General features: G+C 44.2%; 1 protein-coding gene and 1 long non-coding RNA gene across 5 annotated transcripts in view; one reads left to right on the top strand and one right to left on the bottom strand.

The window, feature by feature from the left end:
- The window catches only part of SP3 (Sp3 transcription factor), a 76,395-nt gene extending 71,734 nt beyond the window's left edge, over positions 1–4,661 (bottom strand). Inside the window, exons 1-2 of one of the 4 annotated variants that reach the window (XM_073633871.1) lie at positions 4,416–4,661; positions 4,104–4,216 (exon numbers count right to left, since the gene is read on the bottom strand). In XM_073633871.1, the coding sequence (XP_073489972.1) occupies positions 4,104–4,216; positions 4,416–4,422 (120 nt within the window). In that variant the 5' untranslated portion in view covers positions 4,423–4,661. Of the gene's footprint in view, positions 1–3,834; positions 3,920–4,103; positions 4,217–4,415 lie in introns of those variants that run through there. The other 3 variants (XM_073633869.1, XM_073633870.1, XM_073633872.1) reach the window with 3 other exon arrangements.
- Positions 4,662–41,964: 37,303 nt separating this feature from the next.
- On the top strand, positions 41,965–66,242 carry LOC141146981 (uncharacterized). Its single transcript, XR_012245003.1, has 2 exons — positions 41,965–42,134; positions 65,806–66,242. It is a non-coding gene; the product is annotated as an uncharacterized lncRNA (long non-coding RNA).
- Positions 66,243–72,089: the final 5,847 nt, after the last annotated feature.

The raw sequence follows: 72,089 nt of genomic DNA, 5'->3' as shown, positions 1-72,089 counted from the left end.
ATCGGACTGCTCCTGTGAAAGGGGCCTAAGGTAGGGACAGGCATTCTGAGGCTCTGCAGCTGTGAGCCCATAAGTACCCAATGGCCATGCTCAGCCTGGAAGCCATAGGTATATGGGCCTACACTGAGCACCAGACACCTACTATAGTCAATGGCCACAGGAACAGGACACCCTAAGGCTGCCTACACGACCGATGGGTGCAGAGATGGGAACCGCATGGGGGGGGGGGGGTGTGCAGAGATGGGCACAGTAGCTGGGGGGGGAGATAGAAAAGATGGGCACAGTGTCTGGGGGGTGGTAGAAATGGGCACAGTGTTGTGGGGGGGGGGTGGTGGTAGAGATGAGCACAGTGTCTGTGGGAGGGATGGTAGAGATGGGCACAGTGTCTGTGGGAGGGATGGTAGAGATGGGCACAGTGTCTGTGGGAGGGATGGTAGAGATGGGCACAGTGTCTGGGGGGGGGGGGGGGGGATGGTAGAGATGGGCACAGTGTCTGGGGGGGGGGATGGTAGAGATGGGCACAGTGTCTGTGGGGGATGGTAGAGATGGGCACAGTGTCTGTGGGGGGGGGATGGTAGAGATGGGCACAGTGTCTGTGGGGGGGATGGTAGAGATGGGCACAGTGTCTGTGGGGGGGGATGGTAGAGATGGGCACAGTGTCTGGGGGGGGGGGGATGGTAGAGATGGGCACAGTGTCTGTGGGGGGGGGGGGGGGATGGTAGAAATGGGCACAGTGTTGTGGGGGGGGTGGGGGGGGGGTGGTAGAGATGAGCACAGTGTCTGTGGGAGGGATGGTAGAGATGGGCACAGTGTCTATGGGAGGGATGGTAGAGATGGCAGTGTCTGTGGGGGGGGGGGGTGGTAGAGATGGGCACAGTGTCCGTGGGGGGGGGGGGGTGGTAGAGATGGGCACAGTGTCTGTGGGGGGGGGGTAGAGATGGGCACAGTGTCTGTGGGGGGGGATGGTAGAGATGGGCACAGTGTCTGTGGGGGGGATGGTAGAGATGGGCACAGTGTCTGTGGGGGGGATGGTAGAGATGGGCACAGTGTCTGTGGGGGGGATGGTAAAGATGGGCACAGTGTCTGTGGGGGGGGGATGGTAGAGATGGGCACAGTGTCTGTGGGGGGGGGGATGGTAGAGATGGGCATAGTGTCTGGGGGGGGATGGTAGAGATGGGCACAGTGTCTGTTGAGGGGGGGGGATGGTAGAGATGGGCACGGTGTCTGTGGGGGGGGGGATGGTAGAGATGGGCACGGTGTCTGTGGGGGGGGGGGGGTGGTAGAGATGGGCACAGTGTCTGTGGGGGGGGGGGGGGTGGTAGAGATGGGCACAGTGTCTGTGGGGGGGGGATGGTAGAGATGGGCACAGTGTCTGTGGGGGGGGTGGTAGAGATGGGCACAGTGTCTGTGGGGGGGGGATGGTAGAGATGGGCACAGTGTCTGTGGGGGGGGGGGATGGTAGAGATGGGCACAATGTGTGGGGGGGGGATGGTAGAGATGGGCACAGTGTCTGTGGGGGGGGGGGATGGTAGAGATGGGCAGTGTCTGTGGGGGGGGGGGGATGGTAGAGATGGGCACAGTGTCTGTGGGGGGGGGGGATGGTAGAGATGGGCACAGTGTCTGTGGGGGGGGGGGGATGGTAGAGATGGGCACAGTGTCTGTGGGGGGGGGGGGATGGTAGAGATGGGCACAGTGTCTGTGGGGGGGGGGGATGGTAGAGATGGGCACAGTGTCTGGGGGGGGGGGGGGTGGTAGAGATGGGCACAGTGTCTGGGGGGGGGGGGGGATGGTAGAGATGGGCACAGTGTCTGGGGGGGGGGGTGGTAGAGATGGGCACAGTGTCTGGGGGGGGGGGTGGTAGAGATGGGCACAGTGTCTGGGGGGGGGGGGGGGTGGTAGAGATGGGCACAGTGTCTGGGGGGGGGATGGTAGAGATGGGCACAGTGTCTGGGGGGGGGATGGTAGAGATGGGCACAGTGTCTGGGGGGGGGGGGGGTAGAGATGGGCACAGTGTCTGTGGGGGGGGGGGTAGAGATGGGTACAGTGTCTGTGGGGGGGTAGAGATGGGTACAGTGTCTGTGGGGGGGGTAGAGATGGGCACAGTGTCTGTGGGGGGGGGGGGGGTAGAGATGGGCACAGTGTCTGTGGGGGGGGGTAGAGATGGGCACAGTGTCTGTGGGGGGGGGGTAGAGATGGGCACAGTGTCTGTGGGGGGGGTAGAGATGGGCACAGTGTCTGTGGGGGGGTAGAGATGGGCACAGTGTCTGTGGGGGGGTAGAGATGGGCACAGTGTCTGTGGGGGGGTAGAGATGGGCACAGTGTCTGTGGGGGGGTAGAGATGGGCACAGTGTCTGTGGGGGGGGTAGAGATGGGCACAGTGTCTGTGGGGGGGGGTAGAGATGGGCACAGTGTCTGTGGGGGGGGTAGAGATGGGCACAGTGTCTGTGGGGGGGGGGGGGTAGAGATGGGCACAGTGTCTGTGGGGGGGGGGGGTAGAGATGGGCACAGTGTCTGTGGGGGGGGGGGGTAGAGATGGGCACAGTGTCTGTGGGGGGGGGGGGTAGAGATGGGCACAGTGTCTGTGGGGGGGGGGGTAGAGATGGGCACAGTGTCTGTGGGGGGGGGGGGTAGAGATGGGCACAGTGTCTGTGGGGGGGGGGGTAGAGATGGGCACAGTGTCTGTGGGGGGGGGGGGTAGAGATGGGCACAGTGTCTGTGGGGGGGGGTAGAGATGGGCACAGTGTCTGTGGGGGGGGGTAGAGATGGGCACAGTGTCTGTGGGGGGGGGTAGAGATGGGCACAGTGTCTGTGGGGGGGGGGTAGAGATGGGCACAGTGTCTGTGGGGGGGGTGGTAGAGATGGGCACAGTGTCTGTGGGGGGGGGTGGTAGAGATGGGCACAGTGTCTGTGGGGGGGGGTGGTAGAGATGGGCACAGTGTCTGTGGGGGGGGGGGGGTAGAGATGGGCACAGTGTCTGTGGGGGGGGGGGGTAGAGATGGGCACAGTGTCTGTGGGGGGGGGGTAGAGATGGGCACAGTGTCTGTGGGGGGGGGTAGAGATGGGCACAGTGTCTGTGGGGGGGGGTAGAGATGGGCACAGTGTCTGTGGGGGGGGGGGTAGAGATGGGCACAGTGTCTGTGGGGGGGGGGGGTAGAGATGGGCACAGTGTCTGTGGGGGGGGGGTAGAGATGGGCACAGTGTCTGTGGGGGGGGGTAGAGATGGGCACAGTGTCTGTGGGGGGGAGGTAGAGATGGGCACAGTGTCTGTGGGGGGGGAGGTAGAGATGGGCACAGTGTCTGTGGGGGGGATGGTAGAGATGGGCACAGTGTCTGTGGGGGGGGGATGGTAGAGCTGGGCACAGTGTCTGTGGGGGGGATGGTAGAGCTGGGCACAGTGTCTGTGGGGGGGATGGTAGAGCTGGGCACAGTGTCTGTGGGGGGGATGGTAGAGCTGGGCACAGTGTCTGTGGGGGGGATGGTAGAGCTGGGCACAGTGTCTGTGGGGGGGATGGTAGAGCTGGGCACAGTGTCTGTGGGGGTGGGGTGGTAGAGATGATCGGGTGTTCTTCCATCCCGGAAGGTAGACATCCTGGGGCTCTGCAGTTACCAGGAACCCGCACTCCCCGGCCTGTCCCGCCTGCCGTAGACATAACGCGGCACGCTGGGCCTTGCAGTCCCACAGGGCAGGCGGTGTGACCCCCTCCAGAGCCGGCCACCAGGGAGGAGGAGCAGTGGGATGGGTGAGCCGGGGAGGAGGTGGGGGGTTATGGAGGACATCTGCCCTCCCTCCCCCTAGGGGGGTTGTCTACGATCCAGCCCCGGCTCATCACTTACCGCTCCGCCATCGGCACCGCCGCCACCCTCCGCCGATCCCCGCAGCAGCCATCCGAACGAGCGCTGACGGCGGAGCGTCCTACCCACAATGGGCGGGTTCACATGGAGAGAAGTGGGTGGCCGTTAGTCCGGGGCTGACACAGGAAGGACGCTTCTTGTGGCCTTTATATATTTTAGTGTCCGGGACCCCCCGTCTGTCGCCGCTCCGGCCTGCTCCGCGCCCCGGAAGGAAGAAGGCCTAGGCCCGGAGCCTGCGGCCTAGCACTTACCTGGCCGCCGCCTTGCTCGCTGTCGTCGCTGCTGTTGCCGTGCTGCAGATACTCGCTCTGCCCGTCCACCTCCATGGCGGCCATTTCCTCTCTCTTGACGGGCTGTTCGGGAGCTGAGGGGACAAAAGAGACAAACACGACACCGTCAGCGCCATTGCTGGGGCTTCCCCCCTCCTCCTCTCCGCTCGGACTCGTCTTCTCCTCCCTCCTCCTCACAGCCTTCCCTCCTCCCCGCTCTCCCTCACACACACACCCCGCTCGCACCGCTTGTGTTTTCCGCCGCCGGCTCGCGGGCGGGCGCCTTTTACGTACCCGTCATTGTGTTTGTGGCAGGATTAAAGGAACACAATCTCCAAGGAGAGAGAGGGAAAAAGCCAACAGGCCCGGGCAGGGCTGCGCAGGCCGCGGTGGCTTTATTAGACGCGTGACATGATTAGAGTATAATAATCACAGGCGCGCTGCGGACGGAGAGAACCAGGCGCGTTTTTTTTTTCCTATTTTGATTGACGGTGCGGGGAAACACAAAAGGTGGGGCTTGCGGCCAGTACGGGGGACGTGACGCGTCAACACGTACGGAAGGTCCGCCTCCGTTCTGCGATGCTATTGGCGGTGGTTTGGTCGTCGGGCCTCTCTGATTGGCTAAGGCACACGTCCTTCATTCTCTGGGATTTTTTTTTTCTTTCTTATTACGCGGGCTTCCTGTAAAGCTTGCGTGACGTGCGCGCTCCCTGTGTTTACTATCGCAGACAATGAGCGGGAGGAAGAGCCGCGCCGGGCCCGCGCTGCAAGCCGACCGGAGGAAAGGCTGGGGGCCCGGCGTGCTCCCGCTCTGGCGGCCCGGTGCCGCTCATTGACGGGAGACGTGCTCTTAGTCGGCTCACAGGGAGAAGTGGCGGCAGCCATTTTGTTCCGCAGCGTTCAGCCAGCCGCTTCAGCGGGATTTAGAGCACGCGTTCCCGTTGAAGTGATAGGCTGGATATAGGTCCTGTCTACAAAATGGCTGCCGCGGCTCTGTGTGGGGGACACACGATTCCTTTCACCGTGTGAACCGAATAAAGTCTTGAATGTGTGACATTAAAGGACAACTCCACCCGAGCTGGTTATTGCTTCACCCCCCTGTGTGGAATGCCGCAGACACGTGGCTGAAGAGGACCCCAGGGCAGAGCAGAGGCCATTTTGTGTTTAGAAACACACAGCTTGTCATTGCTTCCAGATCTACTTCTGGGACAAATTTAGTGACTATAGAGGCAGAAAATGGATGGGAACTCTGCAGAACATTAGTCAGAAAATTAAAAACAAACACTGTAGCTGTCGGCTTTTAATATAAGGGCGCTTACCTGTCCTGGGATCCCGCCATGTCAGAATCCCAAGCCTATTCGTCCATTGGCTTTGGGTGCAGGCGCCGCCATTGCGAGTAAAGGAAACCGGCAGAGAAGCCTTCAGGCTTCACAACCCGTTATTTACTGTGCATGCAGGCCTTAGGAGTTTGCAGCTACAAAAACTAGCTGCTGAGTTTTAACCACTTCAATACCAGGCACTTTCATCCCAGGACAATTTTCAGTTTTTAGCTCTGTCGCACTTTGAATGAAAATTGCGCAGTCATGCTACACTGTACCCAAACAAACTTTTTTTCATTTTGTTCCCACAACTAGAGCTTCCTTTTGGTGGTATTTGATCACCCCTGGGGTTTTTATTTTTTGCTAAACAAACTAAAAAAACAAAATTTTTGAAAAAAAAAAAAAAGCTTTTTGACAGCTTATGGGCACATTTTAAAAGGTGTGGCACATCTGAGGGGGATGTGCTGATTATCAGCACAGACCCCCCTCTGACAGGGAGAGCCGCCGATCGGCTCTCCCTGTCAGCGCAAACTGAGCAATGCCGTTTACCGGCACTTCCTGGTTCACACGATGATCAGCTGTGATTGGTCACAGCTGATCACGTGGTAAGAAGCCTCTGACAGAGGCTTCTTATCTCGATCGGAGATGCAGGGTGTTAGATTGACACGCCACGCTGCACGCCCCCATGTTATCCTGCTAGACGTCATATGACGCCCATTCAGGATAACCGAACCACTTTCCAGCCGTTCTGCATATGGCGGGCGGGAAGTGGTTAAAGAACAGACGTTCGCCCACCCAGGGATCCAGGACAGTCCTCACCCGAGCCCAGTTTCTTCACCAGTCTTCAGAATCTTAACCACTTCAGCCCTGGACCATTTGTCTGGCCAAAGATAAGAAAAAGTGGGGTGATGGCGCTACCATACAGGCACTAAGTGGTTGTAGGAAAATAGTATGTGATAACCCAAATTCTTTCACCATACCATAAAATTTATAAAGGTACTAATTGTGTTTCACAGATGTGTAATGAGAAAGTGAACGTGTAAAAAATTCCGAAACAAACGGAAAAAAATTATTAAATTACCTATATCCCTAATTACTTGAAAAAAGTGTATTAGATGTGTCTAAATAAAACTGATAAGCAACCTAAATACGAGGTTCATGGGATGCATGTCCACCCTCATCCAACCTAAAAACCGTTGCAAACATAATCATTAAGCCATTAAATAAAGGTGATTAAATATACAAATATCCCCACATCTAATATATACAGAAGCTGAATTATATAAACGCACCCTAAAAAATGTGCAAAAGCAATCCACAGTAAATACTTAGTATTGGTGAGTGTTCAGTAAATAGTCCCAAAAAACTGACCATTAATAACCATAGAAATGTGCAAAAATGTCACTCAATCAGAAAATTAAAAAAGAAAAAATATATATATGATCCCAGATGTCCAAAACCAGGTGACTTCGGTGCAAGACAGATAAGGTGACTGTAGTGTTCCCCCAATGGGTCCCCACTCAACAGAGGTAGATACCCCTGCCGGGGTAGTGGGCAACTCCAGTAGGATCTTCACCTGGGTAGGCCGTGCTAGGTTTTCTATACCTCCATAGACCTTTCCACCTGTTCTGTGAGATTTCAGGTTATCCTCCGATCAGGGCTTCCCAGGTCCTTCCACAGCAGCAGGTGGCACGATCCTCACAGGAAAAAACAAGGGGCTCCCATAGTGTAGTAGTAAAAGGGATTTTATTTTAAAAAATGTGTTAAAAACAATCGCTAATACCGATGGTACACGTGAACGAGGAACCGCATATGTAAGTAAGCAGTATGCCGGACCGTGGCGTGCGTACCAATCTGCGTCGGTTTAACTGACAATTGCACGGTCGTGCGACGTGGCTCCCAAACAAAATTGATGTCCTTTTTTCCCCACAAATAGAGTTTTCTTTTGGTGGTATTTGATCACCTCTGCGGTATTTATTTTTTGCGCTATAAACAAAAAAAGCGACAATTTTGAAAAAGAAAACGCATTCTTTTTTACTTTTTGCTATAATAAATATCCCCAAAAAATATATAAAAAAACATTTTTTTTCCTCCTTTTAGGCCGATATGTATTCTTCTACATATTCTTGGTAAAAAAAAAATCGCAATAAGCGTTTATTGATTGGTTTGCGCAAAAGTTATAGTATCTACAATTTACGTGATAGTTTTATGGCATTTTTATTAATTTTTTTTTCCCAGTAATGGTGGCGATCTGCGATTTTTATCGTGACTGCGACATTATGGCAGACAGATCGGACACTTTTGACGCTATTTTGGGACCATTCACATTTATACAGCGATCAGTGCGATTAAAAATGCATTGATTACTGTGTAAATGTGACTGGCAGTGAAGGGGTTAACCACTAGGGGGCGCTGCAGGGGTTAAGTGTGTCCTAGGGAGTGATGCTAACTGTGGGGGGGAGGGGCTACGTGTGACATGACACTGATCATCGCTCCCTATCACAGGGAGCGGTGATCAGTGTCCTGTCACTAGGAAGAATGGGGAAATGCTTGTTTACATCAGCATTTCCCCGTTCTTCCTGTCCGTGAGATGATCGCGGGTATCCCCACGAACATCATGATCACACTCACAGAGCTCGCGGCAGGGTCGCGCGTGCGACCACACGGGGCAAATTTAAAGGGACGTACCTGTACGTCCATTTGCCTGTCCGTGCCATTCTGTTGACGTAAATGTTCATGCGGCGGTCGGCAAGTGGATAAAGTGATTGTAAAGCCTCATGGTTTTTAACCATAAAGCGGAGTTCCACCCAAAAATGGAACTTCTGCTTTAAGGGAAGGTGACCCCCTGGTATGCTACATTTGGCATGTCATTTTTTGGGGGGGGGGGGGAGCAGAAACCCTCTTTTTAGAGGGTTCCAGCTCCCACTTCCTCCCGGGGCACCGGAAGCGAGTTAACCTCTCCCTCTCGGCAATTATCTGGTCACAGGTCCCAGATGATTGCCCGGCCAGTCGCGGGGCTCGCGCATGCGCAGTGTGTGCCTACAGTGACAATGGCGGCGCCGCAGAGAGGAGGGGGAGTCCCCTGCATCGCTGGACCGTGGAACAGGTAAGTGTCTGATTATTAAGAGTCAGAAGCTGCAGTATTTGTAGCTGGTAATCTATTTTTTTTTTTAAGCGGAACTCCACTTTAAAGGCTCATTTACACTTACTTCGGCTTCAACACACATTAACGGCTAGTTTACACTTGCTTCAAAACAAGGCTTCAGATACGCTTTGTTAAAGTGATTGTAAACCCAGAAAAAAAAAAAACCTGCAAGACAAAGGTATAATGAGCTAGTATGCATAGCATACTAGCTCATTATAAAATACTCTACCTAGATTGAAGTCCCCGCACACTGCCCCAGCCGGCGACATCGCTCCCGGAGTTACTTCCGGGTATCGCGGGCTCCGGCGCTGTGATTGGCTGGAGCCTCGGTAACGGCACACTAACTGAAGCAACGGCACAAACGAGTGCGCATGTGCCGATGACGTCGGCACATGCAAAGACAGGGGAATCTCCTAAACCGTGCAGGTTTAGGAGATATCCAGGGTAGCTACAGGTAAGCCTTATAAGCTTACCTGTAGTAAAAAGTGGATTGTAAGGGTTTACAACCACTTTAAAGCTGTCACTAAATAAAATGGTTAGCTTACAGGCCTGTTCGGCATCGCTTCAAAAATCATACCCCATGTAGCTTTTGTGGTGCTTCAAAGCCTCCATAGAAGTCTATGGCAAAGCTCACTTGAAGCTCCACCGAAGCCTCATCGAAGCAGCAAGCAAAAGCAGGTGTAAACAGGACTGTAAGCTAACCATTTTATTTAGTGAGAGGAGCTTTGACTGACATTCAGAGATCTTTAACCACCTCCCGACCAGCCGCCGCAGTTATACTGCAGCAGGTTGGCACAGCTGCGCGAGCCATTGTAACTGTACATCAGCTCTTTAAGATGCTGTAGCAGGGGTGCGCAAGCAGCCTGTCCCTGGTGCCAATGTGCGTGCCCGGCGGGCACACAAATCCCAGTTCTATCAGGGGAAAGGAGACAGATCGTGTGTTCCTACTAAGTAGGAACAACGATCTCTCTCCTCCTCTAGTCAGCCACATTCCCCCTACAGTTAGAAACACACATAGGGAACACAGTTAACTCCTTGATCGCCCCCTAGTGTTAACCCTTTCCCTGCCAGTGACATTATACAGTAATCAGTGGCTATTTTTAGCTGTGATCGCTGTATAAATGTCAGTGGTCCCAAAAAAGTGTCCGATCCGTCCGTCGCAATGTTGCAGTCCCGATAAAAATTGTAGATCATCGCAATTACTAGTAAAAAAATTAATAATAAAAATGCCATAAATCTATCCCCTATTTTGTAGACGCTATAACTTTTGCGCAAACCAATCAATATATGCTTATTGCGATTTTTTTTTTTTACCTAAAATATGTAGCATACATATCGGCCTAAACTGATGAAGAAATTTTTTTTAAATTTTTTTTGGATATTTATAATAGCAAAAAGTACAAAATATTGTTTTTTTTTTTTCAAAGTTGTCGGTCTTTTTTTTGTTTATACTGCAAAAAATAAAAACCGCAGAGGTGATCAAATACCAGCAAAAGAAAGCTCTAGTTGTGGGGAAAAAAGGACATACACTTTGTTTGGGTATGACGTCGCACAACCGTGCAATTAAAGCGACACAGTGCCATTTTGCAAAAAATGGCCTGGTCGGGAAGGGGGCAAATCCTTTCAGGGCTGAAGTGGTTAACAACGTGTGTCTGAAGCCATGTTTTGAAGCAAGTTTAGCCCTTATGCATTCTATGCATTAACCACTTGCCCACCGGGCGAATTCCAGCATTCCTCTACTACATGTAAAAATCAATATTTTTTTGCTAGAAAATTACTCAGAACCACCAAACATATATATATTTTTTTTTTAGCAGAGACCCTGGGGAATAAAATGGCGGCCATTGCAACTTTTTTTGTCGCATGGTATTTGCGCAGCAATTTTTCAAACACGATTTTTTTTTAGAAAAAAAACACTTTCATGAATAAAAACAAAACAGTAAAGTTAGGCCAAATTTTTTTGTATAACGCGACAGATGATATGGCGAGTAAATAGATACCTCACATGTCACGCTTTAAAATTGTGCACAATTGGCACCAAAACTTCAGGACTTAAAAATCTCCATAGGCAACGCTTTACATTTTTTTACAGGTTACATGTTTAGAGTTAAAGAGGGGGTCTAGTGCTAGAATTATTGCTCTTGCTCTAACGTTTGCGGTGATACCTGACATGTGTGGTTTGAACGTTGTTTGCATATGCAGGCGCGACCTACGTATGCGTTCGCTTTTGAGTGCAAGCTTGCGGGGACGGGGGCGCTTTAATTTTTATTTTTTTATATATTTTAATTTTTTTTTAGTTTTACATTTTCCCTTTAAAAAAATATTTTTTGATAACTTTTGTTTCTATAACAAGGAATGTAAACATGCTTTGTAATAGGAATGGTGTGTGACAGGTCCTCTAGGTAGGAAAGGCTGAGATAAAAAAAAAAAAAATCACGATCCCAGCCTTTCCTGCCGAGTCCCCAGCTTTGTTTACTTCCACCGGCTCGGACATGACATAATAATGTCGCGCCCGGGCCCCTGAGAGTAATAAAGATTGCCGGGGACCATCTGTCCCTCGGAAATCTCTATGGCTAACTTCCCCTGGCGGTGGATTCCTTCTCCGGTTCACCGATCGTACGGGCGACCCAGGAGAAGCACCAGAGGGCAGCGGGAGGGGGGATGACATCTCTTCCTGCTGCCTGTAAGGATCAAGCGGCTAAGCCACTTTAATTGTTCTTGTTCTTTAATTGTTCTTACGGTGAAGGGAATCACTGGCAGAAAAGATTGATATCTGGATGATGCCTGTAGCTGCAGGCATCATTCATATATCACCACTGAAAGCCCAGGACGTCATATGACGGCCAGCAAGTGGTTAAGGTGAAAAACCTTCTGTGTTGCAGCTGCCCCCCTTTTTCTTACCTGAACCTGATCATTCCAGTGACGAGCACGAGCCTAGCAGCTTCAGCCTCGGGTCCTCATTTGATAGATTGATAGCAGCAGGAGCCATTGGCTCCCGCTGCTGTCGAACAAATCCAATGATGCCGGGGGCGAGGCCGAGTCCTGCTGTCTGTCTCAATGGACTCAGCAGCAGTATTCGGGAGCGCCCCTATGGAAAGAGGCTCTTCGTGACGGCACTTGAGAAGAGGAGGAGCCAGGAGCGCTGCAGGGGGGCCCCGGAAAAGGAGGATCGGGGCCGCTCTGTGCAAAACCCTTGCACAGAGCAGGTAAGTATAACATGTTTGTTATTAAAAAAAAAAAAAAAAAACCTTTACAATCAATTTAATTGTGGTCAGCTCACTGAGCATGCGTGAGCTGCTTCAAGCTCTGTGAATGGTCCCACAGCCTTTTGGGACCTGTGATGTGTCCCAGAATGCTGCAGGCAGGGAAGGGGGGGAAGAGAACTTCTGCTCAGACCATAGGCAATACGAGTGGGAGAGGGTACCTGTCAAAACCAGTTATCTACCCCCCCCCCCCAAAAAAAATATGTCGGAAGTGCAGAACTGCCCCTTTTGGCCCCATTTTAATTGCTTCCTGCCTGAGTCATTGTAAAATGGGCAGCACAGCGGTGTAGTGGTTAGCACTTTACCTAGCAGCACCAGGGTCATTACTGGAATAGAAATATACCGCTCTAAGGAACGTTCCTCTCCTGATGCTAGACTGCCTCTGGGTGTGGATCGGGTGCCAGTTCTGATTGCAACAGATTATAGGAAGTAAGAAAAGCTTGACAGCCGCACTCTGGTGCAAACTCCTTTATTCCATGTAATAAAAACGACGAACATAAGCAGCACTCATGGTGAACAACAAAAACCAGCTATTGCGTTTCACACCCACACTGGTGCTTACCCCTGAGTAAGCACCAGTGTGGGTGTGAAATGCGTGAGGTAGATTTTGTTGTTCACCAAACTAAGCAGTCATAGTATGTACAAAAATAAATAAAATCCTGATCAACTCCCAAGAGTGGTACAGTGTGTAAAAAAAATAAATAAAAGGGAAAAAAAATATTTTTTTTTAATATACTCTTACCAGTCAGTGTCCCTGGTCACCGCTACACCAGTTACATGATGACGTTGTACTGCACCAGTGACACGTGAAAAAAAAAATGTGAAAAAACAATCACTTCTTTCCCCATAGCCAAAACAGGAAGTGAGAGGATATCCCTGCAAATTAAAGTGGAGCACCACCCAAAAGAAAGGAGAAGCTCCGCTTGTCTGCCTCCTCCCCCTCTCCACTACCACAATTGGCACATTTTGAGGGGGGTGAGGGAGCGGGTTCCTGGTTTTGACGAAGTGAGCCAGAATTTCGGCCTCTCCTCCTCCCTCGCAGCTGGCCCATTGAGACAGCGCAGCGCGATTCGCACATGCGCAGTAGGAAACTGGCTGTGAAGCTGCAAAGGCTTCACAGCCGGTTTCCCTTAGCCAAGATGGCAGAGGCAGCACTCGAGAACTGATTCAAGAATTGGCTCAGGCGAGGACACTGCTGAATGCCTGAACAGGTAAGTACCCTAATAGTAAAAGTTAGCAGCTACAGTATTTGCAGCTGCTGACTTTTTCGTTTTGGGGAGGGGGCGGAACTATTCTTTAAGGGAATCTCTTGGAGCTTCCTAGGTCACCAGAACCAGTGTCTCCATTGGAAGACTTCCCTTCTATTACTGTTCTGGGGACTTTCTTTTACTTTCACTTTCAATGATAATGATAAACATGACAAATAGAGAAGGTGAATCTTCCCAATGAGGATAGATGTAGCAACAAAAACATAACAAGTATTCTAATCCCTCTCCACTCTTTCCAAAACTAAAAAAAAGTATTATATTGTAAAATGAATAGTATTATATCTTACCTCCCTGATTATCTCGCATTAATCCCTCATCGGCAGCCTGTGAACTTAAAGTGATTGTAAAGACTCGTTTTTTTGTTTTTTGAAAATAACAAACATTTCATACTTGCCTCCACTGTGCAGCTTGTTTTGCACAGAGTGGCCCCACTCCTCGACTTCTGGGTTGCCCCGGCAGCTCTCACGGCCTATCCCCACATTAGATAACCCCCTACCTTGCTCCAGAGTCCAGCATTCGGCGTCCATAGACACGAATGCCGACTCGGCCCCGCCCCCTGGTGCCCGCTTCATTGGATTTGATTGACAGCAGCGGGAGTCAATGGCTGCGCTGCTATCAATTAATTAAATCAAGAGCCGGGGTCCCGTGCAGAGAGAAACAGCGTGTCTCCGTCCTGGGAATTACGGATCTCAGGTAACTAAAACGGGGGGGAGGGGGGGTGACTGCCAGAAGTTTTTTCACCTTAATGCATGGGATGCATTAAGGTGAAAAAACATGAGGGTTTATAACCCCTTTCAGCACTGTAAATCTTCTATGAGCCTTCCTATCTAGCTAAGCCAAGACATACAATAAAGGCTGGAAATGTACATATTTTAATCACAGAAAGTGACATCTGGTTTTTGAGACAAAAGAGAGAGGGAGAGATTACAATAAGGAAGTGACTGCTCTGGGCTTCAACAAAATGGTGGCCTCCAGCAAGAAGAAACAGGATCAAAACTAGAGGCAATTTACAGCACATGCTAATTTTGGTAACCTTAATTTCAACGTGGAATGTATGTTATTTTATTAAAGAACATTATTTGTTATCAAACTGTTATCAGTAAAGTTCTGATTTAACAACTTAAACCCCCTTCCTAACCAGACTAATTTTCAGCTTTCGGTGCTCTCACATTTTGAATGACAATTACTCAGTCATGCAACACTGTACCTATATGAAATTTTTGTCCTTTTTTTTCACACAAATAGAGCTTTCTTTTGGTGGTATTTAATCACTGCTGGGTTTTTTATTTTTTACGCTATAAAAGAAAAAGACCGTAAATTCTGTAAAAAAAAAATGCATTTTTCTTAGTTTCTGTTATAAAATTTTGCAAATTAGTAATTTTTCTTCATATGTTTTGGCCAAAATTTATACTGCTACATATCTTTGGTAAAAATAACCTAAATCGGTGTATATTATTTGGTCTTTGTGAAAGTTATAGAGTCCACAAGCTATGGTGCCAATCTCTGAAAATTGATCACACCTGATGTACTGATGGCCTATCTCATTTCTTGAGACCCTAACAAGCCAGGGAAGTACAAATACCCCACAAATTACCCATTTTTGGAAAGTAGACATTCCAAGGTATTTAGTTAGAGACATGGTGAGTTTTTTGAAGTTGTAATTTTTCCCACAATTCTTTGCAAAATCAAGATTTTTTTTTCTTTTTTTCACAAAATTGTTATATTAGCAGGTTATTTCTCACCCACACAGCATATGCATACCACAAATTACACCCCAAAACACATTCTACTACTCCTCCTGAGTATAGCGATACCACATGTGTGAGACTTTTACACAGCGTGGCCACATACAGAGGCCCAACATGCAGGGAGCTCCATCAGGCGTTCTTGGAGCATAAATTACACATATAATTTCTTGACTACCTCTTACACTTTTGAAGGCCCTGGAGCACCAGGACAATGGAAACACCCCAAAAATGACCCCATTTTGGAAAGAAAACAACCCAATGTATAATCTATGAGGCATATCAAGTCTTTTGAACATGTCATTTTTTTCTACAAGTTTTTGGAAAATGTGTAAAGAAAATGAAAACGCTTTTTTTTTTTTTACACAACGTTGTCCATTTACACAATGTTTCTTACACATAGCATGTACATACCAAAAATTAACCCCCAAAATAGATTCTCCTACTCCTCCTGAGTATGGCGATACCATATGTTGGAGACTTTTCCACAGCATGGCCATATAGAGAGGCCCAACATGCAGGGAGCACTGTAAGGTGTCCTAGGGGCATAAGTTTCAAATCTAATTTGACTACCTATTACACTTTTGTGAGGCACTGTAGTGGCATGGATGTGGCCTGGATGAGCATGAATGGGGATGGATGAGCTGTGGATGGGGATGGCTGAGTATAGATGGGATGATTGAGCATAAATGAGTATGGCCAGGTACGGCTAAGTATGGCTGGGTATGGATGGGATGGCTGAGTACGGCTGGGTACGACTGAGTACGGCTGAGCATGGCTGGGTACAGCTGAGTATTGCTGGGTATGGCTAATTATGGATGGGGGTGGATGGGATGCCTGAGCATGGATGGATGAGTATTGCTGAGGATGGATGGCTGAGCATGGATGGATGGATGAGTATGCTGAGTATGGATGGATGGAAGAATATGGGTGGCTGAGCATGGATGGATGGATGAGTATGCTGAGTATGGATGGATGGAAGAATATGGGTGGCTGAGCATGGATGGATTAATGAGTATGCTCAGTATGGATGGATGAGTATGGATTGGTGAGCATGGATGGATTGATGAGTATGCTGAGTATGGATGGCTGAGCATGGATGGATGGATGAGTATTCTGAGTATGGATGGCTATGATGACCATGGATGAGTGCTGGAATGAGCACATATCAGCGCTGTGGGCACTACAGATGCAGCCCACAGCGCTGCTGCCACCGATCTCTCCTCTCTCCCCTCGCACTGTACTGATCTGTACAGAGAGGGGAGAGGGGAACCGGGCGTGACGCCGGTTTATTTACAAATGATCACTCCGTCATTTGACGGAGCAACCACGTGGTAAACGGCTGCTATCAGCGGCTGTTTACCGTGATCCATGGTGGTCACGGATATTCACGGGTGCGCAAGAGCAGGATTCTGGGAGGACATCAATGTACTCCCTCCCAGAGTTATTGAGCCGCACTGTAGCCGTCATTCGGCTATAGCACGGTCGGCAAGCGGTTAAAGTGGAACTAAACCTATTAATTTAAAAAGGGACTAAAGTTCCACTGCAATGTCTCTTCTGCAACAAATGACACCTACAGTACCTGCCTGATCACAGCAATCCCCAGAATGAGCAGCTCAGCTTACAGAGGCTGGCCCAATCCTGGGTGCCAGAATGACTAGTTTAGTGTATCTAAATCTGCTAGTACCTCTAACACCCCCCTCCCTACAGATCAAGAAAACCGTTGTCCACTGATCCTCCTTTGCTCATTCATCCCGAATGGGGGCACGCTAATACAGGAGGTGTGTTACTGGCCAGATCACTAGGTGAAAACAGAGCGAAAATAGCCTAAGAAAAGAAAAGGAATGCAGCCACCACTTCTAAGGAGTTGTAAGCTGCAATGTATTACATTTTTGTTTTGGGGTTTAGGCACCTTTCACACTTGTGTGACTTGTCCTGCGATAAGTCATATCCCATGATTTCCAATGAGTACATTTCATATATGTGCGACTTCAAGTTGTGCCGACTTCAAAGTAGTCCCTGTACTACTTTGGTCTGACTTTCATGCAAGTTGAGGTCCATAGACCTCAAGTTTACACAGGCTTTCCCTGAAATTGCAGTAAAATCGCTGCACAATCGAGTCTCCTGTGAGAAGAGAGAGAGGGGAGAAGAGCTGCTGCACACGGGCACAGAGCTGGATCAAGATTGGGCTCAAGTAAGTGTTTAAGGGGGGCTGAGGGGAACAGCCATTGAAAGGTTTTATACCTTAATGCAGAAGGGCAAAACATTTGCCTTTATAACCACTTTAAGCATATTGTTACCCACTTTAGGCACTTTACATACTTTTCCTCCTCCATATTCCTGTTACACAATCTGACATTGAGTAAAAAAAATGATCTTTCTCCCCTACGCAAGAATGTTTGGGCCACAAGAATCAAAGTGGCCCCATGGGATTGCGAACCCCCAGCACACATTGTTAGTGTAACTTAAAGAGTAACTCCACTTTTGCTGAGGAAAAAACATTCCCCTCTGGGTGATCTATGTACATTGCAAGGATTTTAACCACTTGCTTACTGGGCACCTAAACCCCCCCCCCTCCTGCCCAGACCAATTTTCAGCTTTTAGCGCTGTCACTCTTTGAACGACAATTGCGCGGTCATACAACACTGTACCCAGATGAAATTTTTATCATTTTTTCCCCCACAAATATAGCTTTCTTTTTGTGGTATTTGATCACCTCTAGGTTTTTATTTTTGTTAAAAAAATTAAAAAAGACCGAAATTTTAAAAAAAATACAAACCTGTTTAATATTCATAAATTTTGCAAACAGGTAATTTTATCCTTCATTGACGTAGGCTGATGAGGCTGCACTGATGGGCACTGATAGGCTGCATTGATGGGCACTGATAAAGGCGGCACTGATGGCCACTAATAGGCGGCACTGATGGCCACTAATAGGCAGCACTGGTGGACACTGAAAAGGGGGCACTGGTGGGCACTGATAGGTGGCATTGGTGGGCACTAATGGGCGGCACTGAAGGGCATTGATAAGTGGCACTGATGGGCACTGATAGGTGGCAGTGACGGGCACTGATCGGCACTGGTAGGTGACACTGATAGGCAGCACTGCTAGGTGGCACTGATTGGCACCACTGGTGGGCACTGATAGGTGGCACTCATGGGCATTTATAGGTGGCACTGATTGCTGGCACTTATGCAGATTCGTGGCACTGTGTGGGCGCTGGAAGGTGGTATTGGTGGGCACAGAAGAGGCGGCTTCACTGCTTCCTCTTTGGGACCGATATCCCTTGCACTGAAGCCGGTGATCGGCTCGTTTTTCTCCTCACGGTGTCAGCGTGAGGAGAAAAAAAAAACGATTACCGATCTTCTGTTTACATCACGTGATCAGCTGTCATTGGCTGACAGCTGATCACGTGGTAAGGGGCCAGGATCAGCACCTTATTCCGATCTGTGATGACAGTGTGGAGGCCCTATTGATGGCCTCCCAGCAAAGTAGATCCGTGCTGTAGCTGTCATTCGGTTATAGCGTGGATCTGAAGGAGTTAACAAACTTTGTTACAGATTCCTACCTTTTGTTAGTCTGAAGAAATAGCTGTTTGTCTGTGCAAAGTGAATCTATGGGAAGTGATTGTAATGTATATTAAAAACCAAAAACTCTGCGCTAATAAACACAAAAAGCTAATCACAATGTGTGAAAATGTGTTACACATAACAACTCAGCATTAAATAAAATGTAAACAGAAAGCTGCCAACATAAATACCCACATACAGATATTAATAATAATCTAAAGCCATACATGCAAAGCACTGTCCTCAGTGTTTATAAAACATAGGTAATATCCCTATAAATCCACAATACAACACGTTCAATTTATGTTTGAAATAAAGTCCCCAAAAAAGTCCTTTTTATCTTAAAAATAATAAAGTGATAAAAAGTCAACGAAAGTGCTTGTGGAAACAAAACATTCAAATTCTCTTGTGCCAGGATGCGAGTAAACCAATCCAGCCACCAACACTACAAGAAAAGATAGCCAAGCTCTTTACCCTATAGTATTGTTTTTTCAAATCATTCAGTATTTTTCCGTTTATATAACATAAAAAATAACCCAGTCGTGATCAAATACCACCAAAAGAAAGCTGTATTTCTGTGAAAAAAATTATATAAATTTAATTTGCGTGCAGTGTTGCCTGACCGTAATCCTTAGACAATAAAACGCAACAAAACACACTTTTCTTTCTTTTTTTGAGCAGTTAGTTTAAAAATAAATAGTATTAATGGAGATAAAATGCACACATTGGAGTTGATTTACTAAAGGAAAATAGACTGTGCAATTGCACCCTGCAAGTGCAGTTGCTCCAGAGCTTGGTAAATGAGCTAAAGGTTCAGTTTGCAAAGAATACTCAATCACCTGTAAGGAAAATAAAAAAAAATGCATTTGTGCTTGCACAAGATTGGATCATGGAAGTCAGCAGGGCTCCCCCTCATTTACTAAGCTCTGGAGCAACTGCACTTGCAGAGTGCAATTGAACTTTGAAAAATGCCCTGTTGAAAATTACATTAAAAATATGATTCTGGTGCACAGCATTGCCAAGTTATTTACAAATAAAATAATAGGGTTGTTTTTCAAAGGCAATTAGACTGTGCAATTTGCAAAGTGCAGTTACTCCAGAGCTTGGTAAATGAGCAGAAGCTCTGCTAACTTTTATCATCCAATCATGTGCAAGCCAAAATGCTGTTTATTTTCCATGCATGTGATTGGGTATTATTTGCAAAGTGAACAGGGCTGGCGCTAGCAATAGGCAGGTCAGGCGGCTGCCTAGGGCGCCAGGGTGGGGTGGGGGGGCAAAATATTGGCTGGGGATCTGAATTATTAAAAGAGCTGCCATTTTTTAAATACAGTGTGGATGGAAAGTATTCAGACCCCCTTAAATTTTTCACTCTTTGTTATATTGCAGCCATTTGCTAAAATCATTTAAGTTCATTTGTTTTCCTCATTAATGTACACACAGCACCCCGAAATTGACAGAAAAACACAGAATTGTTGACATTTTTGCAGATTTATTAAAAAAGAAAAACTGAAATATCACATGGTCCCAGACCCTTATTCCGACCCTTTGCTCAGTATTTAGTAGAAGCACCCTTTTGATCTAATACAGCCATGAATCTTTTTGGGAAAGATGCAACAAGTTTTTCACACCTGGATTTGGTGATCCTCTGCCATTCCTCCTTGCAGATCCTCTCCAGTTTTGTCAGGTTGGATGGTAAACGTTGGTGGATAGCCATTTTTAGGTCTCTCCAGAGATGCTCAATTGGGTTTAAGTCAGGGCTCTGGCTGGGCCATTCAAGAACAGTCACGGAGTTGTTGTGAAGCCACTCCTTCGTTATCTTAGCTGTGTGCTTGGGATCATTGTCTTGTTGGAAGGTAAACCTTCGGCCCAGTCTCAGGTCCTGAGCACTCTGGAGAAGGTTTTCATCCAGGATATACCGCTTAATATTGAAGCCAAAAAGTTCTATCTTGGTCTCATCAGACCAGATAATCTTATTTCTCACCATCTTGGAGTCCTTCAGGTGTTTTTTAGTAAACTCCATGCGGGCTTTCATGTGTCTTGCACTGAGGAGAGGCCTCCGTCTGTCTGGCCACTCTGCCATAAAGCCCCGACTGGTGGAGGGCTGCAGTGATGGTTGACTTTCTACAACTTTCACCCATCTCCTGACTGCATCTCTGGAGCTAAGCCACAGTGATCTTTGGGTTCTTCTTTACCTCTCTCATCAAGGCTCTTCTCCGCGGATAGCTCAGTTTGGCCGGACGGCCAGCTCTAGGAAGGGTTTTGGTCGTCCCAAACGTCTTCCATTTAAGTATTATTGAGGCCACTGTGCTCTTAGGAACCTTAAGTGCAGCAGAATTTTTTTGTAACCTTGGCCAGATCTGTGCCTTGCCACAATTCTGTCTCTGGGCTCTTCAGGAAGTTCTTTTGACCTCATTATTCTCATTTGCTCTGACATGCACTGTGAGCTGTAAGGTCTTATATAGACAGGTGTGTGGCTTTCCTAATCAAGTCCAATCAGTAGGGATGAGCCGAACATCCCCCCCGGTTCGGTTCGCACCAGAACCTGCAAATGGACCGAAAATTTGCAGGAACGTTAGAACCCCATTGATGTCTATGGGACTCGAACGTTCAAATTCAAAAGTGCTCATTTTAAAGGCTAATTTGCTTGGTATTGTCCTAAAAAGGGTTTGGGGACCCGGGTCCTGCCCCAGGGGACATGTATCAATGCAAAAAAAATTTTTAAAAATGGACGTTTTTTCGGGAGCAGTGATTTTAAAGATGCTTAAAGTAGAAAAAAAAAAAGTGAAATATTCCTTTAAATATTGCACCTGGGGGGTGTCTATAGTATGCCTGTGAAGTGGCGAGTGTTTCCCGTGCTTAGAACAGTCCCTGCACAAAATGTCATTTTTAAAGGAAAAAAAGTCATTTAAAACTGCTTGTGGCTTTAATGTAATGTCGGGTCCTGGCAATATGGATGAAAATCAGTGAGACAAACGGCATGGGTACCCCCAAGTCCATTACCAGGCCCTTTGGGTCTTGTATGGATATTAAGGGGAACCCCGCACCCAAATTAAAAAAGGAAACAGCAGTATACAGGCTCTGTACTCTGAACAGCAGTATACAGGCGGTGCAAACAAGACAGGGACTGTAGGTTTGTTGTTAAGTAGAATCTGTTTGTAATTTTGAACTGGTAAATTTTTAACGTGTTTAGCTCCAGCCAAAAAATCTATTTTAAGCTTTTTGGAAAACATAGGGAAGGGTTATCACCCCTGTGACATTTGTTTTGCTGTCTGTGCTCCTCTTCAGAAGATTTCACCTCACTTTTTGTCCCAATGACAAATGTTTTTTGAAAATTTGGGTATTTTTGTGAAACAAGGATTGGTGATAAAGCATCAGTGGAAAGGAGAAATGTTTTTCCCATATTAACTCTTACAGGAGAGAATTTCCCTTCCTAGGGGTAGATTTCATCTCACTTCATGTTGTCTCCTTCTGTTTGCAAGTAGGAGTCGTTTGTAAGTTGGATGTTTGAAAGTAGGGGCCTGCCCTATATACTCAGCAGAAATTTGGGCCTTAGGTGTTGTTGTGGCCACAACACTGTAAGCCCTCACAGGGCCCTGCTGTGAAATATTAGATCAAGAATTGTAATTACATGCCCCTGTTGAACAGGGGCAGAAAAATTGGGCCTTTGGTGGTGGTGGTGGTGGTGCTGGTGCCACAACACTGTCCTCACTAGCTCTTGGTGGGTGCAGAACCGGCCCCTACTGTGAAATATTAGATCAAGAATTGTAATTACATGCCCCTGTTGAACAGGGGCTGAAAAATTGGGCCTTAGGCACTGGTGCTGGTGCCACAACACTGCAACCCCTCACAGATACTCTAGTTGGAATGCAGGAACGAGCCCTGCTGCAAAGTATTGCCTCAAAAATTGTAATTACACGCCCCTGTTAAACAGGGGCTGAAAAATTGGGCCTTAGGCACTGGTGCTGGTGCCACAACACTGCAACCCCTCACAGGCACTCTAGTTGAAATGCAGAAACGAGCCCTGCTGCAAAGTATTGCATCAAAAATTTTAATTACAAGCCCCTGTTAAACAGGGGCTGAAAAATTGGGCCTTAGGCACTGATGCTGGTGCCACAACACTGCAACCCCTCACAGATACTCTACTTGGAATGCAGGAACGAGCCCTGCTGCAAAGTATTGCATCAAAAATTGTAATTACACGCCCCTGTTGAACAGGGGCTGAAAAATTGGGCCTTAGGCACTGGTGGCGGTGCCCAGAACCAAAAATGTTCTTACAAGCTATCAGCGTGATCATTGAGGAGGAAGAGGATAATTACTCAGGATAGTCACTCAGCATCAGCATAGGCAGTCTTTGAAGGGATCTGAGATTTCAAAAAAAAATTATTCGGTTACATCAGCATCAGGTGCTTGGTAGCTGGTGGTGATCAAAGATTGATTCATTTTTATGAAGGTCAGTCGATCGAGTCGGTGGACAGACGCACCCTGTGATCGGTTACAAAGCCTCCAGCAGCACTGAATGTGCGTTCCGAAAGAACGCTGGATGCAGGACAGGCCAGTAGCTCAATTGCATACTGTGCAAGCTCTGGCCAGTGATCCATCCTCAAGACCCAGTAACCCAGAGGATTTTCGGTGGGAAAGGTGTCCAAGTCAGATCATGCCCCTAGGTATTCCTGCACCATGTAAAACAGACGCTGGCGATGGTTGCTGGAACAGATCATACCTTGGGGCTGCGGACTAAAAAATTGTCTGAATGCATCAGTCAGACAGCCACCTTCTCCACCGCTCCTTCTTTGACTGACCGAAGCCTCAGCAACACGTTGTCCAGAAACAGGAGTTTGTAACCTCCCAGTCTCTGGGAACGCGTTGCACAGACCTTTCTGCAAGGCCTCCCGAAGATGTTTCATCCTCTGCGACAGCAAGATAAGGTCCGCAACCTTACCCTTGTAACGTGGATCAAGGAGGGTTGCCAGCCAGTATTGGTCCTTCTCCTTGATACTACGAATATGAGGATCCTTCCGCAGGCTTTGCAGGATCAGGGAGGCCATGCAGCGTAGGTTTGCTGAGGCATTCGGTCCGGAGTCCCCTGGGTCACTAAGGACAACATGGTCCGCAGCCACCTCCTCCCAGCCACGTACAAGTCCATGTGTTTCTTGGGACTGATCCCTTAAAGACTGCTGCTGATGCTGAGTGCCAGGCTCCACCTCCATACTGACACAATCCTCCTCCTCCTCCTCTTCCTGTGTGATCGGCGGGCACGCAGTAACACTGTCTGGATAAAGGGGGCCTTGAGAGTTAAGGAAGTCCTCCTCTTCCTGCCTCTGTTCTGTCTCAAGTTCCCTGTCCATTATTCTACGCAGCGTGTGCTCCAACAGGTGGACAAGGGGGACAGTGTCACTGATGCATGCACTGTCACTGCTCACCATCCTCGTGGCCTCCTCAAATGGTGACAGGACAGTGCATGCATCCCTGATCATGGCCCACTGGCGTGGGGAAAAAAAACAAGCTCCCCTAACCCTGTCCTGGTGCCATAGTCGCACAGGTACTCATTGATGGCCCTCTGCTGCATGTGCAGCCGCTGCAGCATGGCCAACGTTGAGTTCCACCTGGTGGGCATGTCACAGATTAGGCGGTTCTTGGGCAGGTTAAAATCCTTTTGGAGGTCTGCCAGCCGAGCACTGGCATTATGTGGTGGAAATGCACACAGACTTTCCTGGCCTGCCTCAGGACATCTGTAAGCCCAGGTACCTGCCCAAGAACCGCTGCACCACCAAGTTAAGGACGTGAGCCAAACAGGGCACATGGGTCATTTCTCCCTGTCGGAGGGCAGAGAGGAGGTTGGTGCCATTGTCGCAAACCACCATTCCTGCCTTAAGTTTGCGTGGCATCATCCACCTCTGAACCTGCCCCTGCAGAGCTGACAGAACTTCTGCCCCAGTGTGGCTCCTGTCCCCCCAAGCACACCAGCTCAAGCACCGCATGGCATCTTTTGGCCTGCATCTGCAACTTGTAGCTTATTTAGCTGCCTGCGGTAGTGATAGGATCAGGAAAACACCACCAACCTTCTACAGGTAGCTTTAGGTGAACACTGTGCAGAGCTCGAAAAAAAATAACTTGCAGCTTATTTAGCTGCCTGCGGTAGTGATAGGATCAGGAAAACACCACCAACCTTCTACAGGTAGCTTTAGGTGAACACTGTGCAGAGCTCGCAAAAAACTAACTTGTAGCTTATTTAGCTGCCTGCAGTAGTGATAGGATCAGGAAAACACCACCAACCTTCTACAGGTAGCTTTAGGTGAACACTGTGCAGAGCTCGCATAAAAATAACTTGTAGCTTATTTAGCTGCCTGCGGTAGTGATAGGATCAGGGAAACACCACCAACCTTCTACAGGTAGCTTTAAGTGAACACTGTGCAGAGCTCGCAAAAAACTAACTTGTAGCTTATTTAGCTGCCTGCGGTAGTGAAAGGATCAGGAAAACACCACCAACCTTCTACAGGTAGCTTTAGGTGAACACTGTGTAGAGCTCGCAAAAAACTAACTTGTAGCTTATTTAGCTGCCTGCGGTAGTGATAGGATCAGGAAAACACCAACCTTCCACAGGTAGCTTTAGGTGAACACTGTGCAGAGCTCGAAAAAAAATAACTTGCAGCTTATTTAGCTGCCTGCGGTAGTGATAGGATCAGGAAAACACCACCAACCTTCTACAGGTAGCTTTAGGTGAACACTGTGCAGAGCTCGCACAAAAATAACTTGTAGCTTATTTAGCTGCCTGCGGTAGTGATAGGATCAGGGAAACACCACCAACCTTCTACAGGTAGCTTTAGCTGAACACTGTGCAGAGCTCGCACTACACTAACTTGTAGTTTTAGCTGAACACTGTGCAGAGCTCGCAAAAAACTAACTTGTAGCTTATTTAGCTGCCTGCGGTAGTGATAGGATCAGGAAAACACCACCAACCTTCTACAGGTAGCTTTAGGTGAACACTGTGCAGAGCTCCCAAAAAACTAACTTGTAGCTTATTTAGCTGCCTGCGGTAGTGATAGGATCAGGAAAACACCAACCTTCTACAGGTAGCTTTACGTGAACACTGTGCAGAGCTCGCAAAAAAATAACTTGTAGCTTATTTAGCTGCCTGCGGTAGTGATAGGATCAGGAAAACACCACCAACCTTCCACAGGTAGCTTTAGGTGAACACTGTGCAGAGCTCACAAAAAACTAACTTGTAGCTTATTTAGCTGCCTGCGGTAGTGATAGGATCAGGAAAACACCAACCTTCTACAGGTAGCTTTAGGTGAACACTGTGCAGAGCTAGAAAAAAAATAACTTGTAGCTTATTTAGCTGCCTGCGGTGGTGATAGGATCAGGAAAACACCACCAACCTTCTACAGGTAGCTTTAGGTGAACACTGTGCAGAGCTCACAAAAAACTAACTTGTAGCTTATTTAGCTGCCTGCGGTAGTGATAGGATCAGGAAAACACCACCAACCTTCTACAGGTAGCTTTAGGTGAACACTGTGCAGAGCTCGCACAAAAATAACTTGTAGCTTTTTTAGCTGCCTGCGGTAGTGATAGGATCAGGGAAACACCACCAACCTTCTACAGGTAGCTTTAAGTGAACACTGTGCTGAGCTCGCAAAAAACTAACTTGTAGCTTATTTAGCTGCCTGCGGTAGTGATAGGATCAGGTAAACACCACCAACCTTCTACAGGTAGCTTTAGGTGAACACTGTGCAGAGCTCGCAAAAAACTAACTTGTAGCTTATTTAGCTGCCTGCGGTAGTGATAGGATCAGGAAAACACCAACCTTCTACAGGTAGCTTTAGGTGAACACTGTGCAGAGCTCGCAAAAAAATAACTTGTAGCTTATTTAGCTGCCTGCGGTAGTGATAGGATCAGGAAAACACCACCAACCTTCCACAGGTAGCTTTAGGTGAACACTGTGCAAAGCTCACAAAAAACTAACTTGTAGCTTATTTAGCTGCCTGCGGTAGTGATAGGATCAGGAAAACACCACCAACCTTCTACAGGTAGCTTTAGGTGAACACTGTGCAGAGCTCGCAAAAAACTAACTTGTAGCTTATTTAGCTGCCTGCGGTAGTGATAGGATCAGGAAAATACCAACCTTCTACAGGTAGCTTTAGGTGAACACTGTGCAGAGCTCGCAAAAAAATAACTTGTAGCTTATTTAGCTGCCTGCGGTAGTGATAGGATCAGGAAAATACCAACCTTCTACAGGTAGCTTTAGGTGAACACTGTGCAGAGCTCGCAAAAAAATAACTTGTAGCTTATTTAGCTGCCTGCGCTAGTGATAGGATCAGGAAAACACCACCAACCTTCTACAGATAGCTTTAGGTGAACATTGTGCAGAGCTCGCAAAAAACTAACTTGTAGCTTATTTAGCTGCCTGCGGTAGTGATAGGATCAGGAAAACACCACCAACCTTCTACAGGTAGCTTTAGCTGAACACTGTGCAGAGCTCGCAAAAAACTAACTTGTAGTTTTAGCTGAACACTGTGAGGAGGACGCACTACACTAACTTGTAGCTTTAGCTGAACACTGTTCAGAGGACACACTACACTAACTTGTAGCTTTAGCTGAACACTGTGCAGAGGTCGCACTACACTAACTTGTAGCTTTAGCTGAACACTGTGAGGAGGACGCACTAAACTAACTTGTAGCTTTAGCTGAACACTGTGCAGAGGTCACAGTACACTAACTTGTAGTTTTAGCTGAACACTGTTCAGAGGACGCACTACACTAACTTGTAGCTTTAGCTGAACACTGTGCAGAGGTCACACTACACTAACTTGTAGCTTTAGCTGAACACTGTGAGGAGGACGCACTACCCTAACTTGTAGCTTTAGCTGAACACTGTGCAGAGGTCAAACTAAACCAACTTGTAGCTTTAGCTGAACACTGTGAGGAGGACGCTCTACACTAACTTGTAGTTTTAGCTGAACACTGTGCAGAGGTCACACTAAACTAACTTGTAGCTTTCACTGAACACTGTGAGGAGGACGCACTACACTAACTGTAAATAGTCTAGCTGCCTGACAGTGGTACTAATAGGAGCAAAAGAACACTAGCAATTTTCTTCAGGTAGCTGTAAATACTGTAGCAAGACAAGCCTGCCTGTCAGTAGGAAGATAACAGGAACGGATCTAGCTAAACTGAATACAGTGTGTATATATATATCACCATATGCAGGGTGAGGTGCACTAACTTATCCGTGCTAGCAATCTGGTCCCTCCCACGGACCGATATGTAGAAACGATGAGTCAGGATTGCTGCACAGGAAATTTATTTCCATAAAAAATCACAACGATTACATAGACATCAAGCTGATACCAGATGCAGCTGGCTGCGACGTTTCGGGCTTTCACAGATAACACCCTTTCTCACAATCGTATGTCTGCAACTGGTTACATATATCACATGTTTATATATATACATAAGTTTGTTAATTACACTTAATTAAGCTGGAATCAACCCACATTTGATAACAGGTTTTTTTTAAAACTAATCATCTCTTCTCTTTTTTACGTGGTTGGAACAATCAATTGTCAACGGGTGCCATTATTCCATTGCCAAAAAAAGAAAAAAAGGGAAAAAAAGGAAAAAAAACAACAAAAAATGATCATTAAATCAAAAACCCAAAAAAACATAATATATAGAATAACACTCAAGTTTGTTCACAAAGAAGATATTCTTCCTAGAAGAAATTCTCTTTATGACTTCTTTAAAAAACATGAAGATCTCTTCGCAGTGACATCTAAACAAATAAATACAGATCAAAATCGGCATTTAACCCTTTAGGCTGTATCGTATTTAAACGGTTAATCCAATAAACTTCACGTTTTTTCAGAATAAGTTCTCTGTCACCCTCTCGTCTATTCATAGGTACACCATCAATGACCATATATCTTAACTGAGATACTGTGTGTTTGTGTTCTGTAAAATGTCTAGACAATGGAAGTTTATCCAATTTGTCACAAATCGAATACTTGTGTCTTGCGATTCTATCTTTTACCTTCTGAGTTGTTTCTCCCACATAAAGTAAACCGCATGGACATTTAATGATGTATATAACAAAAGAAGACTGACATGTAAAGTAATCTTTAATGTCAATGTTATAACCTCTGTGTGGGTGACAAAAACTTTTTCCTTTTATTATACTGGTACATTGGTTACATGATAGGCAAGGGTAGGATCCATGGTTCGGGGGACCTAAAAATGTAGTGCGAGGAATAGGTGTGTTATATTGGTCCGATCTGACCAATCTATCATGCAACGTTCTGCCCCTCCAATATGATGGTAGGGGGGTGGTAAAATTCAGGGATGGTCGGGTAATTTTTATTCAATATTGACCAATGCTTTCTAATTATATTATTGATCTTATTAGAGAATGGGTGAAATTGTGAGATGAAAGGCAGTCTATAGATTACATTTTTTCTCTATTTTGATCCAAATTAATGCGTGCTTGCTGAACTATGTCACCTGGATATCTTCTTTGATGTAATCTGTTTTCCGTCTCACTCAATCGCCTCTCTCTTATATCTTTTTGATTTACAATCCTAGATATACGTTTCAATTGGCTTCTCGGTATAGATTTAAATACCCCCGAGCGGTGAAAGCTGGAGTAATGTAATAACTGATTTCGGTCTGTAGGCTTTCTATACAGGTCAACTATTATATGGTTGTCCTGTATACTCAGCAGAGTGTCTAAAAAAGGAACCGTTATGTCTGAGGAAAACATATTAAATTTCAAACCAGGAACCAGGTTATTTAAATAGAAATCAAAAAGATACAAAGACTCTTGGTCGCCCACCCATATGCCAATCACGTCAACTATAAATCTGTACCATACGATACAGTTGTCTGTGTATAAGTTACAGTAATAAATGAATGCCTCTTCTAGCATATTCATAAATGCATTGGCCTTTAGGGGGGGGGGGGGGCGACATTCGAGCCCATCACTTCCTCTTTAAGGATATACTGTACATCCTTAAAGAGGAAGAAGTTATCTTCCAATACTATAGTAAGCAACTCCAAAAGAAATGCAATTTGTCTGTCATCATACATTTTAGATGAATGTAATAATCGCTTGCAAGCTTCCAGTCCTAGGGTGTGTGGAATAGCAGTGTATAGATTGGCTGCATCCCATGTTACCAATCTAGCACCTAATAGGAGGGTTAAGTCCTGTATTTTGGACAAAAAATCTTGAGTGTCCTGAATATAGGACCTAGTGTTCTCTATCAGAGGGGTAAGGTGTTTGTCTAAATATTTGGAAATAGACATGGTTGCTGAATTAATACTAGAAACGATTGGACGACCTGGAGGGTTATTTGGGTCTTTGTGCACCTTCGGTAGCACATAAAAGATAGGTGTAATGGGATGTTCTGGTATTAGATAAGTTTCTGTACTAGTATCTATTATACCTGCCTGCAGGGCCTTCTTTACAACTTTTTTAATTTTACTTAAAACCGTATAGTAGGATTATTATCCAAACGTGTATAAACGTTACAATCAGCTAATTGTCTCTTTATTTCCCCTTCATATTTTGTAGTGTCCATAATCACTATAGAGCCACCCTTATCCCCTGGCTTTATTGTGATTTATTTTCTGTTAGATAATAAAGATAGGGCATTATGTTCCTCTCGGCTCAGATTGTTTTGTCTGTGGTCAATTCTAGACCGATCTTCTAAAAATTGCCTTATATCTGTCTCTACTTTGTCAATGAACAGTTCTGCTGCTGGACTATTAGTGGGGGGGCGCAAATGTGCTCTTATTTTTCAACCCCATATTAGAAATAGACATTTTCAATGGATTTGAACTGTGCATTGACGGTTTAGACGAGTAAAAAGCCTTTAAACGTATATTCCTATAAAATCTATACAAATCTTGTTTCAATCTAAATACATCCATTTTTTCCTTTGGACAAAAATTGAGTCCCTTATTTAAAACCTTCATTTCTATTTCACTAAGAGGAAAAGAAGAAATGTTATGTACCACATTCAAGTCCTCTGTTTCGCATCCTGTTGGCAGATCTTGTTGTCACTCCGTCGGCGTTTCTTGCCTCCTCTCCGCTTGCTCTTGTATTTGGGGGTCCCCGGTTTAAAAAAGACCCAGTTGCATTTGTGGAGGAGCCTGTGGATGCCATTGAGGAGCTGGATGTGGACAATTGTTGTTGACGTTTACCATTTCTGAATTTTCAGCAAAAACGATTAGTATCTGTCCAATTATAAACTCGGTTGTTCGCATAGTCCTCCCGATCCCGATCCATTTTCGTACGCTTCCGCATTTCTATGGATTTTCGATGATTAGTTAATTTTTCTTCCAATTCTGATTTAGTTTTTTGAAAGTCCACTTGTCCCACCATGTCCGATAATTGTTGTTCCAATTGTATAATCTCTTTTGTCACAGAGATTCGTTCTTTTTGTAGAAATTCAACTGTTAAGGTAATAAGGTCAAAAGAGCACTTGTTGATTATTTGTGTGAATCGCTTTTTATACTCTTCATCTTGGGAAAATAGGGTAGGCGTTATACGGACTCTCAAACCCCAGGGTATCAATTGTGATCTGTACTACTCTGCCAGAGTCACCTCATGTAATTCCAAGTTTCCTTGTTAACTGTACGGACGAGCTGTCCACTAGGAAATTTCATGATCCCATAGTGGCTGTATATATTCGTGTTACATCTTCATCTGTATAGGCAAATGAACCACCTGTTGCCATTGTTCCATAAATTCCAGTCCAGATCGGTGCTTCCTCACAGGGAAATTTATATCACCATATGCAGGGTGAGGTGCACTAACGATCTTAGCCGTGCTAGCAATCTGGTCCCTCCCACGGACCGATATGTAGAAATGATGAGTCAGGATTGCTGCACAGGGAATTTATTTCCATAAAAAATCACAACGATTACATAGACATCAAGCTGATACCCGATGCAGCTGGCTGCGACGTTTCGGGCTTTCACAGATAACGCCCTTTCTCACAATCGTATGTCTGCAACTGGTTAAATACATCACATGTTTATATATACACATAAGTTTGTTAATTACACTTAATCAAGTTGTAAAGCGCTACGTAAACTGTTGGCGCTATATAAATACTGTATAATAATAATAATAATAATAATTAAGCTGGAATCAATTAACCCACATTTGATAACAGTTTTTTTTTTTAAACTAATCATCTCTTCTCTTTTTTACGTGGTTGGAACAATCAATTGTCAACGGGTGCCATTATTCCTTTGCCAAAACAAGAAAAAAAGAAAAAGGAAAAAAAGGGAAAAAAAAAGGAAAAAAAACAACAAAAAATTATCATAAAATCAAAAACCCGAAAAAACAAAATATAAAGAATAGGATCAGGAAAACACCACCAACCTTCTACAGGTAGCTTTAGCTGAACACCGTGCAGAGCTCGCAAAAAACTAACTTGTAGTTTTAGCTGAACACTGTGAGGAGGACGCACTACACTAACTTGTAGCTTTAGCTGAACACTGTTCAGAGGACACACTACACTAACTTGTAGCTTTAGCTGAACACTGTGAGGAGGACGCACTACCCTAACTTGTAGCTTTAGCTGAACACTGTGCAGAGGTCACACTAAACTAACTTGTAGCTTTAGCTGAACACTGTGCAGAGGTTGCACTATACTAACTTGTAGTTTTAGCTGAACACTGTGAGGAGGACACACTACACTAACTTGTAGCTTTAGCTGAACACTGTGCAGAGGTTGCACTACACTAACTTGTAGTTTTAGCTGAACACTGTTCAGAGGACGCACTACACTAACTTGTAGCTTTAGCTGAACACTGTGCAGAGGTCACACTAAACTAACTTGTAGCTTTAACTGAACACTGTAAGGAGGACGCACTACACTAACTGTAAATAGTCTAGCTGCCTGACTGTGGTACTAATAGGATCAAAAGAACACCAGCAATTTTCTTCAGGTAGCTGTAAATACTGTAGCAGGACAAGCCTGCCTGTCAGTAGGAAGATAACAGGAACGGATCTAGCTAAACTGAATACAGTGTAATACAGTGTATATATATATATATATATATATACAACACCTGGGATGCATATATATACACAATACACTGTGATTGGCTAAGCATGCGGGTCATATCATCAGCCAGCAATGCACTGCGATGCCGCAGTGAATTATGGGCCGTGACGCGCCATACGAATTTGGCACGAACGGACCATATCGTTCGCAATTCAACGAATGATCGAACAGACGATGTTCGAGTCGAACATGGGTTCGACTCGAACGCGAAGCTCATCCCTACCAATCAGTATAATCAAACACAGCTGGACTCAAATGAAGGTGTAGAACCAATTCAACGATGATCAGAAGAAATGGATAGCACCTGAGTGTCACAGCAAATGGTCTGAATACTTAGGACCATGTGATATTTCAGTTTTTCTTTTTTAATAAATCTGCAAAAATGTCAACAATTCTGTGTTTTTCTTTCAATATGGGGTGCTGAGTGTACATTAATGAGGAAAAAAATGAATTTAAATGATTTTAGCAAATGGCTGCAATATAGCAAGGAGTGAAAAATTTAAGGGGGTCTGAATACTTTCCGTCTCCACTGTATAGGCTTCTCATACACTGGTAATGTGGTGCAATCCTGCTTTGCTGAGCAATAAGACATGCATGTGTCAACATTTTACCCAAAAGTGAAAAAAAAATACCATGTTGCCATAGGAAAAACATCAGTGTATATACAGATATTTTTCACTGGAATGATTCCAAGCACCAGCGTATAGAATCTCATACACAGGATAATGTATGGACTTTTGCACATGTGACAAAGATAGGTGAATGCACATTACAACACCCCTCCATATAGGGTTTACTATTTCCTTTAACAACAGCAGTGCACACTTACAGTGGAACTTAACCCAAAAAAGAGTTTATTCCGGTTAAGACCCTCCACCCACAATAAAAAAAAAGCTAATTTTATATATATTTTTTCTATTTAATTATTTATTGTTGACTGGTCCTGCCCCCTGGTGCCATTCTGGCCTAGGTCAGAATGATGTGTCTCTGGTCCTGCAGCCACCTGAAACACTTACATCATATCTCCCACAAGGTTGCAGGATCTGGCACACAGGGAGCATATCAATGGTAGCTGGCAGCCTACATCTGGAAGAGGCTGTCAACTGAAGAGGACCAAGATGGTGGTGCTGCTGGACAATGCTGGATTCGCTGTGTGAGTGTATATGTGTTTTGAAAAGAACACAGGTAAGAGGGAGAAAAAAGATAGACCCAAAAACATTAATTATATTTTTGGCAGGTCACGGTTTAACGGATTTATGTTCAGACAGTGTTGCATACATTTTGCAAACCACATTTGCTAGTAAATTCAGTGTCCGCACCCTATAGCTTGTCTGTGCAAGGCCATGCACATCCCAAATGCATAGTTAAATACCTTGAGGATACAAATTGGTTGTCCCTGCACAAGCGATGTACTGGCATAAAAATATATCCTATAGTAAATCAGCCTGTCTTATTTTCTGTGCTAAAGTCAATATTTGCATAATAGACCTCCCTGGGTTTATAGGCTTCTGGAGTGCTCAAGCAGTTGACAAAGGCTGAATTCACACTTTTGCATTTTAGCTTGATGCTTTTTCCATTAAAATTAATGGAAACACATCAAAACCCATTGTTATTGCATGCGTTAAGACACACATTGACGTGTGTTGACATCGTTTTGATGTATTTCCATTGATTTCAAAGGAAAAATGCATAGGTTTTAGCATTTTCAGTATGTGGTCATCAATGGTAGCCCCTATATTTCTTTCACAGCAGAATCATTTTAAGTTTTAAAAATTGTATAAAGTAATTTAATGTATCAATAGGTTTCACACACCACTTATGTTAAATGATGTGTTTAATGTGCATGGGAAAACAGACTGCAATCATGCAAAATTTTACAGCTGTCACTAGAACATAAATACAGAGACAATTATTCAATAGGGACACCTTTTCTAGATATCTGTTTTAGAGGGGATTTCCCCTCACTTTACATGGGAAAATCTTCCTAACAGGACAAAGAGAGACAAAACATGCTGATGGGGGTTTTAAGTACTGTGTCTGAAACAAACAAAAATAATGTTTAGGTTTTAGGTATAATTACCTGAATTATATTTGACTATTATTATTATTATACAGCATTGATATAGCGCCGACAGTTTACGCAGCGCTTTACAACATTAGGGCAGACAGTACAATTACAATACAATTCAATACAGGGGGGAATCAGAGAGCCCTGCTCATTAGAGCTTACAATCTAGGAGGGAGGGTCAAGTTATACAAAAGGGTAATAGCTGTGGGGGATGAGCTAATGGAGAAAATAGTGCAGTTGTTAGATGGAGGCAGGATAGGCTTCTCTGAAGAGGAAAGTTTTCAGGGATCGCCTAAAAGTGCATAAATTTGGAGACAGTCTGACAGATTGGGGTAGCGAATTCCAGAGGATGGGCGAGGCTTGGGAGAAGTCCTGGAGGCGGATATGGGAGGAGGTGATGAGGGAGCTAGAGAGCAGGAGGTCTTGGGAGGAACGAAGAGGGCGATTAGGTTGGTATTTTGAGACTAGGCTAGTGATGTAGCTGGGGGCAGAGTTGTGGATGGCTTTGTAACTTATTGTTAGTATTTTGAATTGAATTAGTTGGGCAAGTGGCAGCCAATGGAGGGCTTGGCAGAGAGGGGTAGCAGACACTGTGCGGTTTGAAGGTGGATGAGTCTGGCAGCAGCATTTTAAAGGTAAGCCAATGAGGAGGGAGCTGCAGTAGTCAAGGTGAGAGATAACCAGGGAGTGAATCAGGAGCTTTGTGGTTTCATTGGTTAGAAAGGGACGTAGTTTAGAGATGTTGCGGAGGTTGAGGCGGCAAGCTTTGGAAAGTGATTGGATGTGGGGCCGAAAGGAGAGTTCATAATAACACCTAGTACGCTAACATGTGGGGATGGGTGGATGGTTGTGCCATTGCTCTTGACAGATAAGTCAGGGGAAGAGGCATGTGGGGGAGGAAATATTATACGTTTGGTTTTGGACAAGTTGAGTTTGAGGAAGTGGTGTGACATCATACAGATATGTCTGTTAGTAAGTTAGTGATGCGTGAGGAGACTGATGGAGTGAGTTGAGGAGTGGAGAGATGGATTTGTGTGTTGTCAGCGTAGAAATGATATTGAAAGCCGTGAGAGGCTATCAGCTGACCCAGGGAAAAGGTGTAGATTGAAAATAAAAGAGGTCCAAGAACAGAACCTTGGCGGACCCCGACGGAGAAGGGAGGAGGAGTGGAGGAAGTAGAATTGTAAGTGACACTGAAGGTACATTGGGATTGGTAGGATTAGAGCCACTGAAGACCACAGTCACGGAGACCAAGGGAGTAAAGTTTTTTGAGGAGGAGGGGGTGGTCAACCGTGTCAAAGGCAGCTGAAAGGTCCAGAAGTAGGAGTACAGAATATTGTCCGTTGGTTTTTGCAATTAGTAGGTCATTTGTGAGTTTTAAAAGAGCTGTTTCTGTGGAGTGTTGAGGGTGAAATCCAGATTGAAGGGGATCAAGAAGGTTATTCTAAATGAGGTGTTCACTCAGTTGGTTGTAAACCAGGCATTCAAGGAGTTTAGAGGAAAAGGGGAGCAAGGAGATAGGGCATAGGTTGTTAAGATTGGTAGGGTCCAAAGACAGCTTTTTAAGTATGGGGGTGACCAGTGCATGTTTTAGAGCATTGGGGAAAGTGCCAGAGGTGAGGGAGGGATTGAAGATGTGAGTTAGAGAGTGTAGGATAGAGTCAGAGGGCAACCGTAGTGGTTGAGAGGGAATAGGGTCCAGGAGGCAAAAACATATAAGAATGGTGCTCAGAATTGCTGATAAACCACGAGAAACATGTAGAAAGAACTCTAGGAAATTCTAAAATTGTGTGTAAAACAATGGGTCCATAATAGAGTCCATAATTAAAACCAGTAAAAGCTGTAGATGTGAGGTTTGCTGGTAAGGAAGATAGTGGTAACGCAGTCAGCAAAGGGCATCTCTTCTTTGGAGTGAAGCCATCTCCGGGTCATCCATGAGAAAAAGAGAGAGAGAGAGGAGCGCCTCTAAGTAAAACTGCTTTATTCAATATAATAACAGAAGTAATAGCCACTTACATGTAAGCAAGGAACAGTGCTCTCTGTGAGTCAATGACTGATAACAGACTGCGGATGGGACACAAGCTGGGGAGGTGTCGCTAATCCGTGGCTGCAAACGAGGACAGAGAACCGGGACGGGACCCGCCACTCATGCAGGGAAGGAGAGGACAGCTCGCAGAGCCAGCGTGTGACGTCAGCCGGGTAGATGGAAACACAACGCGTTTCAGAGCATGCGCAACGGCCGTGGGGTGCATGCACGCTCCTTTCTCAAGTGTAGTGATAGGAGATAGACAGGGGAGCTTATATGTGCGTGCGCTGGCTGCAATACAACGCACGGCTGGCTGAAAAGAGAGGGCTCTATGTGTGGCATTGTAAAAACAAGGCGTTGCAAAATATGATAATGACAATTATCTACAGGGGGTATAAATATATGATAAAAAATAATAAGAATATGGCAGTAACAATAGAAGTTTAAAATGAAATAACAGTAATAATAAAAATAATAATTATATATATAAGTATTAATAGTTGATGGGAATCCACTGACCTACCACAAAATAACATTGATGGACATAATGTTAACAATAATGTGAAGAAAAGAACAATCAAAATCATAATAATAGTAGAAAATAAATTATAATGATAAAAAAAGTACCGTAATATGTGAAAGTAATGATAAAAGAGAAGATAAGAGAATATGGTAAGAATAATAAATGGGATAAAAATAAATATAAAATAAAATTAAAGTACAAAATGTAATAATGATAATTTATGAATAATACAATAAATGACTGTGATGAAATAAATAAACAATGAGGAAATTTTGGCAAAAAAAACAACCTACAGCAAGCACCTGGGTGCACAACGTGAGTTTATGAAAGGTAATAATCCTAAAATAATTACATATAGGTGTGCGTTTACCCACATTAACCATCTATGGAGCAGCAACATTTAGAAGGAATATAGTATGGCAATTAATATGTAATATATAATGATAATGGAGAATGAATTGGGGAATTGTCAAGTGTGCTCAGAAAAGAATATGTGACAAGGGATTCCCGGTTCCCATCCCAGTTCTCTGTCCTCGTTTGCAACCACGGATTAGCGACACCTCCCCAGCTTGTGTCCCATCCGCAGCCTGTTATCAGTCATTGACTCACAGAGAGCATTGTTCCTTGCTTACATGTAAGTGGCTATTACTTCTGTTATTATATTGAATAAAGCAGTTTTACTTAGAGGCGCTCTTTTTCTCAGAGTCCAGGGGGCAGGTGGTTAGGCGGGCATTAGAAAGGAGTTTAGAAACTTTGTCTGTAGTAGCAGATTTGAATAAGGGGAGTGTCAATTGTAGCTGTTGATATGGGGCCTTAACTGGGGGAGATACCTGTAGAGTGGAGATTTCATCACGGATTGTATCAATCTTGTTTTTGAAGTGATTAGCAATCTCCTGGGTAGTGAGTGAGTCAGTGGGTGGAGGCGGTGGAGGATGAAGTAGAGAGTTGAAGGTAGAGAAAAGTTTACGGGGACTAGATGAGAAGGTGTTAATAAGAGTTGTAAAATAGGTCTGCTTGGCAGTGTGGAGGAAAGAATAGTATTTTTGGAGGGCAGATTTGTATTGGTTGAAGTCTTTGAGAGACTTAGTCTTGTGCCACAGACGTTCAAGAGTGCGACTACGTTTTTGAGAATTTTAGTGTCATCTGTTTGCCAGGGTTGTAGGGGTCACGGCCTGATTCTGCGTGTAGTGAGGGGAGAGAGCTTGTCCAGGGTGGAGGACAGGGATTTATTGTAGATGGAAGTGGCTTGGTTGGGGCAGGACAGGAGATAGATTTTGACATAGAGGTGGTTAGTAGCAGAATAGAGGAGAGAAGAGTTGAAGTTGCAAAGATTTCTATGGGTGATGGTTAGGCGATTGGAGGGAAAGGTGATGGAAGACAGGGAGAGAGAGAAACGAATAAGGTAATGGTCGGAGAGAGGAAAAGGATTGTTTGAGAAATTGCATGGAGTGCAAAGGTAGGAGAATAGTGAGTAGTGAGTAGAAGCCTGTACCCATTGCTTCAGGTCAAATGAAGAGGTTAGACTAAGAAGTTTAGAAGTAGCAGGGGTGTTTGTATTAGCAGGGATGTTGAAGTCACCGAGAAGGATTGTGGGAATTTCTGAATAGAGAAAGTAGGGTAGCCAGGCAGAGAACTCATCAAGGAAAGTCGATAATGGTCCAGGGGTCCGGTAGATCACAGCAATTCTTAGGGAAGTAGGAGAGAATAGACATATACTGTGAGCTTCAAATGATGAGAGGGAAAGAGCTCCTATCCTACTATCCAACAAAAGGGCTCAGTCCATGACATCATTCATTTAAAGCGTTTGTTACCCTAAAAAAAAAAAAATATTGATCCTGTTCCTTTAAAGCACATTATAAAGCACAGTGCTTGTGCTGTGTCATTTGGCCCCTTCTATTACCTAAAAAACCTGGCTGATCCTGCCTGGCTCTGCCCTCCCCCTGTAAACTGACCACGATTCATCAAGGCTGCTGAGCCCTGACGCCGTGGTCAGTTTACGTGCCTTCGTCATCCGTATCTCTCCTCTGTCCTCTCCTCTGTCCTCCTCACCCCCTCCCTCCCTGCCTGTCAGCTCCTGTGTCAGTGCCCGCCCCCTCCCCTCCTGCTGCTGAAGTTACATAAAACATTTTGTACCATTCTCTTTGTTTATTAATCCTCTGTGCCTGTGTTTGTGTTTTATAAAAATAAGTCATTCTTTACCTGTATTCAGAGCGCCACCCAGCGCTCACATGACCTGTCGGCTCTCTCCTCTCCTCCTCCCCTCCCGACTGTCAGCGGGGGTTTCTCAGCCCCGCCCGCTGCAGCTGTCAGACGGGGAGAACAGAGAGGCTATGTAGGAGGTGTTGTGGTACCATTCATTGTGAATAGAACCCCAACATATTGTAAGCACTGCAGAACACCACAAAACACATACTTTGCATTGCGTTGCCAAAAAATTATGTATTTTTTTTTTCCATTGTGATATGTTGGCAACCCACTCATAATGAAGGAGCAGCCTTAACTGAATGCAGATTAATGCATGCTGTAATGCATGTTGCACACATTGCAACAAGACACTTAAAGTAGAACTAAATGCGGTTGTAAAACGCTGGACTTGTTTTTATTATTCGTATCTGCAGGGAATAGGCATAATGTATTATTATGCACAGTATAAACCTACTTGAAAACAAAGCCCTCATCGCATCGCTGGAGACAGCTTCCATCTTCACCCGTCTTGCTTCCTGGTTCGCGGACTCCTGCTCTGTGACTGTCCGGAGCCGCAATGATATATGTAGTTCAAATTCAAAGATGGAAGTTTACTTCCTCATAAATACAAAACCTTTTTCTTTCATTTTGGATAGAATAAGGGAGGGTTATTAACCCTTTTAGTTTTTTTGCCATCTGTGTCCCATTGGAGAGACTTCCCTTCATGTCCTGTTCCATAGCCAAAACAGAAAATGAGAGAAAGTGGGTGAATCCCTGGCTGTCACCAGGGTCACCAGAACTAGTGTCCCCAATTAAAGATTTCCCATCTCTTCCTGTTCTGGGACAACCCAACATTTGGGATTTTCTTTTACTTTTATTCTCTGTGATAATGGAAAACAGGACAAATAGAGAGGGTGAATTTCCCTAACTGAAGCACAGACAGAAATAGAAACCCGACAGATGTTCTGATCTACCTCTACTCTATCTAAAACTTAAAAAAATATCTTTGCCTTTAGTTATATTTTAAGGGTGAATCGCTTCTTGGTCTTTTTGCTCAGATCAAGTGTGTCTGTTATCAGTTTTGGGGAACAGAACCATGGGGCCTCTTGTTGAGTGGGGGCGCCTGTTAGTAATTTTGGATGTGATAGGTAGGTACATTAGGAGGGATCCTTTTCCTCCCAGGTTGATTCTGATCTGGTTTCGAGTCTTGCAGTTGCTAATGCCTTTCTGGTAGGAATGGAGCTGCATTTGTATGGCCAGGGGCAGGGAGGCAAATACCAATTATGGGCCCCTTAGAGTGTTGTCCCAGGGGTGCTACAAAACACTTTTGGTTTGGGACCCTATGGAGTTTATCTGGCACTTAGTCATGTCACCTATTGCTTTTGTTGCTCATGCTTTTTGGGCAGACCTTATGGCTAGTCTAGGGGAAATTTTTATACTGGCCAAAATGCCTGCCATATGCCACTGCACCTGGCACTTTTTACTTATTTTTCACTTTTTATCGCTTGTTGCTTTTTTGCAAAGAGACAGAGGGTGCAAGTTTGTCAGGAGGATCTGTGGCCCTCAGGTCTTTTTCATCTTCCCAACCGAGGGTCTCTCTTTGTGAGAGCCCTTACCAAGTACTTGGAGGACCAGCTTCAGCAGGTCCCTAAGGAGAGTGGTCCACCTTGCTTTGGCCTAGGTAGAGCATAGTATGCCTTGTCCTTGTCAGGAGCCTTGTGCCCCAGGGGTTCAGGGATTGAGGCCCTTCCTCATCAGCGGTTGGTCCTATTCTGTACCCTTCGCGCACTTTTTGTGTGCTGTGATTTCATAGTTCATTTCTGTGTTCTGCACTGCAGAGTGTGCTGAATAAAAAAATACTTTAAGGTATAACTAAAGGTAAAACTTTTTTTTTTAGTTTTGGATAGAGTGGAGAAGGATTAGAATGCATGTCCGTTTGTATTGCTGTCTGTGCCCCCTGTAAGGAGATTCATCCTCTCTATTTGTCCTGTTTACCATTATCATTGAAAGTAAAAGAAAATCCCAAATTTTGGGTTGTTCCCAGAAAAGTAATAGTGGAGAAATCTTCCAATGGGAACACTAGTTCTGGTGACCTGGGGGTCCCCAAGGAATTCCCTTAATTTGCAGGGATTTCCTCTCACTTCCTGTTTGGCTATGGGACAGGAAGTGAAGGGAAATCTACACAATGGGACACAGGTGGCAAGAAAATAATCTGACAGGGTTTATAACCCTCCCTTACTGTCCAAAATGGAAAAAAAAATTTTCCTATAGTTCTACTTTAATTCTGTTATGATGTTACTTTTCTGGCTAAGACAAGGGATAGTTCCAGGGCTGTCTTGGAGACAACGTAATCTAAAAATGGCTGCTTGTAGAAATCGATATTGTCCGCAAGGTCTATTTAGAGTTAATATGCTCAGAAGTCTTATATATTATATAAAGTTAATCATCAATTGGAAATACAGTTTTACTCAGACTGCATGAATACCACCAGTAAATTTAAAGCTGAACTGTGATAACTAGGAAATGCTATGTAATGTAGTGGATTATCAACATGTTGATTCCTTACCTTTTACTGGCTTCGGTTTAAGATCAAGGATTGGCTTCTATCAACTTATCAGGTTAAATCACCGGTCTGAGGGAGGGTTCCTGGAAAACATAATCTGCACACCCACTGCATGCTCAATAAGTATAATCAGAGATGTGGGCGTGCCAGTGACTGCACTGTCCTTTTTTAGAAGAGCTGCTGCACAAAGTGGTCACAGACATCTCCTTGATATCCTGTGTGGACTGCCAAGTGATTTCAAATGAAAGTTCTTGTGATTGACAGGTAATTATTACATTTCACAACATAACTGAGCATGAGAAATAGTAACATCATCTTAGACTAGCTACAGAGCAGCTTTTAAACTGCATGGCTGGTTAAAATAATACTGCAAATATAAACACATCAGTTCCCAAGTCAAAGATTCAACCGGATCTTTCCAAAGGAAGATACTTAGTATGAATGATAGAACCGGTTTATTTACTTCTTGAATAAAGCAGAATTTACATAAGTCTGGCATCTTGCCGTCTGTGACTCTAAGCTGGGTGTATGCTGAATATACAAGGACAATATCTGACTAATGATATGATGTAAATGTTGTGAAAAAAAAAACACAAAAAAAAGTAAAAAATCAGATGCATCTATCAGTTCTGTACCATATGAAAATTCTCATATAAGTGCTTAAAGTGATATTAAACTCAAAAACAAAAATGTAATATATTGCAGTTTACCAATCCTTAAATGTGGTGGTTGCAATTTTTTTAGGCTTTCTTTCCTTTAGTTTCATGTGGGGATCCATCCAGTAATATATTGCTGCTTTGGGGTGTCTTTAATGGAGTAGCAAGGGAGACACCTTTGAACAGCAGCATTGTCAGTCTCGAGAAAGGGTAGTGTTACTCGAAAACAAAAGAAGTAATAAACCATGCTAATGTGCAAAAATATTAAACAGATTATTCAAGCAGCAACTCTCCTGTAAGATACAAGCACAGTCCCAATAAGATAGACCTTTACAGAGTTGCGCTAATTTTAATTAATGTCCATGAACTATACAAAATTGTGATCAAATAAAAATACAAACGTGCCGAATTTTGGCTGGTTTCTATTCAACCAGGCCGATGCCGCTCAACATTTGGCCCTTGTGCATTAGGCTTGAGGGGCAGCTTTGTACAATACCCTTACACAGAGCAGGTAAGTATAACGTGTTTTTTATTTTAATGGGAAAAAAATGACTTTGCAACCACTTCAGCTCCGGAGGATTTGACTGCTCAACGACCAGAGCACATTTTACAATTTGGCACTGCGCTGCTTTAACTGGAAATTTCGCAGTCATGCAATGCTGTACCCAAACAAAATTTACGTCCTTTTCTTCCCACAAATAGAGCTTTCTTTTGATGGTATTTGATTGCTTCTGCGATTTGTATTTTTTGCGATATAAATGGAAAAAGACCAAAAATTTTGAAAAAAAATGATATTTTCTACTTTTTGTTATAAAAAAAAATTAATAAACTCAATTTTAGTCATACATTTAGGCCAAAATGTATTCAGCCACATGAAAAAAAGGCAGTACAGCGCATAAAATAATAAACTAAAGTCCAAAGTAAACAAATTGCAGGCAATATTCCAGTGAATCCTCCAGTGACTCAGGTGACATAGAGAAAACGTAAGGTGACTGTAGTGATACACATGGACCTCCACCTTCGGTGACACCAGCTGCTCACCTCAATTGATGGACCCCTGAGTGAATCAGTCAGGTCAAAACAGCGGTTCCCTCACAGGGACAATACCATAGGAAGACAACAGCAGCAGCAGTTTTCAATGTCAGCTTTCAATGACCAGCATATAGGCAGATATTCACATGAAAAAGAGGTAGGAAAGAATCTAGTGCTCTCTGTATGCTATTAAAAGGTTTAATGAAATATGCAGAAAACACTCACATTACAGTGCACTGTGCCCCAGTGCTAAGGAAGAAAACATGGGTGGAAAGGATGTCCCATACAGGATGGACGAGCGGAGCGCGGGTGACGTCACGATCGAAGCACGTACACAGATGCCGTACGCTTTGCGTCCCTCAAAGTGGGCGGGGCTTCCTCAGCGGCGACGGCTGAGCGTGAGAACACCATTAAAATACAGATCCGCTCCTCCCCATCAGCCAATAGGCTCAGATGTATAAACCATCACTATGGTAACCTAATCTAGCTATTTCAATACAGGAAGTGACTTAAACCGCTCCTCCCAAGCAGCGAATAGGCTTGAATGTGCCCATCCCTATGGTAACCAGGGTCAAAACATTCAAAACCCGGAAGTCACTCTGTGCATATAATGGCCATATAGACCAAAAAAGGGCTATTAATGAAAAGCCTAAAATAATATGCCACAAAGATATATCTATACAACTAACAAAATAGAACATAAGTACAGGTTATAAAAAATTATATAAAAAATTGGAGGCAGAGGAAGGGGCCCCCCACATATACCCGGTAGAGAGAATTATGACCACCCTTATTACCAACAGGATTATGGGTCACCCCGAGGATGGGATAATCAGAAACATGGTTCATACTCTAATCATAATAATGATGGTATAAGAGACCCACCCCAATATCTGTATGGAGGTCAATTACCCTTATCTAACAGATTTGCTCCACTTCAGCAGGTTAATAATGAGGGAGGGGATTTTTTAGGGGCTCAGAGTGGACCAGGGAGAGGGTCACAGTCTTACCAGCCCAATCCGGGAGAATGGTGGAAATATCGACCACAAACTCCGCCTCCACAAATGACAGACCCACCCCGAAAAAGAAAAGGGAGAGAGGAACTAGAGGGGGTAGGCGATTACAAAAAGCAAAGACCCCATTAGGAACAGGGATATACAACTTGAGTAGCGCTGTTCTAAGCAAGAGTGAGATCCAAGTCCTAGATAAGGGGCTTAAGTTTGCTCCCGTTCGGAATTTGAACAAGTTCGATACCTATGTCAATATCCATAAATTTGTCCGACATCTCAACATGAAAAAATATTTTTTATCAAATTCTAGTAGATCAGCCACTATTGTAGGAGGTTACCACTCTAATTTACGCAATAAATCGACTTTCAATCCTCTCAATGCTGATAACAAGTATCTCGAAGTATTTAAGAACATGTTGTTTAATGACCTGGATAAAATGAGAGTTAGAAAGGCTGTTGACCCATTACCCATCAGGCAAGGTATTAAATCCTTGGAAACAAGGAATGATATCATTATCCGCCCTGCGGATAAAGGAGGGGGTTTGGTGATTCTAGATAAGTCCAAATATATGGAAGAACTTAACAGGTTATTGGCAGACCGTGATACCTATCAGGTTCTTCACAAGGACCCTATGTTGTCCTATAAGGATGAGCTCCATTGGCTAATAGAGGAAGGAAAAAAGGAAAATGTTCTCAATAAGAAGGAGGCTTCCTATTTGGATCCCCTCTTCTGTAGAACCCCTATCATTTACTGCCTCCCGAAAATCCATAAGGATATTACTAACCCCCCTGGGAGGCCCATAGTAAATGGTATTGACTCTATATCCTCCAGGCTAGGCCAATATATTGACCATTTCCTTCAGCCCTTAGTCTGTAAAACGGAGGCCTTCCTTAAGGATACAAAACATGTTATTCAAATCATCGAATCCGTCAGCTGCTCTCCTTCCAGCATATTGATCACAGCTGATGTAGAGTCCCTTTACACCATAATTGGTCATGAGGATGCTCTTTCCTCTGTCCAATGGGCCCTATCTGTGTTCTCTGACCTCCCTGAAAAACATAAAAAATTCCTGTTGAGAAGTCTGGCCTTCTGTCTGGCCAAGAATTATTTTTGGTTCAATCGCCAATTCTTCCTCCAAAAAAGGGGCGTTGCGATGGGCGCTCGGTTTGCTCCCAGTGTGGCCAATTTGTTTATGGGCCACTGGGAGGAAGACGTAGTGTTCAAGCAGCGCCCCCCGGAGCTAGTATGCTACAAACGGTATATAGACGACCTTATCATGATCTGGGATGGGGATCAGTCCAGCTTGGATTCTTTTATCCAGAAACTCGATAGTAACACTAAGAATATCCAGTTATCATGGAACTTCAGTAAAGAAAAAATAGTGTTTCTTGATCTTGAAATCTGGAAAGATAATGAGGGGTTTAGACTCTGTAATTACCTTAAACCCACAGACCGCAATTCTTACATTCCCCTGGGGAGTTGTCACCATAAATCATGGCTCTGCAATATCCCCAGGGGACAATTTGTCAGACTCAGGCGGAATTGTACACGAGATAGTGATTTCATCTCCCAATCCGCCTTACTTTCATCTAGGTTTGTGGAAAAAGGATACGATACACATATACTAAGTGGTGAGGTTGAGAAGGTCATGGCTATGGACAGGACTTCTTTGATTTCTGATAAGATCAAAGACACTAGTTTAGAGGTCTCTAATTTCAAAATGGTACTGAATTATAACATCCAGCACAAACAATTTGAAAAACTTGTCTCAAAGAATTGGTCAATTATTAAACAGGATCGTGTGCTGGGACCCCTGCTGCCACCCCGTCCGTCGTTTATTTACAAAAAGGCTCCTTCCTTACGAGATCGTTTAGCCCCAGGTGTGGTGGATCCCCCCGTACATTCTGAAAGTAGACTTTTTTCTTTTCTCTCAGGATTTTATGCCTGTGGGCGGTGCACAGCCTGCAGGCATTCTAAGTGCAATAACAAAAAACGCAAAAGTTTTAAAGCCACCTCCACAGGTAAAGAATATAAAATTGAACAACTTATAACGTGCACCACGACTGGTGTTGTCTACATGTTACAGTGTGAGTGTGGCTTACAATACATTGGTAGGACATCTCGCCCCTTGCATGTTCGCTTAGGGGAACATGTCAACAACATTAAAAAAGGGATAAAAACACACAACGTCTCAAAGCATTTTAAATTGGTACATAATCAAAACTCCAGGGGTTTAAACTTCTGGGGTATAGAGAGAGTTAATAAACATTGGAGGGGGGGGTAATTTTCTGCGCCAAATCAGTCGTAGAGAATCTCATTGGATTCACGAGACTAAGGTCCTTGTTCCGGGGGGCTTGAACGTCGAGTTCGATGTCAACTGCTTTATCTCTGATCGCTAACAATTGTTCTCTGTATTGTTTTTTATCTATGTTTTTTATCCATGTTTTTTATTCATTTTGTAAATGTATTGTGTTTTTTGGGATTGGATGGCCCTAGGATGTGGAGCGGAGTTGCAGGGTTTACGCCGTGGTTTTTAATATATTCTTTTTATATATTTCATATAATTTTTATAACCTGTACTTATGTTCTATTTTGTTAGTTATATAGATATATCTTTGTGGCATATTATTTTAGGCTTTTCATTAATAGCCCTTTTTTGGTCTATATGGCCATTATATGCACAGAGTGACTTCTGGGTTTTGAATGTTTTGACCCTGGTTACCATAGGGATGGGCACATTCAAGCCTATTCGCTGCTCGGGAGGAGCGGTTTAAGTCACTTCCTGTATTGAAATAGCTAGATTAGGTTACCATAGTGATGGTTTATACATCTGAGCCTATTGACTGATGGGGAGGAGCGGATCTGTATTTTAATGGTGTTCTCACGCTCAGCCGTCGCCGCTGAGGAAGTCCCGCCCACTTTGAGGGACGCAACGCGTACGGCATCTGTGTACGTGCTTCGATCGTGACGTCACCCGCGCTCCGCTCGTCCATCCTGTATGGGACATCCTTTCCACCCATGTTTTCTTCCTTAGCACTGGGGCACAGTGCACTGTAATGTGAGTGTTTTCTGCATATTTCATTAAACCTTTTAATAGCATACAGAGAGCACTAGATTCTTTCCTACCTCTTTTTCATGTGAATATCTGCCTATATGCTGGTCATTGAAAGCTGACATTGAAAACTGCTGCTGCTGTTGTCTTCCTATGGTATTGTCCCTGTGAGGGAACCGCTGTTTTGACCTGACTGATTCACTCAGGGGTCCATCAATTGAGGTGAGCAGCTGGTGTCACCGAAGGTGGAGGTCCATGTGTATCACTACAGTCACCTTACGTTTTCTCTATGCCACCTGAGTCACTGGAGGATTCACTGGAATATTGCCTGCAATTTGTTTACTTTGGACTTTAGTTTATTATTTTATGCGCTGTACTGCCTTTTTTTCATGTTAATTTATGGGATTTGATAAATTTACCCTCAGTTTCACAGCTGCTATTTAGTTAGGCTTGTGGTCTGCGCTGGTTGATTTCTTTCTACATTTGTATTCAGCCACATGTCTTTGGTAAAAAAAATGTCAATAAGCGTATGTTTATTGGTTTGCGCAAAAGTTATAGCGTCTTGTTAGGATTACTCTTCTCTTCTCAGTCGAACTCCAGATGTATTGAAAAGCAGACAATTTATTTCAGATGTGTCACACAAAAGGATGATGCTTACAAGCCAAAAGATGCAGTAAGAATCAAACAAAGAGATGTACATCCCCCCTCCTAATATCTACAATAATATAGCCATAAGGCTTCTATTGGCTGAGGAAACACAGATAGCGTGCCTGGTACAAAATGGTACTTTATTTGGCTAATTAGTGTTTCCTGTACAGTCTTGTTCTACCATATATGGTTAAGCCTAATCATCCTTCAACTTACTATGGAGTTAATTAAAGCAAATGATATAGCAAGTTAATACAACAACGTGCTCAGAGGTCATCTTAAAAATCAGTCTCAGGTTATTGTTTTTCTAATAGTTTTTCTAATAGTCACACAATAAACATTTAAAACTTTTCTAACATTCTCTCCTCTTGTGTGACTATTTTATCTCAACACATTTCGATGATAGTCCCTGTGTTATACACTTTCGGACTGTATGTCATTAAGTTGAGCTTTAGTGTCCATATAGGTCTCCTCAGAGGTAGGAAGGGCTTCTTGAGACTGCGGTTTCAATCAGTTTTTGTGAAAGTCCTCTAATACAAATAAGAAGGGAAATGCAGCGCTCAAAAAGGTGAAATCACAATGTGAACAGTCCGTGGACATAACACCTAGTGATAAAACATGAGTTCATGAAATCCAAACTGCTATTAGGCAAAGGAGAGTGATAAGTCCACACTGTGGAAGGAAATCAATCCACACTAGGTGTTGGGAAAGTCCTGCGAGGACTAGTGTTGGTGGTATGACTCCGTAGGTGAAACCAAAACACAATCAGTGATGTGTGTTGTGAATCCGTGATAGAAGAACGACATCAGGGGTATGAAACATCAATAGATAGAGAAGGGTGGGTACTCTTACCGGATGGAGTGGACTCCCGTGTCTTACGACATGGAGTCAATAAAACATTGAGCCCCACCGAGGTGATGATGAGATCTCCGGAAGGCTGGAACTCCTGCGGTACACTTCGACTCCACTGAAGGGATGATGGAATATCCAGAAGGTTGAAGCCGACCCGGTATCCTTCAAATAATGGACATCAAACAATCATCTGGAAGGGTTATCAAACCAGGCTTTTCCAAAGAATCATGGTGAAAATGGCCAATGAAATACGGTCTCTCTCAGGATGGTATGTAAAGAGAAATCAAAACTTCCTCATAGTGCAGATAAAACAGGGATTTTTATTTCTAAAAACCATACAAATAAAAAAGTGATCACTGTAAAAACTAGCAAGAGCAGCGTAAGGAGGGGAAGATCGCCCGACACGTTTTTGTGAAAGTCCTCGAATACAAATAAGAAGGGAAATGCAGCGCTCAAAAAGGTGAAATCACAATGTGAACAGTCCGTGGACATTACACCTAGTGATAAAACATGAGTTCATGAAATCCAAACTGCTATTAGGCAAAGGAGAGTGATAAGTCCACACTGTGGAAAGAAATCAATCCACACTAGGTTTTGGGAAAGTCCTGCGAGGACTAGTGTAGGTGGTATGACTCCGTAGGTGAAACCAAAACACAATCAGTGATGTGTGTTGTGAATCCGTGATAGAAGAACGACATCAGGGGTATGAAACATCAATAGATAGAGAAGGGTGGGTACTCTTACCGGATGGAGTGGACTCCCGTGTCTTATGACATGGAGTCAATAAAACATTGAGCCCCACCGAGGCGATGATGAGACCTCCGGAAGGCTGGAACTCCTGCGGTACACTTCGACTCCACTGAAGGGATGATGGAATATCCAGAAGGTTGAAGCCGACCCGGTATCCTTCAACCAATGGACATCAAACAATCATCTGGAAGGGTTATCAAACCAGGCTTTTCCAAAGAATCATGGTGAAAATGGCCAATGAAATACGGTCTCTCTCATCAGGATGGTATGTAAAGAGAAATCAAAACTTCCTCATAGTGCAGATAAAACAGGGATTTTTATTTCTAAAAACCATACAAATAAAAAAGTGATCACTGTAAAAACTAGCAAGAGCAGCGTAAGGAGGGGAAGATCGCACAACACGTTTCGACCCAGGGGTCTTCAACAGGGGCATGAATACAGGGAATGCTGCAGCATCCGCAAGTGACCAAAACGGCCAAAGCCACAGCAATTGAGATCAAACATGATGTGATAAGTCAAGTCCACTTACCAAACCATTCTTCAAGCCAGTTTGTAAATGGATCATTAATACCTGAGTTTTCCACTAATTCATTCGATAGAGAGCACTCAGTCCTTCCAAGGCTCTGGTTGTGGTCCCTCCAGGAGCTGTATTGTTAGAGATAAAGGTGCAACACATGCTACCAAACATTTTGCATACCCCTCCTCTTTCAACTAGGACCATATCTAAGGCCATTCGGTTCTGCCATGCCATTAGAGATGTGGTGGCCAACTGTTCTGCTAGGCCCTTTACAGCGTCCCTAGTATAGTTTACAAATCGTTGGTTATAGTGTATATAGTTAATCCAGTCAACATTTTTATCTATAGTCACCCACCAGAGAAGATTCCTGGCCCTAAACTCATCCAGCACCCCGTGCTCATCTATGTAGATCCGAGAGTCAAATGACCCTATGGAAGAGGTGTCCCTCCGATACCGTTGGTGACTTTTAGTCCACGGGTGTTCTGACAGGATCCTCAGGGGCATAGCCAGCTGGACCATAGCGCAATTCCCTCGGGCATTGGCCAGTATCCTAGCTCACAGTTTCTTATCCCCACACATCCACCAGACATCAGCTCTCTGACTGTCATGTTCAACCCAGTCACCATTGCCCATGTTAATCCTCTCCACACAGTGGTCATCGGGTAGTGACCCAAGATCCACCCCGCTACAGTTCCCTGGGAATGCAAAACAAGTAAAGTTGCCCGGATAAGCAGTAACCGCTGGAGGTATTTGAGGTCTCTGTACTAGGGGAAACAAGAAACTCAACGTGTGACAGGTAGAATTTGTTTCAGGTTTATAGCTCTTATTATACAATCGCAACATATATTTTAAACCTTCTGGATCTGTATTGTGATCTAGAGGAAAAGGAATAGTTGCTAAATGTAGTCTTGCTCTGGCACAAACTAAACAGTTTTCCTTTTTTAAAGTTTTAACCGTGTACCTCAACCATTCTAACCACTCATTTTTTCCTTGGTCTCCTGTCTCCAAAGCTATGGCATCTTCCACTGTTAGGTTAGTAAATCTTATAGTTTTATTTAGAACTTCTATTCTAGTATGGCCTTCTTCTTTCCCTTGTCTGCCTTTTCCTGTTTTCTGTTTTTTTTTTAGGTGGTAATACCTTGAGGAAAAACTTGCCTGAGGGGTCAGTTCCTGACACCCATGCTCCCATAGAGTGACACCCATGCTCCCATAGAGTACAACCGCTGATCTTCCTTCCTCGACTCCTTTATTGTTATCAATAAATGTTTACAGTTCTTACTATGTGTGCAGGGGGAGTTGGCCGCTTCTGTAATTATGAGACTTTCCTTTATTCCACTCTTTTTAGGCCCTGGTAGATTATACCCCCAATCTTAATACACTGGTCCACAGGGCCGGATTCCATGCTTGACATCCTGCCCTATTCCAGAGCCAGCAAATGTATTTATCTGCCCATAGAAGTCCTCTAGCCCCAGTTGTATCCCCACAATCTGCAATCTGACAGAAGTCTACCAGTATAGTGCTAGTTATTCCCTCTATAAAGGTTAGATTCAATGCTTTTCCTGTTCTTTCCCAACCCAAAGGTTCCTCTGCTCTTCCATAATGTATAACCCCTCTTAGGGCGCCTCTCCTAGAGTCACCAGTAATCCAAGGATAATTACTGTCCCTTTTATCCTAACCAGCTACAGAGTTCCAGCGGATAGGGTAGGGGAGTTGGAAGGGGAGGGAGACTTCACCGGTTTGCGACAAGTCCCACCTTGTGTGAGACCTCCCTTTGTAGCCGGATTTTCTGAACCTCTTGCAGCCAACTGGCCCTATTCTGCCTGTAAAACCTTTTTGCAATGGGACTGGTGAATCCAGGTAGACCTCTCTGCAATCCTTATCGCAGTAGGGGTAGTTAGGAGGACTTTGAAAGGACCATCCCACCTTGGGGAGTACCTCTGCTTTTTCTTATTACTTTTTGTTAAGACCCAATCTCCCACATACACCTTTTCATCTTCTTGAATTGGACCTTCTAGGACAGAACAAAAATCATTAGTACGTCTTTGTCTTAACAGCCTAGACATGTATTCTGCTAGTGTGTGCTCAGATGCCTCAGTAGGTGTTTCATTTGGTTGTAAGGGTATCTTATATGGCCTTCCATGTATCATTTCAAATGGGCTTAAACCTTCTTTTGTGGGTGTGATATGCATACTGGTCACAGCTACTAGTAGGCAGTACATCCATTTTTTACCTGTTTCTTCCATAGCTTTCCTCAGTTTGCTTTTTAGAATGCCATTATATCTTTCCACCAATCCAGCTGATTGGGGATGATACGCACAATGGTATTTCACTTGAATTCCCATCACTTCTGTCAAATGTTGTATAGTTTTATTTACAAAATGGGGTCCATTATCACTGTCTGTGCATCTGCACTTCCTGTCAGGAATATCTCCACCCATTTGGTCAGTGTGTCTATGATTAGCAAACAATATTTCTTCCTTTCACATTTGTCTAATTCTGCTGCCTATCAGTAAGGACTGTATGATCTATCTCTATAGATTTCCTTTTGATAGTATGCATGCTCTTGTCAGTGCTACAAGTTCTGCTACTTGTGCTGAATAATGTTTTGGTAATGGCCTGGCTTCCAAAATTTCATCCTGTGTCACTACTGCATATCCAGTTGTATGTGTGCCATCTGGATTTTTCTTACTGGAGCCATCAACAAAAAGTGTCATGTAAGGGTTAGATAATGGTACATGTTTCAGATCACTTTGTGGCAGTACCTTTTCAGCGATGGCACCAGTACAGTCATGTTTATGACCATCAGTAGGAAGTGGTATTAGTGTGGATGGGTTTATTGTAGTACATCTCTGTATTGTTAAGTAAAGTTGTGTCAAGAGTATTGTCATACAGGAAAGGTGTCGTGCTGGGCTCAAATGTGATATCTTTTGTTGTAAAAGGATAACAGATACTGCATGTGGTACTTTAAGTATCAGCGGGTGATATAACACTATAGATGCTGAGGCCTTAACTGCTTCCGCTGCAGCTACCACTGCCTGTACACAGGGTGGAAGTGCTCTAGTTACACTGTCTAATTTTGTAGAATAGTAAGCAATTGGCCTCTGGTGCCCGCCATGTGACTGTGTAAGTACTGATGTCTACTGTTTGTTCGAAAGGTTTGTCATAGTTTGGTAAGGCTAGCACTGATGAACTAGAAAGGACTTGTTTTAGGTCAGTAAAGGCTGTCTCTGTTTCCTCGCTTCATTTTATAGCATCCTGGGGGGCCGTAGGGCTCCCATGTATTGGGGGCCGTCAGCATGGAATACCCAGGAATCCAGGTTCTACAAAAATTTGTCATACCCAGGAAGGACATCATTTGTTTCTTTGTCTCTAAGGACTGTGTAGTCTACATTATTTCATTCCTTAATTTAATGTTCTTAACTCTAAAATACCTCTAAAGGTTCAATTTTGTACCCAGTCATGTAATCACTAGACACCCACCCCATAAAAAGGAACTCGCCTCATTCTTCAGTCGTGTAGAAGGAGGGGGGGTCATATCTGCACTTGAATTGGGGCTGGGGAAAATGGATACTCTTTATCTAACATGAATGAGCACAGGATCACAGGTCAAACTACCAAAGAAAGCCTTCCTTGCTTTGGAGTTAAAAACAATATAAGTCCATAAGTCCACCAAGTATGCAGACATAAAATGTTTCCTAGCATAATTTTTATTATTTGACATATATATTCAATATATATATAAATATTTTTCTCAGACCCCGATATTTTAGCAGAATTAAATAAAACATGAACCCCCTTTTGTATTGTTCCCCTTATTCTCTGGTCCCAAGTGAAATCCACAGGGTCCCAAAACATTTTTTTTTTTAACCCAAACACAAAGCGACGCGGGCCTCCGGAACGGAGGACCATGAGGTGGTATTCCTAGTGCATACCTGTCGGCCAGGGGGGCCAGCAGATGGCTGAAAAACGACCCTAAAACATGGTGTCTGTCCCATAAATACCCTCTCCCAGAATGCAACTCGGAGGACCACCTCCACCGAGTTATCTCCAGGACAGAGGAGCACTCATACACTTCAACACGTTGATCTTCCAACACCAGCCGATGGTGACAATGACACCCACCGGCACAATGTGGAACTACACGCAACGTCAGCCAAGCTGGAACAGAGGCAAATCTAACTCCCTCTAATAAGCGTCCCACTAAATTTACCTATCAGCGGTAGATTAAAATCTACCAGCGCTACATACTCGCCCCAGTACAATAGACGTCGTCCTCAACGTCTGACAAACTAATGATAACTCCCAAGCCTGAGAGCAGGTATTTGAGCTTATAGCTTGGATTTAGTTAAAGAAGAAGGAAAGACAGTAGAAAAGATATTACAAAATTAACATTTGTAAAACATTATGTTCACGTCCGTAAACAAAACCATCCTATGACTGTACATAACCCCCTCTCTATCCTAACAGCTTGATAGGAGATCAAATGGTTCCTGAAAAGGAAAACATATTAAACACACATGCGACCTATACAATTTCAGGAGAAAAGTCTCATTTGAAAAAATGAAACTCTCTTCCCACTATCTACATCAGAATAATCTTTAGGAGTCCATCCCTATAGATATATTTTCTTTTTAAATGAAATCCAGATAGCAAAAAAGAAGTCCTTGGATTTAAAACACTGAGATGAGTATTCAGATTTTGACCACGAAGATCTCTATACACTGACACTAACTAACTAACTACCCCAAAGTCCTTTTGTCCATAATTACCAATAAAACCGGGGATTTGGCAATGTCAGTGCTTTTCCCAACTTATCCACTGTAGTGATGAAATAGACAACGTCATCTTTTCCGGGCCTGCAGATGACCACTCTGTCAGCATAGATGTGCCGACCGAAGTTCCAGTGCATAAAACATCCACTGAAACGTTCATCCATTTTAACGGAACATCCAGTCTTTCGGAAAGGCTTGTTTGTTCAACATTCTCTGCAAACGTGCAAGTTTCGGTAAGGGTCTTTTTCCCCATACCAGGAGGCACACATGAATTCAAAGATTTGCTCACCATAGACCCAGCCGGTATCTGAAGTGAACTAGCAACTTTTGACAATGTCTCATTAACAGTGCTGTGTGGCTCCACACAAGGTGATGTCTTCCCAGAACTCAGGGCTGTCCATTCAGGGAAAGTCATAGCAGAGGCGGCATCTTCGCCTTGGGCCCATAACAGCTTTTGTGACATAGTCTCAAATAGGTCATTATCACCGGAGAGATCCGACATGGATTCTATCTCCAAATCTCCCAGTTCTTCTGCTGGCAGATATTTATTTACAGTCCCAGATACATACCCCATTGATTGCTCACCCGTTCCTGTCGTGGACTTTGTTGGATCCGGTTCGGGTAATCTCTGGGGTAGGCCTCGACTACGGCCGCGGGAAGCCTTCACATGTACCTGTCCAGAGGAAGGTGGGATAACAGGGACAGGTGTGGTGGACGTAGAAATTAAAGTAATGTCCCCTGATGAGACGGCAACAGCAGTGTCTCTCTCCAGAACATTCTCGGCAACAACAGGCAAAGCCACGGCCTGCCGTTCAGCAGTAGCAGCTTCTACTGTGGCGATACCTGTAGCCCAATCCATTCGATAAGCATGGGGCGACATGGTAGGTTGCTCCACCATAAACAGATATTCTCCACATTGCGGGCAGCGTCCAAATGGATGGAGATGTTGTGACAGACCTAGCCGGGAGAGAGAATTTTGGAGGGGACTGAATGCTAGCCTCTTGCCGATCGATCGTGGGCCCTGGCCACAAGTCTGGGCAAAAGGTCATGTTAGTAAACTAGCTCATGTTAATTAGGTTAATTAGGTTACAGGTGTATTGTTAGAGTAATATGGGCAGGAGGTATACACCTCCTCTTTTACTGTATAAAAGAGCCTGCATTCCTGTCAATAAAAGGGATTCCTGGTTTAACTTACATACAGCCTGCCTGGTGTTTGTTCTGAGCTACACAACTGGATTAGAGAGGCACATAGCTGTAGTTCTAATCCCGGAGCATCGGATGACTGAACCATCAGACGTGCAATCTGCAAACTGATTCTATAGCCACAGAGGAGTGTCGGGAGAGTGGAACAGAGCGAGCAAGGTGCTCGTTACATTGGTTGGCAGCCGTGGGATTTGCTCTCCAGTTACTGGGACCCTCCAAACCAGCCTGCAGGAGAGCCACGCTGAAAGACTTACTTGAGAGCAATGGAGGGAATGGTGGGATCGTGCTTCCTTGCCGTGAACACTTCCAAACCATCACCTGGATCCAAGGTCCAGATAGCAGGAGAGGAGAGGTACAGATACCAGCCACCATGGAAGAGGAATTCAGAAGGAGGTTGCGAGAGATGCAGATACAGCACAGAGGACCAGTATCAGAGCAGGTCCTGCTAGGATGGTTTGGTTCTATCCACTGCGAACTCTGGAAGGAAGCGCTAGCCCGTGAGCAGCGAAACCAGGGAAAAGTTCTCCCCTCCATCCAAGTAAGGTACTGGTCGCAGTATGAAGTGCGAATGCTGTTATTGGGGGAACAGCCGAACCAGGAGTGGACAGCTGAGTTAAGCAGGCTGATCCGGGCAGAAATGCGGTTGGACGAGAGCTACAGAGCCCTCCAGTGGTATGTAACCCGTGTGCCCGTGGACAACGGATGACAGCCCCACAGAAGGCTTTGACTACGATGGCCTGGGATTGTTGTACTGGAGGCTGTCCAGGGACCCTGACTTTGGGAGTGATCAGAAGTGGGGTTTGGAGGAAATAATGGAGCACAGAAAGCGAAGACTGAATGTCTCGGAAGTGCACTGGGCACAGGAAGATTTGGAGTTTCTGGACTTTCAGGAATGGGAGCTTGAGATGGCCTACAGACAGCTGCTAGACTCCGCTCAGCAGCAGGGTGGGGCTCCCTTTGCCTGGGACTATCAGGAAATACCAGTTGACAACTCTGAAATCCTGGCTGAAGAGTTGACAATGTGGCAGAGTAACAGTGTGCTTTGCCAACCTGCCCCCACAACTAGGGATGCGGAGGTCTTATGGCGGATCCAGCAAGTGCTGACTGACCTTGATGATCCTGTTTCTGCATGGGATGATCTTGGATGGAGGAATGTGCCTGTCCAGCAGCATGCCAGAGAATCGGCAGTGTAAAATCTGAAGATTGCCGTCCCCAAACCTGAAGTGCTGACAACAGGGCAGAGCTCTGCTAACCTCTGCCCAGCACTGATAGCATCTTCTGGGTTCCACGGAGAGGAGATGGTGAACCTTTATCCCCAGACACCAGTTGCAGAGACAGGGGATTTGATAGACTTTTCTGCTGAGGAAGAACAACCTGGTGAGCCTCCAGCAGAAGAAGAGCTGTTATTAGGGCCAAACTTCACTGTGCTCTGCCCAGCACCAACAGAAGTATCTGGGAAGTTACAAGGAACTTCCCCAGCTGAAGCGCTGGCAACCGGACAGAGGGTCCAAGATCTCTGCCCTACACCTGCGGCAGTTCTGGAGGGTTTGGGAGTGGAGGAAGCCAGCCTCCTGCCTCAACGGTTAGCTGGAGCGGAGGATGAGGAGTCCCCAGCAGAAGTGCTGGCAACAGGGCAGAGTGCTACCAACCTCTGCCCAGCACCAGCAACAACTACAGAGTTCCAGGGAGGTGGGGCAGTCGGCCTCCCTCCCCAACAGTTAGCCGGAGCAGATGGTGTGGGGTTTCCAGCAGAAGGGCTGGCAACAGGGCCAAGTACTGCTGGACTCTGCCCTCAACTAACAGAGGATAGATTTCCTGTGAAGGTGGATGGGACTTCAGTCTCCACCTGTATACCCCAGGGATGCTGGGCAGTCAGCCCAGATCCCCAACAGAATGATGGAGTGAGCCCAGACACCCTGTCTTCTCTCCAGTGGCAGAAAGGACTCCAGGGAGAAGAGCCAGTCCAGGCCTCTCCCCAGCGGCAGATATGTTCTCTGAGAGAGGCAGAGGTTGGCTGGGTGAGTAATGCTTTGTTTGGAACAGTTTGTTTGGGGTACTGAGTGGGTACAGGCATTAGAGGACTGGAACTACTGACTAACTTCGGAGTCAACCCGTCTGGGGTCTCCTCCTGTGTTAGTCTCCTGCCGAAAGGGGAGAAATGTGACAGACCTAGCTGGGAGAGAGACTTTTGGAGGGGACTGAATGCTAGCCTCTTGCCGATCGATCGTGGGCCCTGGCATTTGGGGGAACGGTGCTCTTTGTGAGCTGTATGCTGGGGACCCTTGAGGTGGTATTACTGTGGATTCGGGTCCTGGTCCCCCAGGACACACAGACTCTGGGGACCCTGTGTATGCCATATGGGAAATGGTGACTTGGAGGGTATGTCTTGGATTGCTTAAAATGGGACAGTAATATTTATCCCCAATATCTCCCAGGATATATATGTAAAGACTATTATTGGTTTGTTTGATTCTGAACTCAACATGTTAATTGAGTGAGCTGATCACATTAGCCTCCAGGACTGGCTAGGAGACGAACCGTCTACTCCTACTATAAGTGTTGATGACTAGGCTGAGGAGGGGGGAGAACACTGTTTGTATTGTTAATTGTAATTAGCTCCTGCTATTGTGAAAATGTCCTGTGGTTGTACTTATGATAATGTATAATGTACTGTGTGAAGCTCGGTGACCACAAGTCTGGGCAAAAGGTCATGTTAGTTAACCAGCTCATGTTAATTAGGTTAATTAGGTTACAGGTGTATTGTTAGAGTAATATGAGCAGGAGGTATACACCTCCTCTTTTACTGTATAAAAGAGCCTGTATTCCTGTCAATAAAAGAGATTCCTGGTTGAACTTACATACAGCCTGCCTGGTGTTTGTTCTGAGCTACACAACTGGTTTAGAACAGCACATAGCTGTAGTTCTAATCCCGGAGCATCGGATGACTGAACCATCAGATGTGCAATCTGCAATCTGGTTCTATAGCCGCAGAGGAGTGTCGGGAGAGTGGAACCGAGCGAGCAAGGGGATTGTTACAGATGTATGGCCAGTCCCTCACATTTGTGGCAAATCATGCCCAGCCCTTCGATATCTCCGGCAGTATAGAGAACAAACCTCCCCTGCGGCTTCAGACGAATACCGGTATCTGTAAGCAGGGTTCCGGTCAACACTGTACTCGACACGGTGCTCGCAGGGAACATTCTCTGTCCCATTTGGCTGCATCGCTGAAAAAGACATGATCTTCTCAGCACGATCACGAGGCCTCTCTTCTCCTTTGGCGCCAAACGCATACACGCGTCCCACGTATCAAGTAGGGTAGGCTCCTCCCACTTGTTCTGCCGATCACGTAGCTCCTGGGCTTTACTGGCGCCCACCGCCTACGTAGTCAGAAATAAAGTCCTGCAACTTTTAACCTCTTCTTCTCCTGAGAAAATGACAAAGTCCAGCTCTCACCGTAAACTCCCGGTAAAACACCTCTCCAGGTTGCGAGAATTGATGGCCAACAAATCCCGGACGAGCCCCCACATGTAGCAATAACTCTCGGTGGAGCTGCTGATTTAAGCGGGCTTGTTACCTTAACTCTCGATACCTCTGTTTCACCGGCACCGGGTCTAGGGTTCCGTTGAGTTTACCTCTGGACGATATAAGCACCAAACACTTGAGTAGGTTTTCCAATGCTTTAATAAACAAACAAGGGAAATAGCAGGAAAGAGGTAGAAGGAAAGCTGCAGGGAAGCTCAAATACTCTTCTTAGTATTCTTTAGAACATTTCTCTGAATATTTACAAATAGAAATTTTTTTTTTTTTCCTCTTAATTGGGATTTTAAAAGGTGGAGGTCTCCAAAGAATATAACACAAAAATATATAAACTATCAAAATTTTATTATATCAAAAGATTAAAAACATAGCACATACTAAATATGGATCACGAATAACGAAAAATATTATGGATGCCAGAATGTACAAATGGTAATAGTACAACGAAAATATACAAAATATACAAAACAGGTTGACGAAACTACACTTAACCATAGAGGCTGTTTAAGCAAGGAGCTAATTGACAGTGCAGGACCAACGCGTTTCGAGGTACTTTATAATGATTGCGACCTCTTCTTCAGGGGCTGGGGGTAAGGTGTATATCCGTCATAATGTTATAGGAACATCATCACATGGCATCCGATTCAGGAGAGGGGGAGAGATAAAATGGTTAGCCACCGGGATCCAGAACCGAATGAAGGCGCCACCGCCACGAAACCGACGCCGTCCTCGCTGGGGAGATACTGAACTGAATGTGCAGCTACTGTTGATCGTGCAAGCTGCTGACCATAGGGGTCCCACTGTTATCTCCTCTTGGATCACAGCCCTGAGATCCACTAGCCATTATAGATAACACCCTTAGTCCAACATCTCTATAACTCCAATCACCCGGGGTGTTATCAGCTGATGGTTATCCATTTTTTGGAGCCAGAGTAGAGATAACTCTAGTCTCCACACAGCGATAGCTGACAGACGCGACGCCCTTTGTGTCCGGTTCTGACTTGCTGACGGCATCGGTTTCGTGGCGGTGGCACCTTCATTCGGTTCTGGACCCCGGTGGCTAACCATTTTATCTCTTCCCCTCTCCTGAATCGGATGCCATGTGATGATGTTCCTATAACATTATGACGGATATACACCTTACCCCCAGCCCCTGAAGAAGAGGTCGCAATCATTATAAAGTACCTCGAAACGCGTTGGACCTGCACTGTCAATTGGCTCCTTGCTTAAACAGCCTCTATGGTTAAGTGTAGTTCCGTCAACCTGTTTTGTATATTTTGTATATTTTCGTTGTACTATTACCATTTGTACATTCTGGCATCCATAATATTTTTCGTTATTCGTGATCCCTATTTAGTATGTGCTATGTTTTTAATCTTTTGATATAATAAAATTTTGATAGTTTATATATTTTTTTGTTATACTCTTTGGAGACCTCCACCTTTTAAAATCCCAATTAAGAGGAAAAAAAAAAATTTCTATTTGTACATGTACACAGGGATGTGGGTTGGTTGTCTCCTTCCACCAAGTCTGTGTCACCATTCACTATTCTATTTCTCTGAATATTGATCACTTGTAGTTGAAAGCACTCCCCCCTGTGGGATTCAATCTTTGCCCGCCTAGATAGACCTCTCTCACTTGTCTAGCAGCCAGTACGTAGCACGAACTAAAGTCTCTGCCACAGACCTGTTTGGAATAAAACCCGTACGATCCTCTGCCACAGGATGTATTGGTTTGTGATGAATGTCAGATACAGTACTTGAACCTTTAAGCCAACCCGGCAGTACTATACTGTAAGATTACTTCGGAATGCGTCATCCAACCAAGTCACCAGGTCCCTCTCCAGACCAGCACTCTGCGTGATCCTTCCATGGGATCTCCTCGGTTGTTCAGCTTCTTCACTCAGGATAGACAGCTCAGGATCATTCCTCTGCTGCTGTGGTAGGCCCCAGACAGGCTTCTGGGCCCACCCATACGCCGCAGCGACGCGGGCCTCCAGAATGGAGGACCACAAGGTGGTATTCCTAGTGCATACCTGTCGGCCAAGAGGGCCAGCAGGTGGCTGAAAAATGACCCTAAAACATGGCGTCTGTCCCATAAATACCCTCTCCCAGAATGCAACTGGGAGGACAACCTCCACCAAGTTATCTCCGGGACAGAGGAGCACTCATACACTTCAACGCGTTGCTCTTCCAACACCAGCCGATGGTGACAACGACACCCACCGGCACAATGTGGAACTACACGCAACGTCAGCCAAGCTGGAACAGAGGCAAATCTAACTCCCTCTAATAAGCGACCCACTAAATTTACCTATCAGCGGTAGATTAAAATCTACCAGCACTACATTTATAAATGTATCCAAATATAAACAGCATTGCATCATTAACACTTTACAGTTGAAAATCTGGGAATTCTAAAAGTAACATATCCAAGAAATATTTACTTTAAGACTATTATTTGGACTCTCTTTCCCACCGAAAATCCTAATATTTTCACAGATGCACAAATTAACCTCTGTGTGCTCAAAGGGTTAATGCTGTCCTACTAGTCATCCATCATCATCTCCCTCTCTCTTCTTCTACTTCTGTCAGGCAATCTGCATTTTCTTGTTTCTGAGAAACAGCTTCTTGACCATCATTTTTGGGCTATAAAAGCATCAAGTCTCTTAGCAAAGCTCATTCAAATCCTCGTTTCCTTATGGCAGTAAAATTAGCACTCAGTCACATACTGTCTCTGGACTGGACACATTTAAAGTAATCAAAACATTCTCAGCCTTTTCTTTTCTCACATTCATCAAGCCACTTGATAATAATTCTATAACATTCTGTTCACTTTATAGTGCAATTCACTTTCATGTTTCCTATCTACTTCTTTAAAACCATCAATAATTTCTGCCATGTGCTTCCTTTAATATTATGGCATACTAAAATAATTAAGCGACCATTATCAGTGTACCTTTTGTTTTTTTGTTTTTACGCTCAGTTTCAATATTTACAATATAACCCTTCTGTATTGTCATAACTGGTCAAGAGTTAATTTTTTTTACAGACGCAATCTCTCACACAGGAATTTGAAATGGAGAAGCACTTCACCCCCTCCTTACAGGAGATTCACACGAGGGGAGAGGGTGAGGAAAAACTGCAGGCTTTAATCTGCCTGTGATGATTTCTCGCACTTATTATTTTTTTTTTTTCACTCAGCCATACTTAGCTATTTTTCTGCTTCTCAAATATTTGTTAAACATTTAGATAACACTTAAGTCTGGTCTAATTCTTTTGCTAGACCCATCAGTGATATGACTATTGGATCACCTTTACCTGAAGTTGCAGCTCCAACTGTTTAGTTCCTATGAGTCCGACCGAGGGTTGTCCCCGAGCAGGCGGCACAGATGTAGCACAGTCTCCCAGACAATGTTGTCCAGTGGTACCTGAGACGGTGCAGTAATCCAAGACGCCAGCTCCGGCCAATCTCCATGGACCATATAGTGCAATGTCACCTGGTATTTTACATATTTATCTGCTTAATACCTCAGCTAGCAAGGTGTTGGCTGCCTTACAGAGCAAAGACATAAGACAATTAAACCAAGTATCTCTTTAAGCTTTTGAAAAGTTTCCTGCTTCTCTGCCAGCTCCCCATCTGTCACTTATAGGCAAGCAGGCTACAACACGAGTTTTACAGGCACACGGAACATGAGGTGTGAAGAATTTTTTGCTGGTTATTTAAACTCCTATTATCAACCCATATCTTTTTTGATCTTTGGGTCCTAACAATTTAAGTTTATCCACCAAATCCTGACACTTTTTTACAGTTAGTTTACTATTGAACCCAAACCTCCCCTCCCACTTGGCACATTAGGAACACAGCAGCCTCATAAGCAGGCACAAAACATTCTTTTACAGAGACTATTCCCCATTTGTCAGCGCCAGTCGGGTCTCTCATTTACCTATAAAACACTGGGATAGTGACCCTCAGCCCACGGTAACAATAGGAATGCAAGAAGAGTAAAAATATCATCACTCCCCACACTATAGGGAGATTAAAAAAATAATTAGCTTGTCTCTGCAGTACTCTTGTTTTTTCAATAAGGTTACAACAGCAACAGAAAGGTTAAACATGAGAAAGGAGAAACTAAACACACAGAAGAAAGTTAGCCTTGCGATCTTTCTAGAACACTTAACTAAATAGCGCTTAAATCATCGGGCAATCAACCTCCGACGACGTCAGGCAATCAACCTCTGACGTTTCGTATACCTCAAATCTTTTTTTATCTGTCCGGGACAGCGGGTGACGTAATTTTTTACCTTAGACAACGTCCCCAAATGTCTCTGTCTTCGACCACCGGATTATCAAGATATTATATGATCAATCCCAGTGTCGGCAATTACAACACATTAAACCAGAATCAAAGAGAAAGAGAAGAAGAGACTCTTAAAAAGAATTAAGAATAATTTAAATTATCTTACCTCTCAAACACCAGGAGGACTGGATCACGAAGTTCGAAACCAGACAGTGGATCTGGGTCTCAGGCCCCCGCCCCTATTTCACCACTAACGTTGAGTGTGGGGACTTTTAATTCTCAGTGAGCTTTGAAGTCCAATATTCACCAAAGTTTTTGTCGGGACCATCTGACCCGAATTGCACTTGTTGGTTTCGGCTATAGAAGGACCAAAAATGTTAGGATTACTCTTCTCTTGTGATCAGTCGAACTCCAGATGTACTGAAAAGCAGAAAATTTATTTCAGATGTGTCACACAAAAGGATGATGCTTACAAGCCAAAAGATGCAGTAAGAATCAGACAAAGAGATGTACATCCCACTCCTAATATCTACAATAATATAGCCATAACGCTTCTATTGGCTGAGGAAACACAGATAGCGTGCCTAGTACAAAATGGTACTTTATTTGGCTATTTAGTGTTTCCTGTACAGTCTTGTTCTACCATATATGGTTAAGCCTAATCATCCAACAACTTACTATGGAGTTAGTTAAAGCAAACGATATAGCAAGTTAATACAACAACGTGCTCAGAAGTCATCTTAAAAATCAGTCTCAGGGTTATTGTTTTTCTAATAGTTTTTCTAATAGTCACACAATAAACATTTAAAACTTTTCTAACAGTCTACAAACTAGGTTGCATTTTCTGGAATTTACGCAGCTTTTAGTTTATGACTACCTATCTAATTTCTTAAGGTGCTAAAATGGTAGGGCAGTACAAACCCCCCCAAATGACCCCATTTTGGAAAGTAGACACCCCAAGGATATTGCTGAGAGGCATGTTGAGCCCATTGAATATTTTATTTTTTTGCCACAAGTGATTGAAAAATGACAAAAAAAAATACACAAAGTTGTCACTAAATGATATATTGCTCACACATGCCATGGTTATATGTGGAAACAAACAAAAGCAAAAAAGGAGCCTCTAAGTGCAGAATTATAAACTTTTAAGATCCCCAAAAAGGGTTAAAACACTTACAGGATCTGCAGTAAATGAAGGCATGTCATAGATTCATAAAGCAGGTGGTCCGGCATAGGAGGGGTTCCCAGTGTGTTAAAGAAATCCCAGCGATGTCAGTGTATGGCAGTGGAAGATCCCAGGGTAGCCTGCAGATGGACGTCCTACGGCTCTGGAGACACTAATGGAACAATCATGCTGTCTGGATCAGTGAGGAGCAGAAGATCCCAGAAGTGACATCAGCAGAGGGGGGTGGCAACCAGTGTAAGTAGTCATCAAAATGGGACGCGTTTCGGAACTTCTGATATTTGTTTTCACTTTTCCCTGGTAAAGGATACATCTTGTATTTAATATTATCTCATGTTGTTTTTACGTTTTATCTTCTACCCATATATGTTTATTTATCCTGTGAGAAAGTTTGTATTATTTCCTCTTTCTACTACTTCTAGCTCCAGCCACAGCCCGCCCACAGGTTATAAGTATCTATACCTGGGCAAACATGTAATCATTGGCTTGATGAAGGAACCAATCAGAAGTTCCGAAACGCGTCCCATTTTGATGACTACTTCCAGTTTTCGGCTTGCGGTTCACGCTGGTTGTCGCCCCCTCTGCTGATGTCACTTCCGGGATCTTCTGCTCCTCACTGATCCGGACAGAGTGATTGGTCCATTAGTGTCTCCAGAGCCGTAGGACGTCCATCTGCAGGCTACCCTGGGATCTTCCGCTGCCATACACTGACATCGCTGGGATTTCTTTAACACACTGGGGACCCCTCCTATGCCGGATCACCTGCTTTATGAATATATGACATGCCTTCATTTACTGCAGATCCTGTATGTGTTTTTAACTCTTTTTGGGATATTAAAATTTTGTAATTCTGCACTTAGAGGCGCATTTTTTGCTTTTGTTTGTTTCCTAGAGTTTGCTCCTCTCTGTGAGTGCAGCCCTGATTGCTGAAGAACATATATACACATTGGATCATCCTAATCTTTTTATATAGACATTTTTTAGATGTAGATATTTTCTGCCTGGTCCTTTTACTCAGAGTGCCCTTAAAATACTTTTATCTGGATTTATGGTTATATGTGGAATTACACCCCAAAATACATTCTGCTGCTTCTCCTGATTATGGGGATACCACATGTGTGAGACTTTTTGGGAGCCTAGCCGCGTAGAGGACCCCAAAAACCAATCACTGCCTTCAGGATTTCTAAGGGTATAAATTTTTAATTCCACTCCTCACTACCTATCACAGTTTTGAAGGCCATAAAATGCCAAGATAGCACAACCCCCCCCCCCCCCCAAATGACCCCATTTTGGAAAGTAGACACTCCAAGCTATTTGTTGAGAGGCATGTTGAGTCCATGGAATATTTTATATTTTGCCACAAGTTGCGGGAAAATGAAAAATCTTTTTTTTTTTTGCACAAAGTTGTCACTAAATGATATATTGCTCAACCATGCCATGGGCATATGTGGAATGACACCCCAAAATACATTCTGCTGCTTCTCCTGAGTACGGGGATACCACATGTATGAGACTTTCTGAGAGCCTAGCCGCGTAGAGGATCCCGAAAACCAATCACAGCCTTCAGGCTTTCTAAGGGCGTAAAATGGTGATTTCACTTTCTCACTACCTATCACAGTTTCGGAAGCCCTGAAATGTGAAGATAACACAAACCCCCCCCAAATGACCCCATTTTGGAAAGTAGACACCCCAAGCTATTTGCTGATAGGCATGTTGAGTCCATGGAATATTTATACTTTGCCACAAGTTTCAGGAAAATTACAATTTTTTTTTTTTTTTTTACACAACATTGTCACTAAATGATATATTGTTCAAACATGGCATGGTTATATGTGGAATTACTCCCCAAAATACATTCTGCTGCCTCTCCTAAATACGGAATACCACATGTGTGAAACTTTTTGGCAGTCTAACCACGTACAGGACCTTGAAAACCAATACCACATATGCTCTGGCTTTCTAAGGGCGTACATTTTTAATTTCACTCCTCACTGCCTATTACAGTTTTGGAGGCCATGAAATGCCCAGATAGCACAAAACCCACCCAAATTACCCCATTTTGGAAAGTAGACACCCCAAACTATCTGCTGAGAGGCATGTTGAGTATTTTGCAGATCTCGCTTTTTGCTACAAAGTTTTGAAAATTGAAAAAAGAAAAAAAATACATTTTTTTTTCTTTCTTCATTTTCAAAAATAAATAAGATCTGCAAAATACTCACCATGCCTCTTAGCAAATACCTTGGGGTGTCTACTTCCAAAACGGGGTCAGATTTATCAGATAAAATCTTTATTTTCATTTACTGCTTGTGTTTTTTTTCTGCCTCCTAGGTTCTCCAAGTGCACTTGTAGTGCCAAGTTGTTTTTCCATTATTAACCATCTCAATACAGGGCACTTTCACCCCCTTCCTGCCCAAGCCATTTTTCAGTTTTCAGCGCTGTCGCACTTTGAATGACAATTGCGCAGTCATGCAACACTGCACCCTAATGAAATTTTTATCATTTTTTCCCCACAAATAGAGCTTTCTTTTGGTGGTATTTGATAACCTCTGCTATTTTTATTTATTGTGCTATAAACAAAAGAATAGGGACAAGTTTGAAAAAACACAATATTTTTTACTTTTTGCTATAATAAATATCCAATTTTTTTTTAAAACAAATTTTTTCCTCAGTATCGGCCTGAGTTTTCCTCAGGCCGATATGTATATTTCTACATATTTTTGGTTAAAAAAATCGCAGTAAGCGTATATTGATTGGTTTGCGCAAAAGTTATAGCATCTACAAAATAGGGGATAGATTTATAGCATTTTTATTATTTTTTTTTTTTTACTAGTAATGGCGGCGACCTGCGATTTTTATTGTGACTGCGATATTGAGGCAGACATATCGGACACTTTTGACACGTTTTTGGGACCATTCACATTTATACAGAGATCCGTGCTATAAAAATGCATTGATTACTGTATAAATGTGACTGGAAGGGAAGGGGTTAACACTAGGGGGTGATCGAGGGGTTAATGTGTGTCCTAGGGGAGTGATTCTAACTGTGGGGGGAGGGGACTGACTGGGGGAGGTGACCGATCGGTGTCCCTATGTACAAGGGACACACCATCGGTCTCCTCTCCTCTGACAGGACGTGGATCTGTGTGTTTACACACACAGATCCACGGTCCTGCTCTGTTACCCGGCAATCGCGGGTGCCCAGCGGACATCCCGGCTGCCGGGCACACACATCCGGTCCCGAGCGACGCGGCAGGCATGCGCGCATGCGCGCGCCCCCCTAGTGGCTCGGAAGGGCGATCACGTCATATGACGTCCGCCCAGGACAACAGCTGCCTCGTCCCGCCGTCATATGACAGTGGGTGGGCAGCTAGTAGTTAAATAACACCCATTGTCACTGTAAACACCAACTTAATGCAAAAACTGGTATTGAGCATTGAAAGAAGAAGCCACACATTGTTGAGTATAAAACCTTTTACTCCATGCACATGCACATGTGCGTTTAAAAAAAAAAAAAAAAAAAAGTATGGGTTTCTTAAAGTTTTACCTTGATTTTTTTTTAGGGTACATAAACAGGCATGTTTAAAAACATAACATACACAACTCAGGAACTTACAAAGTTCAACATTGAAAAACTGAAGGCAATATCAGACATTATAGTGTCCAAAATGTGTTGATATTGCCTTCATCAGATGGGGTGATGTCACCCTTGTAAAAGCCAAATTTTGAAGATGCACACAAATTGGGAGGGGATTTTCCTCCTGATCCCATACCTAACGTCAACCTGTGCTATCTCCCATCATGGGGGAATCAATGGACGTGTTTTGGGGGTGCAACCACTTCCTCTCAGCTACTTGAATTGCAAGGAAGGGGTTGCAGCCACAAAACGCATACATTGATATCCCCTGATGGCAGATAGCACATGTTGACACACTGTGTGCCTCTTCAAAATTTGGCTTTAAAATGCATAAAAACATTTTAAAAACAAAAAAAGAAGGTGTAATTTTTTGGGTATTTATATTCATCCTAGTACATCAATCATGTTTTTCAGTTTGACTTCAATCTCATGTGTTTTTTGCTTTATAAAGTCTAAATCTTGATTACAATACATGATGTCCTGCATAAGCCCTTGGGCACTGTCAGTGGTGAAATGAGGAACTTGTGTAATGTGGGGGGGTGCTGCGCTAAACCAGTAACAAAGCAGTGTTAGATAGATATTAGAATTCAAACAATCCCAACGGGATAGAAGGCGTACCACTAGTATAAATGATATGGAAAGATATTGTATGACATCATATCTATACAATACAATAAGAATGGGGGGTTAGGGGGAGTAAGAGAAGCGAAGGAAGTACCAGATAGTGTAATATTGTTTTAAAATCTCAATGAATTTTATTAAATGAGGAGCTTGTTCTTCAACAACATGCACATCACCTAAAAGAAAAAATACACACCATGTATTATAAATATGCTGGCATACAACTATTACCTGAATCTGTGGCGTCAGACACTCACCTGTTGTGGTGACAATTTGCACCACCTCTCCTTCCTCCACATCCTCAGCTTGTGGTGTTTCCTGATCCCCTTCTTCAGGAGGTGGGGGGGGGGGAGTTCCTGGAGTCCTCAAACGTCCTGAGTCTTTTCTCCCCTATGAGAATGAAACAAAAGGTATACTTAGCACACAGATATTTGAGGCCAGAAATAGTAATATGAAACATTGCTTGAAAGTGGGGTACAATTGTCTGGGTAGAGTTCCAAGTTGAAGACATGATTTATTTCCTTCTGTTTGGGCAGAGTTCCTAGTTGAAGACATGATTTATTCCCTTAACCAAGCTGGAATATTTCCCTTTTTTGGACAAGTTTCACACGTGGAGACACCCCAAGTATCCACTGGAGCACCTGTGTGGGACACCCTTAAAAGTTTGTTCTTGTGTCCACACTAGTGCTCTTGAGTCCAGATGTGTATACAGCTGCTGAGTGTCTTCTCCTTACATTACACTGAATGCAATTCCTTCTAGTTTCAAACACATCTAGACAACAATGTCCTAAACTTCTTTTAATACAAATTATCATGACCAAATGTAGTTAACCCTGTATCTGGAAAAAACATCGTATTTAGTTGGCAAACAAACAATGTTTACTACGACCGATTACTGTGCCCATGAACATGAAAGTCGCCATTTTAAACTGTCCAATAGTAAAGAAAAGCACATGGAGCAGTATGCAAGTAATAATAATCATAACACACGACAACTACTTACTTTTTAGAAGCACTTTCTTGATCCTTCTGTACTGATCCTGCTCCCTCAGTTTCAGGTCTGAACAGCGTTTTCTCAGTTGCTCCTTGGATCGTCGTACCCCAAAATTCCTGTGCAGACTCTTCACAACTTTAGTCATGATCTTGGCCTTTCTCTGATTAGGTATGGCGCTATTTCTCCTTTGATCTAATTGTAAAAATTGGAGTGTTACACCCTCTGCCTGTTGATCACAATGTGTATTTAGAAGAAATATATATAGATGCAACACTTCAAAACAGATATGACCAACTAGCGTGTTGCAACCTCTGGTGCAATGAACCACATATGTGTTACACCCCCTGGGGTGCAAATTATAAAAAATATAAAAAATATAAAAAGTGTCACACTCTCTGCCTGTTGATTACAGAGTGTATTGAAAATATAAGTGCTAAACATCAGACAGGTGTAACTAACTGCCGTGCTACACCCTCTGGTGTAATGTAACCACCTGGTGTGTTACATCCTATGGGGTATGCAAACCAAAACCTGATCTCTACCGTGAGCTAAAATTATGGAAAATTAAAGTTCTCTATTCCCTGTGTGTGCAAAGTGATCAATGTGATTGACCCTCTGTATCATAAACCAGAGGCAAGTGTGCAAATGTATATTCACAAAGGATCAAGAACAATAAAATGAAAAAGGGAAATGCATAAATGAGAAAAAATATAAATAAACGTGCATCTCTGTGTTTCACCACAGTACAAACCCAAAAACAAAAACCAAAACAGATGATAAAGTTGCTTCAAACACTAGATCAATAGCAATCCATTCAATGAATAAAGTACTTGTGCTCAAAAAACAGTGTCAGTGCTTAAAACACTAAATCAATGGCAATGAGTCCATTTAATGAATAAAGTGACTTGTGCTCAAAAAAACAGTGTCCAGTGCTCCATCAGAAATTGGCGCTGGTTAACTTTTCAAAGTGACAGTAGTGCTAGGTGATATTAGCCGTGTTGATAATGTGATTGCACTCACCAGATGACATTACCCCCCAGGGGTGTTATGCCTTCACAGTATAAGCCACTGTGCAGCTCTCTGGAATCTTGCCGGGCAATCTGAGAAACGTATTTTGTTGGCTTTCACCCGGGGTATCATATGAAGGAAAGAGGAATGCCCATAGCGTGATATTGCTTAAGAAAGGCTTTATTTTATAAAAATTTGAGAGATATACTCACATTTTAAACAGTTATAAACATGCAATAGCGAAACCAGAGCCGGCGCTGTGTAAACAACAATTGCTGCTCAGACGGCGGCTCTGGTTTCGCTATTGCATGTTTATAACTGTTTAAAATGTTTTGTGGTCTTAAATCTCCTCCTCCTGGATTGGGACCTTTCTTGCCCCGGGCTTTCCTCCTCGTTACTGCTTTTATCATGCACTTGCTGTGTCTCCGCCATGTCGTCTCCCATTCCAG

Source organism: Aquarana catesbeiana, linkage group LG06 (genome assembly GCF_042186555.1).
Source record: "Aquarana catesbeiana isolate 2022-GZ linkage group LG06, ASM4218655v1, whole genome shotgun sequence".
In the NCBI taxonomy this organism is placed as follows: Eukaryota; Metazoa; Chordata; class Amphibia; order Anura; family Ranidae; genus Aquarana; species Aquarana catesbeiana.
This window is presented reverse-complemented; position numbering and strand designations above follow the sequence as displayed.